This window comes from Schistocerca americana, chromosome X, assembly GCF_021461395.2.
Source record: "Schistocerca americana isolate TAMUIC-IGC-003095 chromosome X, iqSchAmer2.1, whole genome shotgun sequence".
NCBI lineage: Eukaryota > Metazoa > Arthropoda > Insecta > Orthoptera > Acrididae > Schistocerca > Schistocerca americana.
The window spans coordinates 261,902,079-261,974,167 of NC_060130.1; the positions used below are offsets into that span (position 1 = coordinate 261,902,079).

Below are 72,089 nucleotides of genomic sequence, written 5' to 3' on the forward strand. Positions count from 1 at the left end.
ATTGAAACGTTCTACATCTACATTTATACTCCGCAAGCCACCCAACGGTGTGTGGCGGAGGGCACTTTACGTGCCACTGTCATTACCTCCCTTTCCTGTTCCAGTCGCGTATGGTTCGCGGGAAGAACGACTGTCTGAAAGCCTCCGTGCGCGCTCTAATCTCTCTAATTTTACATTCGTGATCTCCTCGGGAGGTATGAGTAGGGGGAAGCAATATATTCGATACCTCATCCCGAAACGCACCCTCTCGAAACCTGGCGAGCAATCTACACCGCGATGCAGAGCGCCTCTCTTGCAGAGTCTGCCACTTGAGTTTATTAAACATCTCCGTAACGCTATCACGGTTACCAAATAACCCTGTGACGAAATGCGCCGCTCTTCTTTGGATCTTGTCTATCTCCTCCGTCAAACCGATCTGGTACGGATCCCACACTGATGAGCAATACTCAAGTATAGGTCAAACGAGTGTTTTGTAAGCCACCTCCTTTGTTGATGGACTACATTTTCTAAGCACTCTCCCAATGAATCTCAACCTGGTACCCGCCTTACCAACAATTAATTTTATATGATCATTCCACTTCAAATCGTTCCGCACGCATACTCCCAGATATTTTACAGAAGTAACTGCTACCAGTGTTTGTTCCGCTATCATATAATCATACAATAAAGGATCCTTCTTTCTATGTATTCGCAATACATTACATTTGTCTATGTTAAGGGACAGTTGCCACTCCCTGCACCAAGTGCCTGTCCGCTGCAGATATTCCTGCATTTCGCTACAATTTTCTAATGCTGCAACTTCTCTGTATACTACACCATCATCCGCGAAAAGCCGCATGGAACTTCCGACACTATCTACTAGGTCATTTATATATATTGTGAAAAGCAATGGTCCCATAACACTCCCCTGTGACACGCCAGAGGTTACTTTAACGTCTGTAGACGTCTCTCCATTGATAACAACATGCTGTGTTCTGTTTGCTAAAAACTCTTCAATCCAGCCACACAGCTGGTCTGATATTCCGTAGGCTCTTACTTTGTTTATCAGGCGACAGTGCGGAACTGTATCGAACGCCTTCCGGAAGTCAAGAAAAATAGCATCTACCTGGGAGCCTGTATCTAATATTTTCTGGGTCTCATGAACAAATAAAGCGAGTTGGGTCTCACACGATCGCTGTTTCCGGAATCCATGTTGATTCCTACATAGTAGATTCTGGGTTTCCAAAAACGACATGATACTCGAGCAAAAAACATGTTCTAAAATTCTACAACAGATCGACGTCAGAGATATAGGTCTATAGTTTTGCGCATCTGCTCGACGACCCTTCTTGAAGACTTGGACTACCTGTGCTCTTTTCCAATCATTTGGAACCCTCCGTTCCTCTAGAGACTTGCGGTACACGGCTGTTAGAAGGGGGGCAAGTTCTTTCGCGTTGCGACAAAACGACGCCGAGAAAGACTGCAATCGCAGATATCAATCCTTTCCCTCTCACAGCACTCGTCTGTGTCCCATCTTTTAACAGTCTGTCACAAATTACACAGTCGGGACGAGACATGCATGCACATAACGACAAAAGCCTTTAAGATCCAACGATGATGTGTTGGTCATTCCGAGCTGACTGACCCACCACAAGGTAAGAGTAGATGGGCTGCGAGACGCTGGAATGGGCCTGGAAGGGAATGTGAGCAACAAATGAATCGTAGGAGCATCCCGTTAGGGGGAAGGGAGTGTGTTTGGTCGTCCTCAAGGAGGCTCACAAAAATATTCATCTCCACAAAATAAAAATGGAATTAAAACGCAGCCAACTTGAAATTAATTTCTAGTGAAACTTTTCGCTCTTTTCATTGTTACCCAGGGATTTTCATCTTTTATTTATATAATTCAGACTTCAGTCATTCAGTGTAAGATTCCATAAAGCTATGGGGTGTACAGACCAGGCGTGCCACGCCAGATGGACCTCTGACGACAGGTCGCAGGTGTCTGACGAGGCTGTCCTCAAAATTTATATGCAAACAATTGTGACACGCAGCGCGGAAGAGACAGATGGCAGGCAAATGCAGTTCGATTCAGCTCACGGATATAAGATAATAAAGTGCAGTCACGTTTTAGGAGCGCGAAATTAATGTACTTTCACGTGGCACAGGGGTTTTTGTTGTTAACATTTATAATAATTTTCGAGTTGTAGGAGGGGGGGGGGGGGGGGGAGGAACGGGGGAGCGGCCGTTTTTGACGTTTTCGCAGAAGGGTCAAAGAATCGCTATTTTATTAGCACTATCTAACACCGATACCGCTCGTCACAAAATCGAAGCTGACTGGTGCATTTAGTAGGAATTTGACCAATTTTGTATAGCACGGTCATCTTTGAAAAACGCACAGTTTTAGAGAGGTAAGTGAAAAACTAACAAAACTGCAAAATTCTTTAGGTTTTTTTTTTTTTCGTGAAGCCAACAACTTGAGATTCGGATTCGACAGCCCCAAAAATATATACAACAGCCGAGGAAGAAACTTCCGCAATTTTAGTCCGAAAACGGCAGTTCTAACCAGTTGACTGGATTACAAGGAGCAGTCTGGATCTAGCAACCAGACGAGGCGGTGGTTGACCATTCTCCCCAAGACAGCAAGTAAGGGAAACACTACACCATACGGTAACTACTCGGGTATGTGTGATCCTTCCTAGGTTTTTTAAAAGTGGAATTCGAATTGCCTCTCGTCATGAGTTGGGAAAGTTTCCAGACACCCAAATGAGATTAAAAGGGGGAGGAGGATTTCTTTATTCTGCCCTGTGAGATGTCATCATATACCATGCTACAATGGACACTGTCATAACCAGGTGACATGACATGAGCTGCAGATAACACAGAAGCCAGCTCCCACATGGAGAAGGGGGCAGTTGTATCCTCCACAAGTGCTGGAATTGAAGTCCAAACTGCTCCTCTCAGCAGCCACCCTGTAGCTATGTAGTGAATCGTTACTGGCGGTGGCTGTACCCGTGACAAAATAGGTCGCCATATTCTGGGTAATGTCTCACAGGTCGGTCTCACCTCTTGACATATGAGGGTATGTAACGCACTGGAAGCATTGTCAAAAGTAATTGTCTTGATGGTCCAGGTGTTATAGTGTGGGAGGGCATAATGTTGCATGGGTGTACTGACTTCCAAACCTCTGAACACAGTACACTCACTGGTCAGTATTATTGTGGCACAGTACTACCTCCCCATGTGCCCCTTTTCAGGTATGTACTTACCGCTGAATTCATTTTTATGGATGCCAATGCACAACTGCATCACTCTGCACTGGTGGAGTGCCTCTTGGAACAAGAGAATCCATGAATGACCAACCAAGAGCTGTCAGCCACGCTGTTGGAGGATGGAATGTGGCCCGGATGGGAGCACATTGCAGAGCTATGCATTGCCACCCATGGTGATCATGCACTCTATTATAAAAAATATCCCACCTGTCGTAATGTCTCTCTGGCCGGGGTGGCCGAGCGGTTCTAGATGCTACAGTCTGGAACCGCACGATGGCTATGGTCGCAGGTGCTAATCCTGCCTCGGGCATGGATGTGTGTGATGTCCTTAGGTTAGTTAGGTTTAAGTAGTTCTAGGGGACTGATGACCTCAGAAGTTAAGTCCCATAGTGCGCAGAGCCATTTGAACCATTTTGTTGTAATGTCTATGGGACCATCATAAATCACAGTCACTTCAATGTAATTACTGTCTTTGAATACAGGTGTCATTTCTGTTCATCTCACTCCTAATTTCTTTTAGTTACCTTCTGCATTATATCACAGCAGTTCTTTCTATGTAAGATCAAACTTTCAGTGAGCTATGTAACTTGGCTGTGACACATCATGCAAAAGCTACTGGTGTCCTTAAGTTTTGCACCCTAGCATAAGTCCACATTAGTACTTGTTATTTTCTGTACTGTGAAGAATGAGTATTGGGTTCATTGCAACATTGCTGGGAAACTCGTGAACTTTTCCAAATCTCTGTGTTCCTCTTGTTAGTCATCAATATTCATTAGAGGTATCTAATACAACAAAGATAAATACATATCATATGGATCTGAACTTCATCAAATTCTTTCTATTTGATGCTATCTGGACAGTTTAAGTATCAGTTTTACTGGGTATTATACCAAGCAGCTTCTTATTTGGACTCATAAGCGTAGGTAGACTCAGTTCCAGAAAAACATATGGCATAAAAATCTGGGGCTAGCAAGAACTGAATCCTTCACTTGTATGTCACTCTACAGTGGCACTAACCACTAGCCAATGGAGGCACTCTTAGGACTCTGTAAAGATCATTTGTTTGGTATTAGTCAAGTGAGCTGGCTTAAAACAAGTGACAGATTATTGCTTGTAAACTGAATGGTGTTTTAGACATTCTATCAGCTTGCTCATATGCTAATCATTATGAATAAATGACCAGACTTTTGTTTGTGACATATGCCATTAACCCACTGGGAAAGATGTCAAAACTTTCAAAACTTTTTGTTTTCTACATGTACAGTGTAGCTGTGATGTAAGACATGTTGCTTATCTTCTTCACATTTTCAAAGGACCTGGCCTACAAGAAAAGCATAAAAATGTTCCATCAAACGTGTGCTCTCACTTCCCATTCCTGTCTGTAAGTTTCACGTTTCCATAACACCTTTATGATAATGCAACTTACATAAGCTGTTGTATAATTGGTGAAAAACTTCAGTGAGCATTTTCAACTATAAAAGAGTATATTTATTAAGTATCCATTCATCAAAGTTTTGACATAGGATGTAGCTTACTTTGTACATTAGTATACAGTTTTAAATACATCGAGGATCATAAACTCCATAAATGAATGGAATGAGATAAGGACCTCTGACAACCTCGACCTGTCTGAACCAATAAGGCAAACAAATGGAGTACTCCAAAGAGACCCACTAAGCCTACTCCTGTTCATTCTGGCAGCAAAGGACGTTATGGAAATCACTCAAGACGAAGATGTCGAAGCATATGCCTACACGGACGACATTGTGATAGGCTCAAAAAACTTAAAAAAACTACAGGAGACTATAGAAGATGTGGAAAAATGATGCACAAAACACAAGTTCATAATCAACACCAACAAGACGGAAATGATGGTATTCAGACCAGGTGGGCAAATCCCAAAAACGACAAGAACTGCACTACAAGGAAAGCAAATATCTATCACAAAAGATTACAAATATCTAGCGATAACACTCCAGCCGTCTGCAAAGTGCTTCGCTAAACACACAACAGAGAAAGCGACACAGGCCATCAGAGCGATAAACGAAGTAAGTTCCATCAGAACACTAAATCTAGACACAGCTATGGCACTCTTCAAATCAAAAATAATACCGATACTGGTTTATGGGATAGAAATCATATGGATACACCTAAATCAAAAGAACTTAGAAACATTGGAAAGATTAAAAGTAACCTATATCAAAAGAGCATTAGGGGTAGCAAAAACCGCAAGATCAAGATTAGTCTACCTTCTCGCCCAAGAATCTTTCCTCATAGAGGATCTAAGGACAAGGTTCTTACTTCCCAACACATCAGCATTGGAGAACCTACTAAGATCACTACTCAAGAAAAGAGAGGAAGTACCAACGGAATTCTATGGATCCGGGGCCGTGATCGACCGCACTTGGACAGCAGCAAATTTTGAGGTGAGACACGTACTTACAAGACTCACAGTACACGGATTCCACCATGAAATTTGTGCAAATACAATATACCACGAACCATCAAACCTTTGCAAGTGTACACTATTTTGACAGTCTTGTGAGAGATACCATATAGAAATATGCAACAAGAGGACCAGATCAATTAGAGACTATGCAATAAATGGTTCAAATGATAATCTGTTATAATACCTGCACTGAATGTAATCTACTGCTAAGAATCATGCAGACACTCAATACATCCTTGTAATTCACTCTCAAATGATTGTAAACTAATATATAACCATAATGGCTATTTTGCTGCAATAAATAGTTTATTAAATACGTCGTAAATTGATTGAATAACGTAAATAATTTTTAGCACACAATACGGTACAGTATATCACTGGAATATAATACATTAGAATAATAGCACAAGATAATATATAGTACAATAGGTAGCAAAAGCAATTTGAGATACATAATACAAAAAAAACCAAATAATTTAAATTTGTGTCAACAGATTTGTTTACAGTGCAATAGCACCTGTGTTCCCACTTTGAACTTTTGTATTTCTTTTATTGTCTTGATGTGGACAGGAATTTTATTGTAAAATCTTTTGCAATTTGCAGTGGTCCATTTTGTGTGAGAGTTGTGCTTACATACTCACTGTCAAAGTCCAAATTTTTTCTGGCATCATATGCATGAACTGCTTGATTTGTGCAAAGTTAGTTGTATTTAGCCTCTGAGATTCTCTATATATAAGTAACTCTCAAGAATGTACAGGCATGGCAGTGGTAGTACCTGGAGTACTTTAAAAAGGAGTTTGCAGAATTTCTGGACATAGTATTTTCAATTAGCCTAATATTCCTCTTCAGTGTTATGAAACAGCATTTGCTGAATGGTGAGTTGCCCCAAAAGGTCATCCCATATCATAGCAGTGATTGTGCTTGGGCATAATACAATTTTTTCAATATTTCTTTCATTTCACATCTAGCAATATTTTAAGCCAGAGTATAATATCCTGAGCTTCTTGTTTGTGTAACCAATGTGTGCGTTCCACATCATGTCATCCTGAATCTGTATTTCTAGAAATTTTGTTGACTTTACAGTTCCTAATTGCTTATTAAATAAATTCATGGTGAAGGTTAATAGATACTTGTTTTGTGTGGTATGAAGGTGCATTGCAACAGTTTCCTCTGTGTTAACAAAAAGATTGTTATTAGTGAACCACTCTGCAATGCGTGTGGTGCAATTTCGTACTTCATATTTTTGTTCTGCAGCAGTTTGCCTTCTATAAATGTATTTGTTTCTTTCTCAAATTTTATATATTTTTGGGAGTTGCTGGATGGCTCTAGATCACTGGTAAATATCAAGACCAACACTGGGCCCAAAACAGAACCTAGAGGCACACCATACTTGAGTTTAACATCATTAGTTATTTTATTTGGCATTGTCATTCCAAGGAGTGCATACTACAATCCATAAAGGCTATTTTTAAGTTCTTAAATGACTTCAATTTACTGTGATTACATTTATGCACTGCAAACAGACTTGAAGCTAATACTACCATTTTGTCCCTTTCTTTGTGAAGAATAGTCATTTATAATAGCTTTTAATTTTTTTGCAGCAGAAGATGTGTAAGTTCTCATTTTTATCTGGGAACAAATCATATTTACTACCTTCCTTGCCAATATTTTGGGACAAAGCTGCTGAATGACTATTTATAAATTTACTAAAACTGCCAGTTTCCAACTGCTGAAACATCTTTCAAATACCCTGCTTTTATCACATCAATAGTTCATTATCTATTGACATTAGAGTATCTTCCATAGGGGCAGAATGTTTCCAAAAATGAAAGTCAGTCTATACCATGATTAATTCCAGTGCCTCTTCTTGTGCTGTAAAAGATAGAATTGTTATTGTTGTGGTGGTCTTCAGTACAAAGACTGCATGTATCTCCATCTCTGAATAACTACTGCTACCTACATCCTTCTGAAACTACTTACTATATTTATCTCTTGATCTCTCTGTACAATTTTTACCCCCCCCCCCCTCCTCCCACCTCACACACATACTTTCCTCAGTTCCTAAACTGGTGATCCCTTGACGTCTCAGATTGTGTCCTTCCAACCTGTCCCTTCTTCTAGTCAGGTTGTGCCACAAATTTTTCTCCCCAATTCTATTCTGTATATACTCATTAGTTATGTGATCTATCCACCTAATCTTCAGCATTCTTCTGTAGCACCATATATCAAAAGCTTCTATCCTCTTCTTATCTAAGCTCTTTATTGTCCATTTTTTTCTTCCATACATGGCTACACTGCACACAAATACTTTCAGAAGAGACTTCCAGGTACTTATATCTGTATTTGATGTTGACAAAATTCTCATCTTCAGAAACACTTTTCTTGCCACTGCCAATCTACATTTTATATCCTCTCTACTTTGGCCATCATCATTTATTTTGGTGCCCAAACAGCAAAAGTCATCTAGTACTTTAAGTGTCTCAGTTCATAACAGAATTACAATGTCATCAGCAAACCTCAACGTTTTTATTACTCCTCCCTGAACTTTAATTCCTACTCCACATTTTTCTTTAATTTCCTTCACCATTTTCTCAATGTAAAGATTGAATAATGTCGAAGATAGGCTACAACAATTTCTCACTCCCTTCTCAGTCACTGTTCTCCTTTCATGCCCATTAACTCTTATAACTGCCATCTGATTTCTGTACAAGTTGTAAATAGCCTTACGCTCCCTGCATTTCACTTTTGCTACCATCAGAAATTTAAATAGTGGGCTCCAGTCAACACTCCAAAAGCTTACTCCAAGTCTGCAAATGCTATAAATGTAGGTATATCTTACCTTAACCTATCATCTAAGGTAAGTCATAGGGTCAGTATTGCCTCGCATGTTCCTGCATTTCTCCTGAATCCAAATTCATCTTCCTTGAGGTTGGCTTCTTCCAGTTTTTCCATTCTTCTGTAAAGAATTCATGTTCTGATGGAATGTCATCTACTCCTGGAGCCTTGTTTTGACTTAGGTCTTTCAATACTCTATCACAGTTTTCTTGCAGTAACATATCCTACTCTATCTTCACCTACACCCTCTTCCTGTTCTATAAATGTTCCCTTCAAGTTGCATAGAGCCTCTGTGTACTCCTTCCACCTTTCAATTTTCCCTTGTTTGCTTAGGAACAGATTAACATCTGAGCTCTTGCTACTCATACAGTTGTTTCTCTTTTCTCCAAAGACCTATTTAATTTTCCTGTAGGTGGTATCTATCCTTCCCCTAATGATATATTCTTCTACTTCCTTATGTTTATCCTCTAGCCATTCCTGCTTAGTCATTTTGCAATTGTCATCAATCTCATTTTTTAGACATTTGTATTCACTTTCACCTGATTCATTTCCTGTATTTTTATATTTTCTCCTTTCATCAGTTAAATTCAACAGCTCGAGTTCTCAATGTATTTCTACCAGGCCTTGTTTTTTTCTTTTTTTTGCCTATTTGATCCTCTGCTGCCTTCACTGTTTCATCTCTCAGAACAACCCATTTGTCGTCAACTGTATTCCTCTCCCCTATTCTAGTCCCTTGTTACCTGATGCTCCCTCTGAAACTTTCAACATCCTTTAGTCCTTTCAATTTATCCAGGTCCCATCTGCTCAGTTTCCTACCTTTTTGCAATTTCTACAGTTTTAATCTACAGTTCATACCAAATAAATTGTGGTCTGAGTCCACAATTGCTCACGGAAATGTCACAGCACAGAGGTGATAGTAAGTAAGTGAAGAAACATTTAAATCATCGTATATACTTTTGTCAAATAAATTTGGAAAAATAGCTGCTTATCAGGTATCAGCTGAGACTGACAAAGGAGAATGCAATGGCAGTTTTTACACCCAAAAGAAAAGAAAAGTTTGGGAAGATGGGACTATTCAGAGGTGACGTGAAGTGACAAAGCAACCACTGCCATGAGGTGGTCAAGCAGAAAAGGAGAATGGAGAAGCACTGAAAAGTCATTAGGTAAAATGAGACCAGTGGTAAGGTCCACCACAAGGAACAGAAACATATTTGTCCTGTAATACTAATGATAAAAATTAATGAAAACATATATTCATAAAACCATGATGAACATTTGCATAAAAGTATTTAATGAGTTCCCAGTAAATACAGTGTGTCAGATGTGTAACAAGTTGAGAGAATGTCTCACTGGCATGCTGTACTTGAAGATCAAGATGAGACACAAGATAACCATGAGAATTGTTTGCTTTTTAACATTATCAATAAAGATAAAAGTACCTTCTCAATACAGCAAAACATTAATAGTCTGAACGACATTGGTAAACACAATAAAACTCTAACAGTTGATAAGCTTGAAATTATCTAGTCAGAACTCAGAAATATCAAAGGAATTTGCTTGAATTAACACTGGATTATGAAAGTCTATCGCTGTTCTAAATAAACTGGAAACTTTGAAAGTTGTTAGTAGCTTTTTTAGAAGCATCTGATGTCTTGGAGGCTCCTGTAAACTTATTGAAAATGCGTTGCAATATAAAAAGGCCATGATTTTTAGAACTCAAATGGAGAATTTATATTTGAAAGCTGCTATGTAGAATTAGGCCAATTGTTATTCAATTATTTCATAAACAGGAGTCTAGCTGCTGAAATAATTATTTTCAGCAAAATTGTAAAGTCTTTTTGAGAATTTTAAGAAAAAAGAAGGAAAGAAATATATACTGAGTACTGCTGATTTCAACATACAGACAGCACGTGAATCAAGCATTAATACATAGTTTACTGATCTAATTTAAGAATCTGGTTTAAGTCTAAATTTCCCTAATTTTACTAGGGCAAACTGAAGGTCAGAAACATACAGACAATGTTTTAAGAAAATATGCGTATGACTCTACTCATAACTTCCGTTTCAACCCAGGAATTTCCCATCTCTATGCTTAATTCATTGAATTGCCAAAAAGTAAATGTAAAAAGTGCTGGGAAAATCTCTACCAAAAGAGAAGTCAGTGAGGAAAACATATTTTTTCTATTGTAGATTAAACAAGGCTCAGTGCAAGTGCAAAATGAATAATAATCTTGTGAAAACATCAGGAGAGTTTTCTGCTGATCTTCAGTCAAACATTTTCACCAGTAGTCTGCCAGAGAAAGACAACTAATAAATTGAACTAGACTATTGTTGGCATAAAAAGATCTAATGGCAAAAAGAAAAGAAAATTACATGCAGAACTGTTATACCAGTACAAAACAAATCCAGAGTTTCTAATTAATGTTAAAAATTATAAACAAGATATCTAAGGAGCTTTTAAATGGAGGAAAAGAAATGACCAACAATATAATTCATTCAGAAGCAAAGAAACCAATCAAAGGCAATTGGGCAGTTGTTAAATCAGAACTTGGAATTAAATCCAACAATCAAGAAATTTCAAAAATTAAAATATAAAACACTTTCATTGTAAATCCTACTTAAATACCAGAACAGTTCAATGATTTCTGTAAAAATGGAGCACAATATGACGTCGATGTAGAACATTACCTAAAAAATAAATATGTATTTCTTTGTATCATAATGTGACTGTATGATTCGTAAATTTGATGCAGTGACTTACAAAAAGGTGGGAAAAACAGTACTACACTTAAAAAACTAAAAATTCTCTAGGATGGGGTGGCATAAACCCCTACTCTCCAAAGTTTCTTAAAGCAGCTTTCAGTATAATAGCTGGCCCATTCATGATTATAGATCGATCATTTGAAAGGGCTATACTTTCCAGATAAATTGAAATATTGTCATGTTCTGAGTATGAGTATTGCCAAAGATTGGGTGGCACTGTTTGTGAGAAGTGAATTAGCCAGTTGGCCTATGTGAGAGGGAGTCTTGACCTGGCTGTAATGTTAAATCCCTTATTACAAAATGTAAGTATTGGGAAGTAACTCGAAATAACCCCAGCTAGAAGTGGTTTGAAACTTTTAAATTTATTCCAAAACAGTTCCTACTTGCCTTGAAGAAGTACCCATGAAGAGATCAAGTGTTAGTACAGAGATGGTGACTGGCTAGCACCATTCTATCTTGCTTTAAAATGACACAGACTGTATTAACTGAGCCTACACCCAATATACAACACGCACATTTCTCCAGCTAGTTGCCTATGAGTTCATTAACTGCACTGATACTACTGCAACTACCTTTGTCTAGCCCCCCCCCCCCCCCCCAATCCAAGTGGATAAAGGATGGAAAAGAACCGCCATGGATTAATAGCAAAATTCCGAAGACGCTGAGGAGACAGAGGTTGTTGCACTCTCAGTTCAAAAGAGAACGCACAAATGATGACAAAGCAATGGTTAATAGAGATTCGTGCATCTGTGAAAAGATCTGTGTGTGAAGCATACAACTACTAATGTCATATCTCAGCGAAAGATCTGGCAGAGGACCCAGGAAAATTCTGGTCCTATGTGAAACTGCTAAGTGGGTCTAAGGCTCCTATTCAGTCCATTGTTGACCAGTGTGATGTGGCAGTTGAAGACAGCAAATCAAAAGCTGAATTTTTAAATTTCACGTTTGAGAAATTGTTCATGCAGGAGAATCATACAAACATACCGTCATTTGACCATTGGACAGACTCTTGTATGGACAACATATTAATAAGCACACCTGGAATAGAGAAACAACTGAAAGATTTGAAAAGAAATAAGTCACCACGTCTGGGTGGAATCCCAATTCAGTTCTACAGAGTACTCTGTGGCATTGGCTCCTTAGCGAGCTTCTATTTATCATGAATCTCTTCCCAGCACAAAGCCCCAAGGGACTGGAAAGAAGTACAGGTGATGCCTGTATATAAGAAGGATAAGTGAATGGATCCACAAAATTACAGACCAATATCCCTAACTTCAGTTTTCTGCAGAATTCTTGATCATATTCTCAGTTTGAATGTAATAAATTTTCTTGAGACTGACAAGCGTATGTCCACAAATCAGCATGGTTTCAGAAAGCATCACTCATGCAAAACTGAGCTTACCCTTTTCTCACCTGATATACTGTGAACTATGGATGAAAGACAACAGGCAGATTCCATATTTCTAGATTTCTTAAAAGCATTTGACATGGTGCTCCATTGCAGGCTGTTAATGAAAGTACAAGCATATGGAATAAGTTCACAGATATGTGAGTGGCTTGAAGACTTCTTAACTAATAGAACCCAGAATGCTGTCCTCAATGGTGAGTATTCACCAGAAACAAGGGTATCATCAGGAGTGCCCCAGGGTAGTGTGATAGGACTGCTGTTGTTCTCTATATACATAAATGATGTGGCAGACTGCGTGGGCAGCAATCTGCATTTGTTTGCTAATGACACTACGGTGTATGGTAAAGTGTCAAAGTTGAGTGATTGTAGGAAGATACAAGATGATATGGACAAAATTTCTAGTTGGTGTGATGAATGGGAGCTAGCTCTGAATGTGGGAAAAATGTAACTTAATGTGGGTGAGTAGGAAAAACAAACCTGTAATGTTCCGATACAGTATTATTAAGTGTCCTGCTTGACACAGTCAAGCCGTTTCAATATCTGGGCTTAACGTTGCAAAGTGGTATGATATGGAATGAGCATGTGGGGGTTGTGGTAGTAAAGGCGAATGGTCTGCTTCAGTTTATTGGGAGAATTTTAGGAAAGTGTGGTTCATTGGTAAAGGAGACAGCTTATAGGACATTGGTGTGACCTATTCTTGAATAGTGCTTGAGTGTTTGGGATCTGTACCAAGTCAGATTGAATGAGGACATTGAAGCAATTCAGAAGCAGGCTACCAGATTTGTTATTGATAGTTTCAGACAACATGTAAGTGTTATCAAAGTGCTTCAGGAACTCAAATGGGAATCCCTGGAGGGTAGGCAATGTTATTTTCGAGGAAAACTACTGGGAAAATTTTGAGATCCAACGTTTGAAGCTGACTGATGAATAATCCTACTGCCACCAACGTATATTGCGCATAAGGACTATGATGATAAAATAGTTGAAGTTAGGGGTCATATGGAGGCGTACAGACAATTGTTTATGCCCCTTTCTACTTGCAAGTGGAAGAGGAGATCAAATGACTAGTAATGTTATAGGGTACTCTACATCATGCACTGTATGGTAGCTTGCAGAGTATCTACATAGATGCAAAAGTAGAGTAGTGTCAAATTAAAATCCAGTTTTCTTAGACATTTATAACCATTTTTGTCATATTTCTTTCCATAGGGTTACATTTTCTTTTGTGTCAATTTTATATTTCATTTTGATACAATTATAATATTTTTCTGACATGAGATAATTACATTTTGTTACACCATAAAAGTTTCTCTTTGTCTGTTTCTAAAAGATGTGGAGCAGTCTTGCTCTTTTGGATTCCTTTCATAGATCACTATTTCCTCAGTACTACTGTTACAAGATCTTTGCACTAGAATGTTTTCTGGGCCCTGATTTACAATGATAGTTGGTACACATATTCATCCACAACAATCATTGTCATTAAAGTGTTTCCATACAGTTCTAAAGCATTCCATACAACATGTACATTATCTACAAAAATAGATCATCATAACTATTATAATCAGTGTTATACTCACATATATAGTGATGGAATAGTGTGTTAGACACCTGAATTGCCTCATCTTTTCCTGCTGTTTAGTGACCATTCTTTCTGCATCATTTAAACTCTTTCTGACAACTTTCATATCATCTAATTGTGTGACTACATGATCTAATGGTAACTTTTAAGTTAGCAATGGAATGTGTGTATTCTCCTTATTTACTATACAACCATCGATTTTTAACTCTATTTGTCATGTTAAACCCTTCTCGGTTTTATTTGTACATATTATTTTGTCTGTTTGTATGAATGTTCTTGTTCCATACCCTTTACATTGACTGTTGAAGTGCACTTTTCCAACTCCTCCCAGTACTACATCCTTTGGAGCTTGCTTCCCACATAATACTGTCAGACCATTCCTCCTTAGGAACCATGTATAACCACTTATTGTTATTTAAATGTGTTCAAATACTTTGATTTAAAGATACAGTCATCTTTACACACTCACTTGGCATATTAATTACTGTCTGAAGCAACTTTGCTTCACACATCTTCCTGATCAAATGCTGACAATAGTGAAAATGTTTGTCTGCAAAGCATTCTGTTCTTATTTAATTCTTTAGAATCCAATAGTTTTGCATACTCTCTCTTTGCATCATTGATAAGTAAGATCTCCTCCTCTGGTTGGATGAAAACATACTTCCCTGATGGCTGAGTGATTGCTTATAGTAAAGGAAACATTCCATATAACATAAATATGTCATTAGCTACTAAAAGAAACTTTTTTTATATATCCTAACATGCTTTCCCCTACAAAGGCATCTACATTGATAACCTTTAATAAGAGTTATCTGATGATTCAACTAGAGGAACAGAGAACTTCATGTCTAAGTTCGCCTTTTGTTAAACTGAGGAACGTCACAATTTGTGGAGCAATTATTATGTGAGGCTGCAATATTCTATTCTATGCATTAACTATAGCACTTATCATTTGTTCATATTCTGATTTTATCTCTAAATACATCTACCAATTGTGGCACTTATTTGCATATTGTTACAAATGTTCAAACTCTTTTAAATCCTATGTCTTCCTCTGTAACACACAATTTGATAAATCTTTCATTCCAAACTTTAAACATTTTTGTTTTCCTTTATCACACTTACTATTCTGTTTACCCCTGATAATATGGCTCTTACAACTGCCACTTGTTTTACATCATCTCAAAAGCCTTTTTGAATTTTTCTCCACCTCTTTTCTGTGCTCCTTGCAATATGTAGCATCAGCTTCATCTAGTGTGCCAAGTGCTATCATCCTTAGCTCCAAATGAAGTTAAACAGGCCATTCTTCTTCTTTTTTCTCATTGTCTCATGCTGTTTCAATTGATGCACCAACTTCTGTAATTCTGTTATTCTTTCTGTATGACATGTCACATATTTGCCTAGCAAGCAACATCCTATTCAGCCTACATGAAGTTCCTTCAGAGTGCCACTACACCTCTGTACTGTTAATTTGCCACATTGTTCAGCATTCTGAAAATGCTCATGTATACCATCAAAATTTACACATGTTACAATTCTGCATGATGTACAATTCTCCATGATGTACTTCTCCTAAATAATTATAGTACAGTTCTGAAGATGTCTCTATTTCTGAAACTTTGAACTCCATTGGAAATTGTTCTGTGTTGGTGCTTTCTGTGATTACCACTACTATCTGAAATGTAATCATGTATCTCTTACCTGTGCTTGATACCTCTAAAGCGCCCACTATGTCCACTGAACACTTTTCAATTATACTTTTCTCAATGTCTGTTACTTTCAGTGGCAATTTTTGTCTTCACCTGCATAAATTTATTTTTTATGGCATGATGGAAATTTCTGTACATATTCTTCTGCCTCACATTTCAATCCTTTCTGTTGTATCTACTGCTTTATCCTCTTGAACATTCTATAGCTGCCCATTGCCCTATTAATAGATTACATTTATTTTATTTAGAATATTTTTCTTTTCTTCCAGACTAATTTCAGTTTCCTTAACCTCTGCCCTGCATTTTCTGCTGACACATTCAGCATTTACCTGTGCCTGCCACACAGTCACCTGACTACCTCTTTCCTTTCTGTCCATCTGATCCCTATCAGTATGGATTAGCTCACTGGGATGTATTCTACTAAGAGCATCTGTACTGATATTCATCCTAGCTGGCTTGTAGATAACCTTGTAATTGTACTTTTCAAGCGTAGGTCTCCAATTCAGGAGCCTCAAACTAGGATCCTTTCCACTGAATATCCATATTAATGGCTTATGTTCTGTTGGCACTGTAAACCATTGTCAATGTATGTACTGTCGCAACTGTTTCACTGTATATCCTGTAGCCAATACTTCTTCCTCTTTGGCACTATAGTTTAATTCTGCCTTGTTTAATGACCCAGGTGCATATAAAATGGGCAAGTCATCACCAACTTTCTTGTCTTGTGATGTAATTGCTCCCAGAGCTGCACTGCTTGCTTCTGTTGTCACTATGAATGGCTTTCAAAAATCTGGCTACTGATGTAATAGTGGATTAACCAACTTCTCCTTTAGTTCCTCAAATGTATCATTTTGTTTTTTGTAGCATTCATATTCTATTCCTTTCTTTAGCAATTCATGAAGTGGCTTCACAATAAACCATCAGTAGTAACCAATTAGATCTACAGTTCTTTCATTGTTCTCGGCTGTGGAAAGAATTACACCTTTTCCACCTTTACCATGTCTGGTACGATTCCCTTCTCTGTAATACAATGACCCAAGAAAATCGTATCTTTTCTTAAGAACTCACACTTATCTAGTTGCAGCTTTAATTTATGCTTTCGAACCCTATCAAAATTTAAACAGAGCTTCTCATTATGCTCCTGCAGATTTATTCTTTGCCACACTATATCATCTAGATACACAAAACATGTTATCCCTTGCAGACCTGCCAAATCTTTGTTCATCAGTCACTGAAAACAAAATGGATCTCCTTTCAGTCCTACTGGTATTTGGTTATACTCATAATGTTGATGGTTTGAGCTTAATGCCATCTTATCGCTGTCCTTTTCATCCACCAATATTTGATGGTATTCACTTGCAAGGACAAGCATCAAAAAGTACTTTGCCTGCCTTAGGTGTTCCAAGATATTGGAGATATTTGGTAGTGGAAATGCATCACCTATTGTGACCATGTGCACTTACTACGCACATGTAGCCCACTATAGTTGTCAGAACCAACAATAAAGGTGGGTTCCACAGACTCTTACTTTTGACAATTGTTTCATCTTTCAGCATCTGTCTATCTGCTCTTTTGAGACCTCTTCCTGTTCTTCAGGCATTCTGTATAGTCTAGTATTCACCACCAACCTCACGTTCTCTTGCTATTGGTATTCTACACATGACTGTGGATGTATATGAGAATTTCTCACCTGGTAGATGGAATACATTTCCATACTCTTTGCAGACTGCTTCTAATGCATTCTTTTCTTCTGCATTTAAGAGATTCACTCTCAATTGTTTTTGCAAAGTGCTTGCACAGTTTCCTGTCTTTTCTATGGCTTCCTTACTACCTTTTATTTCACGCACCTTTACTAATCACAATAATTCTTCCATCGATAACTTGACATTTTTAAAATTTTTCTTTGGCCTCTGGCAAATTTATGGCACTTACTATGCACCTGCCATTTCACACTCTCTCTAATGACTCCAGTATGTATACCTAAAGTACAATTTTTTTTATCAGGATAATTACTTCCCTTTCACTATGAACTTTATCGTCCGTGTTCAACCACATTCTCTTTTCCTCGCATGGTCCAATTTCCCCATTGGACTCCTGACTCATCTCAAACTCATATCCTTTCAGTTCCTCCTCCACTTTTAAGAGCATGTCTTGCCCTTGGAATCCTAACACTTTTCCTGCGTAGTCTAATTGTACCTTTTGCTGTATTAGAAAATCTCTATCAGTCAACCTGTCATATTGGATGTCTAGTCCTGACCCACAGACATGAAACTTGTGTCCTATTCCTCCAGTATCCTTCAAACACAGATGCATTTCCACCACATCTAATGTACTTACTGCTTCACTGGTGATACACCTCAGCTGAATCCTTTCTGCTTCATCCATTATAACTGCACAATTTACATGGATACTATTTCTCTTGAACAGGTTAAACTGTGCCCCCATGTCTACTAACAGCTTTAACTTCTTACTTAACTTTTACAATATAACACTAGCACTTTTTTTTGTGGCACAGTCTATGATCAGCACAATGGGCTTTCTTAATGCAACAATGCCTGACTGTGCCGCTTTGTCATTTTCTTGTTTCCCTGAACTTCTTACTTTACCTTGGCTTGCTATGCACTGGCAGTCTACCCTTCCTCCATGCATGCCTACATGCCAAGGTCCTTTATGACAATCTATAGCACAGTGCCCAGTTTGTTCACATTTGCAACAAGTCACATCTCTTTCTCTGATACACAGTACACCACAGTTACGCAGCAGATCACACTGCAAGCATCCCCATTCACTCAGTGAATTAGATCCATTTACCTCTCTAGAATTCTCTTTTAACATGTTTGGATCTATTTCCATCACTTCTTGCCCAAACCACACATTCCTCACCTATATGACCTGGTTTTTCACAACCATAGCAAAACTTTATGAATTTTTTGGTGTCATAGCCCATATCCTTCCTTCCACCTTTTTCTCCTACATTTGCTTACTGTATGCCCTCACAATCCACACACAAAACATTTCAATACCTTACTTTCATTAGGTAATGATATTGGTTCATTTGTATGCTCAGTACTTGTTTGTGGACTTATTCCTCTATCTCTCATTGACAACAGTATACTTTCTTCCTGCAGTGCTAATTCCACTGCTAGGCTAACGTAATTTTGTCACTGTGATTTCTAATTGTCATTTGAATTCTATCATTAGTCAACCCTTGTATGAAACATGCTCTTCCTAAAAATTCTACAAACTCTGTGGCATCTTTATGGTTCTCTCTATTTGTAGCCCTGTTTACAGCTGCCAAAAAGTGTCTCTGCATTTCATCAATGTTATTTGCCCACAACAAGATTGGTTCCCCACAGCCTAGTCTCGCCTGAAATATCCTGCAAGCATAAAAGTCTATTGTCCTCTTACTCACATAGTTCTCTTTTAGAATGTGCTTCACTTCTTCCCACATCCCATTCTCTCACAAACAGATTTAGCCAAAATTCCATGTTCACTAATTCAAACATATATTCAATAAATTCCCTTAGGTCTCTCCTGTTACCATCAGAAGAGTTTGCTATAACACACTACGTTCCTTCAAGAACATACATTACCATTTCCTACTGAACTTATTTTGCTAAGTGGAGCTGTTTTAAACATCTTACAGCTAGTAACTTATAATTATAGTTACGACTATTACAAGTTACTTCAGATTTGTACCATTTTATTGTGGTGCTTTGAGACAAGTTTACTGCACTGAGTCAATGCCATCACTCACTCTTGCCGCTGATACTGCTGCTGCTGCGACTGGGCCCCTGGTCCCGAGCTCTTGGACCTTCAGTTGCTTGGGCATGTCCTTATAACCACAATCTGATGCCTCAGCCATTGACCTGCTTGGCTATGTGGCCCCACACTCATCCTTGACACCGCCTCTGCTACCACAGCCCACTACCAGCTAGGACTTCGTATGGAACTCTGCTGTCATGGAGCAGAATTTCTACTAGGCTAAAAGCTGCTAGCTGCCATAACTTATTGCAATTTTCCATAGTTGCTGTAGCAATCCAAGTAAGTTGGTTACCTTCCACATGACTTTGTGAAAGCCTTTTGTTTGCCCCATACCTGGCACCAAAATTATTTCTTTCTGTCATGTCTCAAGCATGAGTGTTGATAGAGTGTGTGACACAGTTCAAAAGAAGGGAATTAAGGGAATTATCCAGTTGGCCTATGTGAGAGGGCGTCTTGACCTGGCTATAATGTTCTTTCCTTTGTTACAGAAGTGACTTGAAATAACCTCAACTGGAAATGGTTTGCAAATTCTAAATTTATTCAGAACATAGTTTCAAACTCTTGCCATAGTTGCCATGAAGGACATGTACACATGTAGAGGCCAAGTGTTAGCACAGAGATGGTGACTGGGCTAGCACTGTTCCGCCTGGTTTGAAATGAGACTGTCAGTATTAATTAAGCCTGCACCCACTGTATGACACAGAGTTCCCCAGCTATTCACCTATGATTAAATTAACAGTGTTGATGTTAAGACTTGGCTATCTTCTATGGATACAACAATATGCTGATATCAAACCATTATTCAAGAAAAGGCTCCAAAGAAGATATGGAAAACTACCATCCCTTCTCTCATCTTCCAGCATTTTCTAAAATATTTCAAAAGATTGCTGCAATACAAGTTAGAAATTTAATTTAAAAAATTTATGTCATCTCAGTAAATTAATTTGGTTTCCAAAAAGAGAAAACTCAGGAAACTACAATAACTTGTTTTTTACTTACCAAAAACCTTTCAGAGTGTAAACCACTATTTACTTATACACAGATTGGAAAAATATGGCATTGAGGGCTGCATTTTATATTGGTTTAATTCATATGCTGTCATTCAACAGAAAATGGAATCAGAGTGGAAAACCATTTTAAAAGGAATTTCACAAGGCTCGGTGTTAGAGCAAACATAATTTTTTATGTAAATGACTCACCACTCAACATAAATTCTCATTCAGTATTATTTACAGTTGGTGCAACAGTGCTGATTGAATACAACAATGCAGACATACTTCCCAAAAATAATGCACATGCCCAATGCTGATTGAATATAGTAATGCAAACAAACTTCCCAAAAATATTGCAGGTTTCCTAGAAAAATTTAATACCCAATTCCACTGAAATGGATTAAAATTAAGTATTTCAAAAAATTCAACCATTGCAATTTAAAACCATACAATCAAAAGCAAATCATATTCAGATAAAGCAAAAAATTCAGGAACTAAAAGAATCAGACTGTGTCAATTTCTTGAAAATGCATATGGATGAAAAACTGTCATGGTCATCACATATTGCACACTTTACAAATAAATTAAACAGCCTGGCATTTGCTATGGCAGTTGAAACCAACATGACAACATGTACACAAGAAAAATAGTGTGCCATAGTTACTTTGAACCCATGCTAAAATATGGCATTGCCTTTTGGGGTAACACAGGTAACATGAAAAGAATACTGACCTTGGCAAAAAAAAACACCAAACAAACAAATTATATGAAACATGCACAAGGAAGGCCAAGAATGCCTTGTCATCCACTACAAAGGGATCTGAATATATTAAGTGTTCTGCCCCTGTACATACATGGATTATTGCACACATCAAATCTTGTCCATTTTTGATAAATAGTTTCCAGCATACATACAATTCAAGGAATTAAGAAAAGTTCATGTTTGCAACCCTCAGTTTTTCATCCACACTTTGCACTACATAGGAATGATGATTTGTAACAAATTAAAAGATAAAATTTAAAATAGGATCAAGAATAGTTTTCTGAAGAGAAAATTGTACAGCATGCTAGTCCAAAAGTGCTATTACTCAGTAAAGGAATTATTGAAGGATAATGTTGTTACTTGACAAAGAATACAGCAGAAGGAAATAAAATATGTAAACCTACATTATTTCAAATAGTGATCAGTTTCCATGTAGCTTATGAAATTAAATGATATATTATAGTTAAACTGTACATGAACACAGTACACTGAAACTGGACTTTTAGTATAACATTGGTGAGTCACTAGTATGTAAGTTTATGATTTAACTTTTAAAGTATATTATGTGAAAATAAGTTTATAATTCTGATAGCTTTGTGATGAAATAAGGATGACCACATTTCCTTCTCTCTCAATAAAAATGTATTATGTACATGTAACAATTTTAAATTTATTTACAAAAAAAGTGACAAAATGCAATCTCACATTTATCAGATACACACTGAATATGGTACAATTTTATGAGGCAGTGTAATCACATATATGGCATGAAATATTTTATTATTAATATAAGTGTACAATCACTTTGCTGAAAATCTGTTATTTAGCTGTCTAGCGTCTGACATTCCACTGTCCAGTCATCTGGTAAAACAGGTTTCATCAGATCTACAAATTGCTGCAAATGACACTTGTCTGTGCAACCAGGAGTGTTGAGAACATGTGGCTCACTGTCAGAAGCATTATTCAAATACAATACCTGTAACAAAGTCAACATTAATTTAATAATACATTGTGTGTATAAGGTGATATTTGATTGGTAAAATATTTTGTTATTATAATGAAAATCTTGATTGAATATAGTGACATGTGATGAAAGTTAGCCATCCACTCACCAGTGAAGTAATGCAACCATGAGAATAACAGACATACAAAACAAACATCCTTTAATCCATTTCTAGAAACTTTGAGTTCTGTTTTCACTTAAGATACATGAGATAGAACTGAACAGGGTCCACACATTTATTATAAAGATTCAAAGGTGCCATGCAAGCTGTATCGTAAACTTCTTCACTATACCAATTAGCACAAAAATTTCCAAACCCAAAACATAAACAGTCTGAAGTATTACTAGACAAAGAAAGAATACTCCACATCCAGACATCATTTTTTTGAAAATAAGCCATTAAAAAGATAACAAAAATCATAAGGTCACTGAAAAACAGCAAATCTTCCAATTATAACAGTATAACAAGTGAAATACTAAAATGTTGTCCTAACTTGATTGTGCCTCATCGAGTCACCTTTACAATACTCTGATGCATCAAGGTATGTTTCATGAATGACTGAGGTACACAGCTATAGCAGCTGCTTGTGAAAGCTGTAAAAATATATTACTTCAAACTGTAGCTCAGACATCACCCTTTCCAAGTTCTTAAAATTTCTAAGAAGGTAGCTTATTACAAAGGAATGTTGAACCATATTTCTTAAAATTTTATTAACAACTCAGTCTGGATTCCACAAAGGCTTCTCCACAGAGAAACTGATATTAAACACAGGAATAAGATTAAATTCCGAGTGGGAAAACATTAAATATTGAGCCCTGTAAGCATCAGTGCTTGGTAGACCCTTGTTCTTGACTGGCATACATAATCTGTCTGTGACATCTGAGGACTTTTCTGAATTATGATGGCTATTGATGACAGTTACACTGAAAAAGATCCCACAAAAAAACTGGAGAATTATATAATATGACTACAGCCATTTCATAGCAAACACTTAAACATTTAATCGTTGAGATGGTCTGCTTGCTTTGCATTTATAAATTTTACCTTATCTACCACTCCTATAATTTATAAGAGAATTTGGACTGAAGCTGTAAATTCAACTTAACTCTGATGTTTGTATTAAACAGGTTTTGACATTGTCATTAGGTACACAACTAATATTGTTCTGTGTAAAGTTACATAAAACAGTTACTGAGCTGTGTAAGTGGAAGAGTAGAATCCAAAATAGCTACTTTTCTCACAGTATACCCATATGAAGTAATATATACACATACCTTGGTATCAAATAGACTGCCTAACAAAAAAATTGAAGCACTCAGAAGGGGAGGAGAAGACAAAATAAAACTTAATGTGCTGAGAGGATCTACATCTACATCCACACACATACTCCTGAAGCCACTGTATGGTGCATGATGGAGGGTACCCTGTACCACTACCAGCTATTTCCTTTTCTGTTTCACTTGTAAATAGAGTGAGCAAAACATGACTAACAATATGTCTCTGTATGTGCCCTAATCTCTCTAATCTTATCTTCTAGGTCCTTACACAAAATGTGCATTGGCAGCAATAGAATTGCTCAGAAGTGAGATTCAACACTCATTACTTGCATGTTGCTTGAACCTACTGGTAACAAATATAATAGCCTGCCTCTAAATTGCTTCAATGTCTTTCTTTCATCTGACATGGTGCAGATCCCAAACACTTGTACAGTACTTAACAATGAATCACACTAGTTTCCTGTATGCAGTTTCCTCTACAGATGAACTGCACTTCCGTAAAATTCTCCCAATAACCCCAAGTCAACCATTCAGCTTCCCTACTACAGTCCTTGCCTGCTCATTCCATTTCATATTACTTTGCAATGTTATCCCCTGATATTTAAATGAGGTGACTGTGTCAAGCAGAACACTACTAATATTGTATCCAAACGTTATGGGTTTGTTTTCTTTACTCATCTGCATTAACTTACATTTTTCTACATTTAAAGCTAGCTGCCATTCATCACACCAACTACGAAATTAAATATAAATTTTGTCTAAGTCACCTTGTATCATTCTACAGTCACTCATAACAACACCTGCCCAAACACCATAGTACTATCAGCAAAAAGCCACAGACTGCTACTTACCATGTTCACCAGATCATTTACGGGACACTCATGATGATACCCTTGTCTCTGATGAACACTCACTGGTGAGGACAATTTACTGGGCTATGTTACTTAAGAAACCTTCAAACCACTCACATATCGTGTACCTATCTCATATGCTTGTGCCTCCGTTAACAGTTGGCAGTATAGCACTGTGTCAAATGTTTTATGGAAATCTAGGAATATGGAATCTGCCTGTTGCCATTCATCCACAGTTCACAGGATTTCATGTCAGGAAAGGACAAGTCACTTTACTTTGATGATTACAAAATTAGTCAAATTTACAAAGAGCCCATTTACCAGTTTAACATTTCAGCCCCTCTGGCCTGTAAGCATGTGCTGGTTCAGCTGGGAAAGGTGTCATAAAGCTGTTGTATACTACCCTAAAGTAAACTGGTTTACATCTTTTGTAATTGGTCCTTGATTTCCCAGACACTGGCACTAGGACAAAGTTGACGTCTGAGCTGGCCCCACGCATGTTCTATTGGGAACAGATCTGAGGATATTTCTGACCATAGTAGTACCTCAATACCATGCAATCAGTTAATAAAGACACATACCATGTGAGGACAAGCATTGTTCTGTTAAAAAATGGCATGAGAGGAAAAACTTGAGGACATATGATGTCCATAACATGCCATTGTGCCGTGAGAGTTCCCTCAATCACTTCCAATCACAACCTTAAATTCACACCAGATTGGCTCCCCACACTGTGAATCCAGGAGAATCAGCCCTATGCCTCTCCAAAACAGTTGACAAATAGGATGTCTCCCAGGCTGCCTCCATACAAGTCAGTGGTGGAAATCCAGGGTAGTGCAGAACTGCAATTCTACACTGAACATAATGACACCATTCATCAGCAGTCCATGCTTCCAATGCTTGTCAGTCATGAGACCACTCAAAGTGCAGCCAGGGATGTTAATTCCCTATTCTGGCTGCTGCTAGCCTATGACCAATGGTGTGGGATGACACAATGTTGCAGGGAGTCAATTACTTGTTTCTGGATGGCACGTGCAAATGTGAAGAGGTTATGAAGAGCTTGGTGGATATTACAGTGATCATCTCTTGTGTTGTCAGATATTGTCAACAAGAATCTTGATGATGCATATGCCTGCTGTCACATTCTCGTGTGGTCCAATACCAGGACACTGTCACATCCATATGCCCCACAAATATCTGTATATTGCACAATTTGCCCAGCTGGCCAAATGAGGACCCACAATGAGGCCCCTTTCAAACTCTGTAAGCTGCTGATAACACAGTCTCATTAGATGATGAAATATGTCCATGCCCTTCACAGTGAGCAGCCAACATTGATGTTGTTCACACCCCTCATAAAACCTACCAGGCCTGGTAACAACACTACACATGAACAACACAAATGTATTCCATTGGCTGTTCCACCTGTCACACATAATTACAACTCTAATCATTTACATACCCACTGATGGTGTGTACATGTATGAAGTTACAATGACATCTGACCATGACCATGACTTCCAGGTGCTTCACTTTTTTTTATCAGGTGTTGTAAAATGATACATGTTTATCCTAATGTTTTAACTCTATATTTCGGATCACTTTCCCTGACATGGGCATCTGTCATATGGGACAACAAGGAAATCTGAACAGGTGAAAAACTTTCTACTTCAATGACATTTCATCTGTTCCAGTGTCTTCAGGGCTGAATATAGTTCTACAATTCGCTGATGAGCTATAACATTATGGCTAGTTACATAATAACATGTTGGCCCTTTTTGGAACACAATACAACAGCTTTTCTTCATGGCATGGTGTCACCAAGTCCTTATTACTTTCCCAGAGAAATGTGCCCACAAGTAACAGACTGATGGTGTGTGAGCAAGGAACTGACATTGGATAACACCCCAGCTGTGTTCCATCAGATTCACACCAGGCAAATTTGGTGGTCAAGGCATCAGCCTGAGCTCAATATCATGCTCCTCAAACCACTGTAGCATGAGTGTGGCATATGAAATGGGCAGTTATCCTGCTGGAAGATGCCATTGCCATTGGGGATGACATCTAGTGTAGAGAGCTGCAGGTGGTCCACAATAATGGTCACGTAGTCTACAACTGTCATGGTGCTTTCAATTACTACCCCAGGTACCACAAAAATCAAGGTGAATGTCCCCCATATCGTATCACTGCCTCCACTGACCTACACCAAGGGTGCAGTGCATGCTTTGAGCATCCTTCCACCTGGGTGATGGCATATGCTGACATGACCATCAACTTGGTGTAACCACAAATTTGATTCATCTGACGAAGTGACATGTTTCCTTTGGTCCACAACAGAACAGTAATGAGGACTTGGAAAAATAGGCACCTGCCAAGGGTGCAAACACAGAGGGAGAGTAAAAAAGTCCATTGAAAAAAAGACAGTTCAAAAACTACCAAGGAGAGCTAAGCTAGTTCTGCTACCCCTCATTTTGTTATCTTCTGCCTGCAAGAAGAAGCCTTTCACTCTGGCAATGATTATAAATGTATGCTGCTGTTACAGTGTCATTTTGTCCCAGTATTATCATAAAGAAATGAGTACCACTGAACAGATGTCTACCATTAACATGAATTATTTGGCAAAAGAGTGCTTGGCTGACACAGCTGCATCAATGGATTTTTTGCTGCGGTGATGTAGTTCCTCAAAGCAAATACATGCTTCTGACCAAAGGCTGTTTCAGCTAAAGTATATAACACAATAATACATGAAATGTAACGTAGAGCTTACATATATCACACTCCTTCATCTTACTTACCTGTCAAAAAACACTGTAAATGAAACCTCTGTATCTTATCCTGAAAACTGTACAGCTGAATTTGCTGACAAATAAAAATTGCTGGTGGTTGAATTTGAACTAGTGGCCCGCAGCACACATGCTAACCTCTAGACTGGACTGTATGCACAACATCTCATGGCAATATTGGCACAGACAAGCTAGTTAACAAAATAGCTGCTTTCAGGTTCCAGCTGAAAGAACAGGTGAAAAGCAGTGATATGGCCCCCTTTTGGATATTTGTAAAGGATGGGTCAAGGAATCCTTATCCAGTCATCACAGTAGCTCTAAGGATATTTAAGGACAACACCAGTGATTGGAGCACACAATTTTAGATAATAAGAGAAGCTACTTAAGGTCAATTATGGTGAAAACTGACTGTAAAATTTAGATATTTTGTCAACAGAACACAGCTGCTAAATGTGACTTTTATAACATAATCAATGAACTTGTTTCACTCAAATGATGAAATTGCAAATTAAAATTGTAACGCTTTTTATTTTATTTCTGATTAGTAATTTAAGCACTACTAAAATAGGGGTGTTCAATAAGTAGTGCAACATTTTTTTTTTCTGAAAACAGATTGAAGTATACCATATTATTCCCCACTCTTTTGGCTACAGAATTCTATTTTTCAACTTAATCTCTGTTCAATGTGATGGCCTTATGCCACCTTACTGGGAGGCCCCGTATGCCCAAATGGGACAACTCTAATGGTTGACATCAGAGCCAACGTCTTGCTGCGGTAATAACCTCCCCATCATCCGCATACTGCTTCCTGTGGAGTGCATCCTTCATTAGGCCAAACCGATGGAAGGTACAAGATCCCCAAGCTGTATGGTGGATAAAGAAGAACAGTCCAATGAAATTTTGTGAGCTGTATCTTGCGTGAGGCATTGGTTATCATGGAGAAAGAGAAGTTTGTTTCCATTTTTGTGGCAATGAACACACTAAGTCACTTCTTCAATTTCCTGAGGGTAACAACACAATTCTGAGTTAATTGTTGCAACATGAGCGAGGACATCACTCTTGTTTCTGGTTCGAAGTGATGAACCCATGTTTCAGCACCTGTGACGATGTTCGACAAAAAGTTGTCATGATCAAACCTTGTAATACACAAGCAATTCTGTACACATGGTCTTTCATTGCTCTTTATGGTGTTCTGTTAGGTGGCGAGAAACCCAGTGGGTACACACCTTTGAGTACTCCAGCTGGTGGACAAGTGTGTCACCACTACCAACAAAGACATCCAGTTGTGCAGCAAGGTGTTGGATTGTGATCCACCGATTACCTCATGAGAGTGTCCTCATGTTCCAGTATTGCATAAGTCACAGCTGTGCGCAGCCAGCCATCACGTGGGAGATCAGACAGGTTTGCACAACCTTGCTGCAATGATAACAATGCCTTGCCCAATGACTCACCATGCTTTTGTTCACTGCCAGGTCTCCACAGACATTCATCAAGTGCATATGAATATCTGTGATGCTCTGGTTTTCCACCAAAACAAACTGAATGACAGCTCTCTGCTTGGAATGCACCTCTTTTACAGGTCCCATTTTGAAGGCTATGCACAGCACTGCAACTTATCAGAACTTCCTGAAACTATAGGGACTGAAGCAGGAATATTCCATGATGTCCCACAACAAGTTCTGAATTTTTCAACCAAAGTTGGCTGAGGACAAAAATGGGTTGCATTACTTGTTGGAGGCCCCTTGTAGTGTATGAGAAACAAATAAAATGTATTATATATCATACTTAATACAGTGTGCAATAATTGTCATAAATAATAAAATTTAGATTTTTTTACTTTCAGATTTTCAAAAAATTTATACAAGGTTTAATTTATTTACAACATTGATACTTTTAATTTGCTGTATGTAATATTTTTTATTATCAATAAAGTTAATTTAAGCAATTTTTTCAGTAATGTTCCATTTTCATTAAACTATACTTACAAGAGTATAAAATTTGCTAAATCTGTGTAGGAAAAACTACAGGAAAATAGTTTCATGGCAGAAGAGGTTGGCATGCAGGCAAGGGGGAGGGTGGGGTTGGGGGTGGGGGGTCAGCGGAATGGAGTGGGGTATCACAACTTTGGCAGTCCTACCAGGGGTTCAGTATCACCTTAGCATGACTCTGATCCAGAGTCCAATCTTGATGATGCCATGCCAACTGCAAGCATATTTGACAATGCTATCAGATCATCAAGGGAACATATAGGCAATGTCTGCTGCAGAGCCCCACGTTGAATGGTGTGCTCTGAAACACTTGTGCCTGCATCAGCATTGTACACTCCTGGAAACTGAAATAAGAACACCGTGAATTCATTGTCCCAGGAAGGGGAAATTTTATTGACACATTCCTGGGGTCAGATACATCACATGATCACACTGACAGAACCACAGGCACATAGACACAGGCAACAGAGCATGCACAATGTCGGCACTAGTACAATGTATATCCACCTTTCGCAGCAATGCAGGCTGCTATTCTCCCATGGAGACAATCGTAGAGATGCTGGATGTAGTCCTGTGGAACGGCTTGCCATGCCATTTCCACCTGGCGCCTCAGTTGGACCAGCGTTCGTGCTGGACGTGCAGACCGCGTGAGACGATGCTTCATCCAGTCCCAAACATGCTCAATGGGGGACAGATCCGGAGATCTTGCTGGCCAGGGTAGTTGACTTACACCTTCTAGAGCACGTTGGGTGGCACGGGATACATGCGGACGTGCATGGTCCTGTTGGAACAGCAAGTTCCCTTGCCGGTCTAGGAATGGTAGAACGATGGGTTCGATGACGGTTTGGATGTACCGTGCACTATTCAGTGTCCCCTCGACGATCACCAGTGGTGTACGGCCAGTGTAGGAGATCGCTCCCCACACCATGATGCCGGGTGTTGGCCCTGTGTGCCTCGGTCGTATGCAGTCCTGATTGTGGCGCTCACCTGCACGGCGCCAAACACGCATACGACCATCATTGGCACCAAGGCAGAAGCGACTCTCATCACTGAAGATGACACGTCTCCATTCGTCCCTCCATTCATGCCTGTCGCGACACCACTGGAGGCGGGCTGCGCGATGTTGGGGCGTGAGCGGAAGACGGCCTAACGGTGTGCGGGACCGTAGCCCAGCTTCATGGAGACGGTTGCGAATGGTCCTCGCCGATACCCCAGGAGCAACAGTGTCCCTTATTTGCTGGGAAGTGGCGGTGCGGTCCCCTACGGCACTGCGTAGGATCCTACGGTCTTGGCGTGCATCCGTGCGTCGCTGTGGTCCGGTCCCAGGTCGACGGGCACATGCACCTTCCGCCGACCACTGGTGACAACATCGATGTACTGTGGAGACCTCACGGCCCACGTGTTGAGCAATTCGGCGGTACGTCCACCCGGCCTCCCGCATGCCCACTATACGCCCTCGCTCAAAGTCCGTCAACTGCACATACGGTTCACGTCCACGCTGCCGCGGCATGCTACCAGTGTTAAAGACTGCGATGGAGCTCCGTATGCCACGGCAAACTGGCTGACACTGACGGCGGCGGTGCACAAATGCTGCGCAGCTAGCGCCATTCGACGTCCAACACCACGGTTCCTGGTGTGTCCGCTGTGCCGTGCGTGTGATCATTGCTTGTACAGCCCTCTCGCAGTGTCCGGAGCAAGTATGGTGGGTCTGACACACCGGTGTCAATGTGTTCTTTTTTCCATTTCCAGGAGTGTACTTTGTCATCAGATCTACCACAGATGACTATCTATCTGGCATAGAGTGGGCAATCCTTCAACATCCATGTCCTATAATGATGCATAGACATCCAACACTTTGTTGCCTATTGATGATTTCACTATCCTTCATTCATTTTCCATAGATGCTCACAAGTGTAGCATGAGAATAGCCAATGAGCTCTGCTGTTTCTCTGATTCTCATTCTTTGGTGCCAGCCTGTAACAATGTACACTTTGTTAAAGTCATTTATGTGTCAGTGGGTTTCCCCATTTGTTGCCCATATCATTTCAAGAATGATTCCGTAATTGTCTCTGCTTCATTTATATACTTTCTTTGCCACATCACTTGCTTGCACCACCAACAGGTAGTATTCAGTCTCATGGTGGCAATGGTGAAAATGCTTTGGCTCATCATTGTTTATACACCACAATAAAGTTGAGGTAAATACTTGTTTAAAATTTTACCGAATAAAGCCTTAAATATATGTACAAAGCTCATTTATTTTTAAATTGTTTCAAACCCAAGAAGCCAAAGAGGCACCCTCTCAGTCTTTATTCATTCTTCACATCCGCCTCTAAAACAGAAGTTTTATTTGGATTCAAAAGGCACTGTTGCTTACAGATTATGAAATGGTTGTTACGTTTGCGGGCTGATATACGTGGGGCCTCACCAGTCCAAACACAGACTGGGAATAGGGCTCATTGAAAACACCCCAATGACTAAATTAATTCCTCACAGTACACTGCACATGAATTATTTTAAACCTATCATCCCAACCCAAGTTGGTATTACACGAAGACTCTGTCGAACTAGGATACACAGGCTGCTACCTATGACATACTACGACACACATTTTAAAACATCCAGAGCTTTCAAGAACCTTACTCTCAGGTCCATATGATGTAGCAGCCATGAAGTTTAAAATCAAATGTGCTCCACAAACCTCATACAGGGAGTTCAGAAATCCCCATTTCAAAGTTCTACAACTTGTATAGGGGACTCAATAAAGAGTAATTTGAAGAGGAACCCATGTCCAGATGCGTACTGCTTCTGTTGTATGATGGTTTCAATTCAGATGTTTAAGTCATCCACTTCTGCTTGAGGAATTGAATTAGGCATGACACAGTACTATTATTAGGTAACAGGTTGAGAGGAAATGTAACAAAACATTCATTTACCACTTAAGGACATTTGATTGTATTAACACTTAAACACTGAACATTACCTGTTTACATTACTCCAAAACAAAAAAGAACCTAGCATACTCTATGTACAGAACATAAAATTTGCCTAGAGATGATGTGGTCATTACTGAAGGTTATTCAAAACAAATCTTTCACCAGGCAAGTAACATGTGATGTTGCCCAATCTTGGATGAAAATAGTGGTGTGGACACAGTTGCATTTTTGCAAAGTTGGAATCACATGTCGCACAAGGAGGTCCTTATATTAAGCAGATGCCAGTGTACACCTTATAGGCCTGTGAGGTGTCATCCTCAAAGAAAAACAGACAGAGAATGAAGGAGCTTATAAAATCCCATCACTCAGTCACATAAGTCATGTGTAATGGATGTTCCTGCACAACCCCATATGTGACAATTCTGGACATACACAACACTGTGCAGAGTAAAATGTGCTTTGTCCACCTTAAGGATATTCCATGGCCATGTGTCACCCAGTTCCATCTGTGCCAAAAAATGATAGACAAAGTCATGGAGTTGTAGCCTTTCTTGAGGCTTCATTTGATGCACATTCTGAATACTGTACGGGCACTAGTGTAAAATGCATCACAAAATCTTCTTAACTGTTTCCCAGGACAGAGAGAATTCCCATGACACAGCCTGAGCACTGGTTGCAGAATCTGAAGCACGTGCTGCATGGCAGGCTATAGCTACAACAACTTCATCAACAACTGCTGTGGGAATGAGTTGCCTCCCTCTCCCTCCTGCACCACCTTACACATCTGTTTCTTCAAATTTCTTTATTATATTTTATAGCCCATTTATTAACATCAGGCTTCTTTGCAGTTGTTTCTGTTGATGATATTCCCACAATGCAGTGCTGCTATTGCTGGCATTCTGATAAAACAACTTTACCAGCAGTGCATGATCTTTCTTCTCAACAGTCTTTACATTTCGTATGCAAAACTTAACCCTTTATACCAACAGTCACTTCACAAAAGAAGTCAACACGCATTGCCCAGTGACAAACAGCATACTGACATTGAAACAGGGAACATTACGCATGCATTCTGATTGCTTACAGCACCATATTTTCACTTAGTGGCAGAAAGTGGAACTATTATCTTTTTCAGCGTACTTCGCAAATGCGCTCATTAATGAACATACCTATGATGATGTCACCATCCTGCGATGTATATGGCCTGCACTGCATCACTCAGAACTCTTATGTTTAAATGTAACCACCTAGTATTTCCTATGCAGGTGGTAAGGGCAACACTTTAAGAGCTACTCGAGCATGTGTAGTCCTTCCCAAGTTTTTAATACGGGATTGAAAAAACATTGCTCCACCAATCATGAAATATCGCATTACCTAAATACATTTTAAAAGGGTGAGGGGGGCATATCTTTAATTCTCTTGCTATGAGCTCCTGTAGCATACTGTAATAGACTATCATGACCAGGTAATATCAGAAGCTGCAGACAAAACAAATTCAAGCTCCAACATGCAGAAGGGATTATTGTAAGCTTCATGACTGGTAGAACAAAAGTCCCAACAATCCAGTTCTACAAACACTTTGCATTATTGGAAAACTGGATCCTAACTAGCAGGGGCAGCGACCATGGCAAAATGTTCCACCATTTTTTAGATTTCCATTTGCATTACAGCAGAAACTTGATAACTTCTCTAAATGGAGTGGTCAAGAACTGTTTCTCTTCTTAATAACTCAACAATATTTTATCTTTGCAATCCATAAGGCTGTTTTTTCCAACAGCTGACTTATCTTGAATGCAGACAGAGCTGGGAAACTAACTTTGATTGCAAAGTGGCACTCGAAAGTGGCAACAGAAATGACTTGAGCCTTTTCTAAATCACTTATAACAATTTGTTACTTCAGTAACCTACAATAAACTTTAGCTAGTTGCTGAATAAGTTGTTTTGCATGAACTCTGTATAATTGTAGAAGTAATTCATTATACCTAGCTGCCTTTTCTCTGGTGGCCAAATTTTATCTGGATTTTTCCACCAGAGTTTCTTTTTAAGGTTTAGCCTACCACAAATAAGTTCCACATCATTATATATTTTCATCCACAGAAGACATATTGAAGACTTCACAGCATCAGAATATTTAAGAGTTTCAAGTAATCATGTAAAAGAAGACTTTACATATTGGCACCAATCATTAACTCCAGAATCTTTCTACTTCAATGGTCAACAAGAAAATGATATCAGATGTAAGTAATACAGTACATAAACATTTTTTTTAAATTACAGATAATATTTTATCAGCAGGCTGCTCTCCACCAGCAAAATATCTCCACTTAAAATGCTCTACATCTGAGAAATCTCATTCCTTAACGAGTACAACTTTGAAAGACATTCTCCAAATTATTAGGAATATGAAATTTCCCTCTTATTTAGCCTCAGTGATATACCTAGCTACATAATAAAAAGAGGTTGGTAATGAGATAAAATTTGTGTGTGATACAATCAAATGTTCCTTAAGTTAGTGTCCTGGGATCTGTCATCACACAGATTCATTTATTTATTATGACTGCATTTGGTTCTCTGACTGCTTTTGGTTCTCTGAAAATCACCAGATCTTGTGGAGCATGTATCTTCTGCAGTTTATATGCCTGTTACACATGGGCCACAATGCATGTGTTGTCTTCCTTGAAAGCAACTCCTTATTAACAGCACATCAGTTTGGCATTCATAAGAAAATAATTCAAACACTGAAGCTCTCTCTTCATTTAATAATCTGAAACAGTGTGAGTCAATCTAAAACATTACCCTTCTAGTCTTTTTATGAATCCAACAATAGCCTTTGAACTAGTAAACTAATATCTGCTCTTACATAACTGGATATATATGGTACAAGATGTGTCTACAATCAGTTTCTCCAATCCTGTCTGTCAAATATAAGGCATCTGATGGAAATAACAACACCTGATGGAAGAACAACTCCTTCAAATAAATTATCCATCACCTCAGGAGTACCACAAGGCTCAATGCTACATTTAATACTCTACATTTGTTAGTACTGATCTCCCTGGAAACCTACTATCAACAGTACTTGTGTTATTTGTTGATAATGCAGTCTTCTCCTCACCTAACACTTCACAATGGCAGAAAAGAAATGACCTAGACAAAAGCAATGAAAGGCCCTTGTACTGGCTGAATGAAACAACCTTTTGTTGAACATGAATAAAACAGTCAATATGAGCAGAACTACCTTGATGATCTTCTGCTCATGAAAGCACGATCTATCATATTTTGTACCTAGCATGACTAATTACAGGAATAAATATACAGAATGTCAGTGCAGTCAACATAAATGTAAGACATCTAATTACTTTTTTATATGCAATGTCAACATACCTTAACTTCATAACCACTGTCATTTGTTGAATGAAGTTCAATGATAACTGCTGCACCATACTGTGGCTTTAATAGCTCTGTGAACCCCATAGTTTGGAGAACATTCACAATGGTAACATCGTGGGCAGAAAACATGAGAAATTTTGGAGACACAGTTCTTGAAGTGTTACTTTGTGACTGGATTTTTTCTATAATGTGTTTCACTAAAGGACCTGAAAAATTTAAAATTATTTTAGAATATCTTACAGAATTATTGCACAGCTGCTAACATAAGTCAGAGAAGCAAAAGACAAACCTCCATTAAGACGTTTCATCGTCTGACTTTCAGAAAACAAAGCCAAACTTCTGGCAGCCAGTGTCCTTAATTTATCTGGATAATAATCAGCAGTCCAAGCAGGAAGCTGCAGTTTACGTTTTTCCTGTAAAAGTTAAAAAACTGACAAGCAACACACTAAGCATTTCATCCTGGGAGAATGCCACAAAAAACAGTGTGCTATCAGTGCCATATAATATTATTCTTAGAAAGTCATAGAAGTGGCTATGAGTGGTAATTTAAAAGTAGTTAATCACTAGCTAGTGGAAATTTAAGAGCGAAAAATTATTCAGGTTTCAAATAACGGAAGGAGTATAGACAACATCTACAGTATAGTTGAGGAATTGAGTGACCAATAGCCATGTTCCCAAATTAATGATGGGAATCTCTGGTGGTGAAGTACAGAAGACTTGCGCTATTCACAGGAGAACTTCTCACAGTGTGCATTATAGGGTAGCTTTGTAGCATATCGGATGAAGCCTGCGAGTCTAAGCAGTTACTGCAAAGCCCACATTGACAAACAGGACTGTATTTTGGTATGATTTTTCAACATCCAGTCACTTGAAGTTAGTTATAACTAGCAGTGTTGACATTGGCAGTTTCATGCACAATTTTAGCCAACTTTTGAGAGAATATATCTATGTGTGCTGATAAGTTTCTTCTATCATCAAAGAATACTCCTGAACACCTGTAAACAGTGTTATGTATACTTCAACTGTAGTCTAGTTTACAAGTTGGATTCCAGTTTAAGGAAATTTTGCCCCTTAGGCAATGTATATGTAGTTTTATCTGCAGTCATTGGTAATGTCATATCCCTGCAGCAACACTGCTTCTTTGTATGTGCAGGGTTTAATTTTCTTTAAGCTTCTGTTTACAGCCCCAGAGACCACTTTCAAGCTATCATCAGCATAAGCCAGAATTCAATCTGCTTAATCAGTGCCATCATACAATTCTAGCAGTGTCTCAGTTATCAAGATCTAGAAAATCTGTCTACATCATTGAGCCCTATAGCCAGCTCTTGGCAATCTCTTTTATTACCTTGTGCTGTCAAGTAAGCCATTTGCTGTACAACCTTACAGAAGTCCATGAAAGTTAAATGAAATGGCTCCCCACAAGACATACAGGATTAGCATCACAGCACCTTCCTTTACTGATTTTTCTGGAGTCCCCTATCCAGGAAGAAATGAAACTCTGCTACTCACTTTTTTTGACCTGTCACTAACCTGTGTAGAACATGAGCATATATAATGCCCATGTTGATAAAAACATAAAGGAACTTCCAGAATGAGATTTTCACTCTGCAGCAGAGTGTGCGCTGATGTGAAACTTCCTGGCAGATTAAAACTGTGTGCCCGACCGAGACTCGAACTCGGGAAGGTCCCGAGTTCGAGTCTCGGTCGGGCACACAGTTTTAATCTGCCAGGAAGTTTCATAAAGGAACTTTCTATATCATTTCATTGTTTTTCATATTGAGCCAACATAGCTTCACAGCATATCAAAACAATCCATTTCTATCATATTCAAGTTACATTCTACAGTTCATTGCATTTTCTTAATTTTTCTCCAGTATTGCTGTCAATTTTTTCCTGTCTCTAGCATTTCTATAGTGTTACATGTGGTTAGTATCCACACTTCCCTTTCCTTGCACCACTTATTGGAAAGCACCATATTAGTTGACATCCAGTATCTCCTCATTTCAGTTTTTTCTGAAGTTTTGCTTATTGTGCCTGTTACTGTGAACAGTACCACATGTTTTTGTTCCATGGTTGCAAAGCCAGGAAAACAAGTGTGGCTTTAATATATATTGCTACTGTAAAGGGTGTGTGCATGTTCCATAAATGTTGCCACTTGACATAGCCAGTCTGACAGTCACACCACATACATTTTGTTTAGATCAACTGTATTCCATTTTGATGGAATAAATTGTTTGAAAGATATAAACACTCTTTGAACAACAACAGGCTTACTGTACAAACATTACCAATACTGTTCCCAATTTTAAAATGGCAGAGGTGTCACTGAAATCTAGCATTCTAAAAAGTAAAAGAAACTGTTGTCTGTACATAACTTCACTGAAAACTGGATTGCTCATAAAAACTTCTCTGGATTAATATCTGCTAATTTTTAGCTGCTTTGTGGGAAGCATGAGAAAATAAACAGATATGAAACAATACATTTCTTCACATCCTGTATCTATCCCCTTTGATAATTATGAATGCAGTGATTCTAAAGCAGTTTCCTTGAATAAATAAAACTGACTGCCTCGTCACCATACATGTCATCATATCTACTGTGAAGAATAACAAGAAGTCTATCAGAGTGCTTGGATCATTTCCTGGTTGACACTTGTGTCCACATGGTGAATCATCAAAACTGTGATTAACTGGATGAAAATCATTTTCTTCCCTGTCAAATTTGTGACTAAACTGTAATTTCTTTCTAAGCATTTCACTATCACTTTCAGAGTCTTTGAATTCACATGAACTATCAATTACATCTCTTGTTGAAGCATAGGACTGTGGTTTACACCTGTTAACATTGATAGCTTAGGACTGTTGCTTTCAGAATATGAGTAGTAGTTATCACTTACATCAACATTGAATAATTCATCTCCACCGTCATTCCTCAGTGAAACTATGAAACCTTTCTCATTTTCTTTGTAGAACAGATGATGACAAAAGCCTTTTTTACCAAATCCTGATGAATATTAAAACACGAAATGAAACTAAATGCAGAAAAATGAGATCACAACAGACAAATTACTGGAAGAGAACTCAGTGACCAGAACTGTAAAAAGCTAATGAGGTGTGGAGCAGAAAATCTGCTGTACATTTAAACTTACCAACAGCACACTGGTACCAGAGTTGTTGGATATCTATACTTGTGATTAGCACTCAGGGATCAGCATGGATGCACAAGTTAAGCCATCAACTGTGCTGAATGAGAACCCAGAGGCCACACTTAAACTCATCAATAGCACCTGGGGAGCAGCGGGGCATAACAAGTTAACTTGTCAATAGCAGTCAAAGGGTTAACCAATCAGCAAGAACTTCACGGTGGCTGACTCCATAAATCATATTTAAATTGCCCATTTAGAAAATGCTCCAGCATTTCTTCTTAGTTCCTCAAGTCTTTGTTCTATGTACCTGCTTACGGTGCTGGTATGTATTTTGTCTTGTGTACCTCTGATCCTTCCTAGTAAATGCTGATGGCTCAGGGTGGAAGAAACTATTTTGCAATGTGCACTCCATGCAATTTTATCCATAGTGCAATGGAAGTGAGATCATGGTTGTAATTTAATAACTCATGAGATTAATTGGTTCCAACCACATGTGTAATGTTTATCACCTTAAAATATGATCACATTAAAACTGATGTGTTCACTACATCTCTCCATACAATATTTTTATTATGCAATCAAATCATCTGCACCCATCTATTATTCTGAACTTCTCAGTCTCCAACTACTGGTACCTTACTCTAAACACATCTCCACAAGTTTTCCAATCTTTTGTCATTTTATTCCTGCCTTGGAACACCATTGCTCAACTATATCCACTCCATATTCAGTGAACCCCCTTGTCAACCCATTGTAACACGCAGCCCTTCATCTTACTCACTTCTTCCATCAACCAGATCTATCAAAACTCCCTCCAAATGTTTCAAAAAATCTACAAGCCAGATAAATCCAGAACACTGGTGTCAACCTATCCACTATTAACAATGATTCCATAGAAGTTTTTTCCTATTCCAAAGGTCTAAATTCAGTCATGTTGGGTTTGTCAAACATCTATACCCCTTCGCAAGATCTGTATAGTGGAAACACTTTCCTTCCATCAACCTCACTGACCAAAATCAAGTGAAATCTAACTCCGAACCTTACCTTTCTGTAATACCTCTGTCCAAGCATTACCTTCTTCCAATCTTACCCAACCAGCTCTGATTACCTTCCAGGAATTCCTTACCTCCAACTTGGTCTCAACTTCATTTCCCAGGTCTCTTCTTGAGAACATAAACCCCTTAGTGGAGGAAAGAACAGTTTCACAATTGTAAAAGAGATTCTGATTTGGTTATCAGCCATGCAGACAAAGGTTCCGCCACTATCATGAAGAACTACACTGATTATCTGACAGAAGGTATTGGTCAACTGTCTGATGCTCTCACCTAAAGGCTCAACAACAGTTGTCCCATCCTAGAAGTTCATCATAAACTCTAATACCAACTCAAATTCCTCAGCTGATTCCGGAAACTCCACCTGAGATCATCTCCCTCCTCATCTAAGATATCTCCATGCACAGTCACTTTTTATGTACTTCCTAATATTCATAAATCTAACAATCCTAGATTGTTCCATGGTAATTACTGTGCACCCATAAAAGAAAGCTTTGCTCTCGTTGCCCAACACGTCCAATCCACTGAGCACAGCTTAATTTTCTATATCAAGGACACAAATCACTTCCTTCATCACTTCTCCAATCCTCACTCTATTATGACCTGGATTCTTGCTTATCACAATGGACATCATCTGCCCACACATCAATGTCCCTCATGCCCATTACATTATCACCACCAAGCAACATCTGGTGAGCTAATATCTGATGGTCTAATATCTCTGGCAGATGTACGTCCATGAAGCTCTTGATAACTTAAGTGATTAATATTGAAATAAGAGGTAATTTAGTTAATATTACATTTTAGACTAGTGCATTTACTTCTTTGCTAGGCTATCTATTGAATGTTTCACTTTTCTGAGCGTATTTAGATCATAAATAAAATATTTCATAAAAACTGATAGTCTTTCATTTTGTTTACATTTTAGGTATAAATTTTGTGCGAGTGTAGATCTTTATGTATTTATTTATTTTTTTACTAGACTGAGCAGTTCAAAGTTAAATTAATTCATGTTGATCATATAGAGTATAGGTAGTTAGTTAATACTTTCGAAAGTAAGTTTAAATGTTCATTTACATTAGCATTTAGTTATGTATTACTACAGGCTACAGAACTTCAGTGCTCTTGTGCCAAGTTATTCTCTGCTTTTGTGCAAATTTTGTATAAATTTTTCTGTCAAACCATGTGTGACTAATGTGACAGTTGCCTTAGAAATCTGAAGAAGGGGGGGGGGGGGGGGGAGGGGGGGTGTTCTGTCAAGACTGTAGGTTATGGTTTCATTGGGGCGAATGTAGCAGTGAGGAAACAGGGTATATAATGAGGCCCTTCCATGGTAACGTAGGTTACATAGAAAGGACAGAAAAATTGCTGAACAGGAGGCAAAAATTTGTACCCTTACGGCTGAATTATCAAATGTGAATTTGGAATTATGTAGGCTGTAGGCTATGGGGGGAAAAAAGATATTGGGTGCTGGGAAAAGGTAGCAATCAAAAGGCGAAAAAGGGGAACTGCTGAAAAAACTATAGAAATTAAGTTAGTAAACCAGTTTGGCTTTCTATCTGAAGTAGTGGAGGAAGGGCCTCATCCAGATGTAGTTGAATGTAGGCTGAAGCAGAATATTAGCTTAAAGAAAAATGACAGGTCGGCAACAAATCAGAATAGGAAAAGAAGAATTCTGCTTTTAGGTAGCAGTCATGGGAGGGGTGTAGGCCAGCAGCTTCCAGAGAAATTAGGTGCAGGGTACCAGGTCGCAAGTTTTGTGAAACCAAGTACTAGCCTCAGCCAGGTGACAGGAAACTTAGGTCAGCTATGCTGTGACTTTGAAAAAGAAGATAAGGTAATTTGTTGGGGAAGCAGGAAACAGTCTGGCTATGAATCCAAGATATAGTATTAGAAGTGACGTGGACAAAATAGGAGCAGAAACTGGGTGCACAAATGTGGGGTTTCTGGAGTTCTTTCAGTGCCACGATTGGCCCTGGGTAAACGTTGTTGTAAGACATGTTAAGACTGAGCTGAACAGGATGCTACAGTCACCAGCAAAATCTCACAAGTGTTGTTCCAGTTGATGCTATTGGTAGGTAGGATACACTATACATGGCCTGCACCCAAATAGGAAGGGGAAAGATAAGTTAGCTCCACTGCTAGCAGATACTGTAAGGGAGGGGGGGGGGGGGGGGGGGGGGGGCAGGGTCACACAAGGAGTGATCCCTGTAGTTAATGGGACCAGGAAAACCGCTTTTTTGGGTTAAAGCCAAAGTCCAGACAGACAAGGACCGAGAAAAAATAATAGAAGAAGTTCCACGTACTCTAAACAGAGATAAAGCTAAGGGTAGTATCAATTTACTTCATCAAAATATCAGTGGAATAAAAAATAAAGTAAATAAGTTGTTAGTGTGTTTACATAACCTCAAACATAAGAATGAGATTGATATGCTTTGTCTGCCTCCACACCACACAACTGTGGCAATGGAAAGTGTCAGTATAAATGGGTATAATTTAGCATCTTACACTTGCAGATTTAGCGTGGATAAAGGAGGAGTTGCCATTTACACAAAATGAGGGCACAAGTACAAAACTGTAGAAGTAAGCAAATTTTGTGTCAATCAGCACTGAAGTTTGTGCATGTGAACTACAGGCAGACAATGTAGCGTTGATATTAGCACCAGTGTACGGGTCCCCATTAGGAGATTGGGAGCTATTCATAAAAAGGTTTGACTTCCTATTATGTTGTCTGTCAGACAAAAGGAAGAAGTTATTTGATGATTTCAGTGTAAACTTTCTAAACATTTCTGATAGGAAAAGTGAACTGGAAGTGTTATTAATGACATATAACTCATCGACGAAAGAAGTAGCTTACAAAACGCTTGTTCGTCCGATTCTTGAGTATTGCTCATCAGTATGGGACCCCTACCAGGTTGGATTAATAGAAGAGATAGACATGATCCAGCGAAAAGCAGCGCGATTCGTCATGGGGACATTTAGTCAGCGCGAAAGCGTTACGGAGATGCTGAACAAGCTCCAGTGGCGGACACTTCAAGAAAGGCGTTACGCAATACGGAGAGGTTTATTATCAAAATTACGAGAGAGCACATTCCGGGAAGAGATGGGCAACATATTACTACCACCCACATATATCTCGCGTAATGATCACAACGAAAAGATCCGAGAAATTAGAGCAAATACGGAGACTTACAAGCAGTCGTTCTTCCCACGCACAATTCGTGAATGGAACAGGGAAGGGGGGATCAGATAGTGGTACAATAAGTACCCTCCGCCACACACCGTAAGGTGGCTCGCGGAGTATAGATGTAGATGTAGATGTAGAAGGGAACCTCCCCATCGCACCCCCCTCAGATTTAGTTATAAGTTGGCACAATGGATAGGCCTTGAAAAACTGAACGCAGATCAATCGAGAAAACAGGAAGAAGTTGTGTGGAACTATGAAAAAAATTAGTAAAATATACAAACTGAGTAGTCCAAGTGAAGATAGGCAACATCAACGACTGTGGGAGTCAAGGAGCGCCGTGGTCCCCTGGTTAGCGAGAGCAGCTACAGAACGAGAGGTCCTAGGTTCAAGTCTTCCCTCGAGAGAAATGTTTAATTTTTTATTTTTAGTTTATGTGACAAACTCTTACGTTTTCATCACTTTTTTGGGCGTGATTATCACATCCACAAGAAAACCTAAATCGGGCAAGGTAGAAGAATCTTTTTATCCATTCGCTATGTGTACAAGTTAGGGGGTCGACAACATATTCCTGCCACGTGACGCACATGCCATCACCAGTGTCGTATAGAATATATCAGACGTGTTTTCCTGTGGAGGAATCGGTTGACCTATGACCTTGTGATCAAATGTTTTTGGTTCCCATTGGAGAGGCACGTCCTTTCGTCTACTAATCACACGGTTTTGCAGTGTGGTCGCAAAACACAGACACTAAACTTATTACAGTGAACAGAGACGTCAAAGAACAAATGGACAGATCATAACTTTGCGAAAATAAAGAATGTAAAATTTTCAGTCGAGGGAAGACTTGAGCCAAGGACCTCTCATTCCACAGTTACTCACGCTAACCATGGGACCACGGCACTCCTGAGTTTACATTCTCCTTGATGTTGCATATCTTGCGCATGGACTACTCAGTTTGTATATTTTACTAACTTTTTTCATAGTTCCACACAACTTCTTCCTGTTTTCTTGATTGATCTGTGTTCAGTTTTTCAAGTCCCATCCACTGTTCCAACTTATAGCTAAATCTAAGGGGGTGTGATGGGGAGGTTCCCTTGTTAAAATCAGTGATCAACTTCCCTTCATGTATATATCAAGACAGTAGCACTCTAATAGATAATGTATTTGTACAGCAAGAGGATGTAAAACTAACACATGCCTTCCCTGTGATAAATGGATTATTAGACCGTGATACACAACTAATTAACTTGCAAAACCTGGCAGGGTGTATAATTCAGAAACCATTAAGTAAAGCTGAAAGTCTGGTCAAGCTGGTACCTATAGGGCACTTCAGAGAGTGTTTAAGAAATGTTAATTGGGTAGTTGTATATAATGAGCCAATTACTAATGATAAATACAACATGTTTCTTGATACATTTGTATCACGTTTTGAACACTGTTTTCCAAAAAAATTACTAAATGTAACATCAAATAGTTTTCAAAGAAACCTTGGATTACTACAGGTATTAAAGTGTCTTCAGAAAGAAAAAGAAAATTGTATGAAACAGTAATAATTAGTAAAGACCCAGAAGTAATTTTACACTATAAAATTATTGTAACATACTTAGAAAAGTTGTCATAAAATAAAAAAATATGTATATTAGAGATGAAATTAACGACACAGGCAATAAAATCAAATCAATATTGAATGTTATATGAATATGGTGTCTGTTCTTTCAGACATGTCCGAAAGAACAGACACCATTGATGACCTGCAGCCATCTAGAACGAAACTGGAATTATTTTAATATCTTCAGCTGTTGACGGGCATTGATACATACAACGAGGTCAGGTGAAAATGTGTGCCCCGATGGGGACTCTAACCCAGGATCTCCTGCTTACATGGCAGACGCTCTATCCATCTGAGCCACTGAGGACACAGAGGATAGCCCAACTGCAGGGACTATCTCGTGCACGCTTCCCGCCTCTGACAATACTGGCCATGACCTCCTCCATCTGTGTGGATGCACACATATTCCCTGAACTCTTACAGGACTTGGTAAGAATGTCTTCCACAAGTAATGAGTGTGTTGGGATGGGACACTGCGAATGTAGTATGTGGACATACAAGGTGAGAATGTAGGTCTCGTGGGAGGCGTGAGCAAGATAGTCCCTGCAGTCATGCTATCCTCTGTGTCCTCGGTGGCTCAGATTGATAGAGCATCTGCCATGTAAGCAGGAGATCCTGAGTTTGAGTCCCAGTTGGGGCACACATTTTCACCTGTCCCCATTGATATGTATCAATGCCCGTCAACAGCTGAAGGTATTAATATAATTCCAATATGGAATGTTGTTGGAAGAGAAACAGGAAAGTGACCACTGGGGTAGGTAGTGTTACTATTCAAGAAAATGAGACCATATTAACCAACAGTACACAAGTAGCTAATGTATTTAGCAACCATTTCTTAAGTGTAGGTGAAAACATTGGTGAGAATAGTCCAAAATAAAAAGCTAAGTAGTACATGGAAGAGTCGGTTTTGAGAAATCCTTGTCAGATTAATTTTCATCTAACAACCTCTTGTACAATAAGGAAAATCATTAAATCTTTGAAAAATAAATGTTCTATTGGAGTAGATGACATCTCTAACAAGATATTAAAACAATTTGGTGCAGTTAAAGTTCATGTCCTGAGTTACATCTGTAATACATCACTAACATAAGGTATTTTCCCAGACAGGTTAAAATATGCCATTGTCAAACCTCTCTACAAAAATAGAGGACACCACGGATGTCAATAACTACCAGCCAGTATCCTTGCCCCCCCCCCCCCTCCCCATGAACCATGGACCCTGCTGTTGGTGGGGAGGCTTGCGTGCCTCAACGATACAGATAGCCGTACCGTAGGTGCAACCGCAACGGAGTGGTATCTGTTGAGAGGCCAGACAAACGTGTGGTTCCTGAAGAGGGGCAGCAGCCTTTTCAGTAGTTGCAGGGGCAACAGTCTGGATGATTGACTGATCTGGCCTTATAAACACTAACCAAAATGGCCTTGCTGTTTTGGTACTGCGAACAGCTGAAAGCAAGGGGAAACTACAGCCGTAATTTTTCCCGAGGGCATGCAGCTTTTCTGTATGATTAAATGATGATGGTGTCCTCTTGGGTAAAATATTCCGGAGGTAAAATAGTCCCCCATTTGGATCTCCGGGTGGGGAATACTCAAGAGGACGTTGTTATGAGGAGAAAAAAAACTGGCATTCTACGGATTGGAGCGTGGAATGTCAGATCCCTTAATCGGGCAGGTAGGTTAGAAAATTTAAAAAGGGAAATGGATAGGTTAAAGTTAGATATAGTGGGAATTAGTGAAGTTTGGTGGCAGGAGGAACAAGACTTTTGGTCAGGTGAATACAGGGTTATAAATACAAAATCAAATAGGGGTAATGCAGGAGTAGGTTTAATAATGAATAAAAAAATAGTAGTGCGGGTAAGCTACTACAAACAGCATAGTGAATGCATTATTGTGGCCAAGATAGACACGAAGCCAACACCTACTACAGTAGTACAAGTTTATATGCCAATTAGCTCTGCAGATGACAAAGAAATTGATGAATGTATGATGAGATAAGAGACATTATTCAGGTAGTGAAGACAGACGAAAGTTTAAAGTCATGGGTGACTGGAATTCGGGAGTAAGAAAAGGGAGAGAAGAAAACACAGTAGGTGAACATGGAATGGGGGTAAGAAATGAAAGAGGAAGCCGCCTGGCAGAATTTTGCAGAGAGCATAACTTAATCATAGCTAACACTTGGTTCAAGAATCATGAAAGAAGGTTGTATACATGGAAGAACCCTGGAGATACTAAAAGGTATCAGATAGATTATATAATGGTAAGACAGAGATTTAGGAACCAGGTTTTAAATTGTAAGACATTTCCAGGGGCAGATGTGGACTCTGACCACAATCTATTGGTTATGAACTATAGATTAAAACTGAAAAAACTGCAAAAAGGTGGGAATTTAAGGAGATGGGACCTAGATAAACTGAAAGAACCAGAGGTTGTACGGAGTTTCAGGGAGAGCATAAGGGAACAATTGACAGGAATGAGGGATGAAATAGTGAAGGCAGCAGAGGATCAAATAGTTAAAAAGACGAGGGCTAGTAGAAACCCTTGGGCAACAGAAGAAATATTGAATTTAATTGATGAAAGGAGAAAATGCAAAAATGCAGTAAGTGAAGCAGGCAAAAAGGAATACAAACGTCTCAAAAATGATATCGACAGGAAGTGCAAAATGGCTAAGCAGGGATGGCTAGAGGACAAATGTAAGGATGTAGAGGTTTATCTCACTAGGGGTAAGATAAATAGTGCCTACAGGAAAATTAAAGAGACCTTTGGAGAAAGGAGAACCACTTGCATGAATATCAAGAGCTTTGATGGAAACCCAGTTCTAAGCAAAGAAGGGAAAGCAGAAAGATGGAAGGAGTATATAGAGGGTCTATACAAGGGTGATGTACTCGAAGACGATATTATGGAAATGGAAGAGGATGTAGATGAAGATGAAATGGGAGATATGATACTGCATGAAGAGTTTGACAGCTCACTGAAGGACCTGAGTCGAAACAAGGCCCCCGGAGTAGACAACATTCCATTAGAACTACTGACAGCCTTGGGAGAGCCAGTCCTGACAAAACTCTACCATCTGGTGAGCAAGATTTATGAGACAGGCAAAATACCGTCAGACTTCAAGAAGAATATAATAATTCCAATCCCAAAGAAAGCAGGTGTTGACAGATGTGAAAATCACCGAACTATCAGTTTAATAAGCCACAGCTGCAAAATACTAACGAGAATTGTTTACAGACGAATGGAAAAACTGATAGAAGCCGACCTTGGGGAAGATCAGTTTGGATTCCGTAGAAATGTTGGAACACGTGAGGCAACACTGACCCTACGACTTATCTTAGAAGAAAGATTAAGGAAAGGCAAACCCACATTTCTAGCATTTGTAGACTTAGAGAAAGCTTTTGACAATGTTGATTCGAATACTCTCTTTCAAATTCTGAAGGTGGTAGGGGCAAAATACAGGGAGCGAAAGCTATTTACAATTTGTACAGAAACCAGATGGCAGTTATTAGAGTTGAGGGGTATGAAAGGGAAGCAGTGGTTGGGAAGGGAGTGAGACAGGGTTGTGGCCTAGCCCCGATGTTATTCAATCTGTATATTGAGCAAGCAATAAAGGAAACAAAAGAAAAGTTCGGAGTAGGTATTAAAATCCATGGAGAAGAAATAAAAACTTTGAGGTTCGCCGATGACATTGTAATTCTCTCAGAGACAGCATAGGACTTGGAAGAGCAGTTGAACGGAATGGACAGTGTCTTGAAAGGAGGGTATAAGATGAACATCAACAAAAGCAAGACGAGTATAATGGAATGTAGTCGAATTAAGTTGGATGATGCTGAGGGTATTAGATTAGGAAATGAGACACTTAAAGTAGTAAAGGAGTTTTGCTATTTGGGGAGCAAAATAACTGATGATGGTCGAAGCAGAGAGGATATAAAATGTAGACTGGCAATGGCAAGGAAAGTGTTTCTGAAGAAGAGAAGTTTGTTAACATTGAGTATAGATTTAAGCGTCAAGAAGTCGTTTCTGAAAGTATTTGTATGGAGTGTAGCCATGTATGGAAGTGAAATGTGGATGATAAATAGTTTAGACAAAAAGAGAATAGAAGCTTTAGAAATGTGGTGCTACAGAAGAATGCTGAAGATTAGACGGGTAGATCACATAACTAATGAGAAGGTATTGAATAGAATTGGGGAGAAGAGGAGCTTGTGGCACAACTTGACTAGAAGAAGAGATCAGTTGGCAGGACATGTTCTGAGACATCGAGGGATCACCAATTTAGTATTGGAGGGCAGCGTGGAGGGTAAAAATCATAGAGGGAGACCAAGAGATGAATACACTAAGCAGATTCAGAAGGATGTAGGCTGCAGTAGATACTGGGAGATGAAGAAGCTTGCACAGGATAGAGTAGCATGGAGAGCTGCATCAAACCAGTCTCAGGACTGAAGACGACGACATCAACAACAACATCCTTGCCTACAGCATTTTCAAAAATTGACGAGAAAGGTATGTACACAAGAGTGGTGAGCCATGTCAACAATAATAGGATACTTAGTAAATCACAATTTGTATTTCAAAAATGCTGTTCTACTGAAACAGCAATATACAGTTTCACTGCCCACATAACAGAGTCTTTAAGTAGTAAAATGTCACCAACAGGAATACTCTGTGACTTATCCAAAGCATTTTATTGTGTGAACCATGACATTATGTTACAGAAATTACAATTCTACAGCATAAATGGAACAGCATATGAGTGGTTTAAGTCATATCTAAAAACAGGAAGCAAAAAGTTTCTTTATATGGATTAATTGACTTAAGGAGGGTTTGACCATGGGTCCCCTTCTGTTCTTGATGTATGTGAATTACCTCCTTTCTTCTCTGAAACAAGAAGCTAAATTGACACTGTTTGCTGATGATACAAGCATCATTATTAATCCATTAAAAAAATAAAACTCCAATAGAAAATGATACAATTTCTTTGGAAAAGTTAGTGATTGGTTTTCTGCGAATGGGTTTGCTCTGAACTTTGAAAAAACACAGTACATCCTATTTTCTACTGCAAGGAGTACAGTTTCTTCAATAAATATAACACATCATTAGAAGTCACTAGCCAAGGTAGAGCAGACTAACTTTTTGATTGTAGATACAGATGAGAATCTTAATTGAAACATTCATATTTTGGATCTCCTGAAGTGACTAGGTTCAGCAACTTTTGTAATCACAATAATTGCTAATTTTGAGGATACAGAAATTAGCGAGCTAACATAATATGCATACTTTCACTCCCTGACATCATACGGAATAATATTTTGGGGTAACTCAACACTTAGGCAAAAAGTGTTCACTGCTCAAACAAAAGTGTTTGGAATAATGTGTGGGGCTCATAGTCACACATCTTGTCAGCATCTGTTTAAAAGGTTAGGAATTCTTACAACAGCCTCACAGTACATTTACTCAGTAGTAATATTTGTTTTCAAGAACATGGACCAGTTTAAAAACAACAGTGACATTCATGATTATAATACCAGAAGAAAGAAAGACTGACACTATCCTCTACGTAAACTATCTTTGGCACAGAAAGGGGTAAAATATGCTACTGTAAACCTTTTGATAAATTACCAGGTGAAATAAAATGTCTGACAGACAGCAGTAATAGTTTCAAAAATAAATTGAAATCATATAGGTATAATAGATGCATTTTATTCCATTTAATGGAATGGGGTTATTTAAAAAAAATTTAAGATTTTTCCTTTTTTACACTACTGGCCATTAAAATTGCTACACCACGAAGATTATGGGCTACAAACATGAAATTTAACTGACAGGAAGAAGATGCTGTGATATGCAAATGATTAGCTTTTTAGAGCACTCACACAAGGTTGGCGCCAGTGGCGACACCTACAACGTGCTGACATGAAGAAAGTTTCCAACTGATTTCTCATACACAAACAGCAGTTGACCAGCATTGCCTGGTAAAACATTGTTGTGATGCCTCGTGTAAGGAGGAGAAATGTGTACCATCACGTTTCCGACTCTGTCAAAGGTCGGATTGTAGCCTATCGCGATTGCGGTTTATCGTATCGTGACACTGCTGCTCGTGTTGGTCGAGATCCAATTACTGTTAGCAGAATTTGGAATCTGTGGGTTCAGGAAGGTAATACGGAATGTTGTGCTGGATCCCAATGGCCTTGTGTCAATAGCAGTCGAGGCATCTTATCCGCATGGCTGTAACGGATTGTGCAGCCATGTCTCAATCCCTGAGTCAACAGATGGGGACATTTGCAACACAAGAACCATCTGCATGAACAGTTTGATGACGTTTGCAGCAGCATGGACTGTCAGCTTGGAGACCATTGCTACAGTTACCCTTGACACTACATCACAGACAGGAGCGCCTGCGATGGTGTACTCAATGACGAACCTGGGTGCACGAATGGCAAAACGTCATTTTTTCGGATGAATCCAGGTTTCGTTTACAGCATCATGATGGTCGCATCCATGTTTGGCAACATTGTGGTGAACACACATTGGAAGCGTGTATTCATCATTGCCATACTGGCGTGTCACCTGGCGTGACAGTATGGGGTGACAATGGTTACACGTCTCCGCCACCTCTTGTTTGCATTGACGGCACTTTGAACAGTGGACATTACATTTCAGATGTGTTACGACCCGTGGCTCTACCCTTAATTCAATGCCTGTGAAACTCTACATTTCAACGGGATAATGCATGACCGCATGTTGCAAGTCCTGTACGGTCCTTTCTGGATACAGAAAATGTTCAACTGCTGCCCTGGCCAGCACATTCTCCAGATCTCTCACCAATTGAAAATGTCTGGTCAATGGTGGCCGAGCAACTGGCTTGTCACGATATGCCAGTCACTACTCTTGATGAACTGTGGTATCGTGTTGAAGCTGCATGGGCAGCTATACCTGTACACGCCATCCAAGCTCTGTTTGACTCAATGCCCAGGCATATCAAGGCCATTATTACGGCCAGAGGTGAATGTTCTGGGTACTGATTTCTGAGGATCTATGCACCCAAACTGCGTGAAAATGTACTCTCATGTCAGTTCTATTACATTTGTGCAATGGATACCCGTTTATCATCTGCATTTCTTGGTGTAGCAATTTTAATGGCCAGAAGTGTAAAAAGAACCTTTGATTCATGTGTGCATTTCTCATTTCTTATGCAGTTGACACATTCCACATTGTAACAGTTTCTGTGAGACTGATCAATGTAACACACACACACACACACACACACACACACACACACACACACACACACACAACTCCATGGTTCTGGCAGTCAGTTGACACATAGGAGCCTAAATGACATTAGTAGGATGAGAAAACTATAATGGAGAATGACATTTAACATGGGATGCTAGTTAAAAAGCAACGAACATGGTAGAAAGGTAAAATGAACAATTACAATGACGTTCCTTCTTTAACAGGCCATTTGATGAGAGTTTCTAGATCAACCTGTGTTCATAATCAAAAAATTAAATCTCCTTTGTCAAGCTGCTAAAGTAAGTAAAGAGTAGAATACATTCTAGAGCCTGTGCTGTATCTGCTATAACCTTGTATAGCTCAGATGGCAAACACACATTAAAGTGTAAGGGGTTAAAAAAATGATGTTGGGTTAGAAAGCAGGGTGCCATCAGTGTTTTATTAGAGTGAGAGCAAAGAGGTGCAGGATCACTGCATAACAGATGATGACGACTGAGAAAGACAGAGCCCTATATATAGTCTAGCTCCCCCACAGAAATGAGCACTGTATGTGCAAGAGGGATAAAATGTTCCTACATATAGCAATGCTGAGATCATCCATAGGGACAGAACTGCTAGAAAGCCTGGTAGTAGAGTTGCAGCCTAGTAGCAGCAGGAGCCTCCTCATTTCCTGACCTGTGTCCAGGGACCCATGTAAGAGATACATTAGTGCCAGCATCAGTAAGTGAAGGCATTCATGGATCCACTCTACTAAAGGGAGGTGTGTGTACATCACACTAAGGCTCTGGAGAGCACCAAGGAATCAGAGCATGTAACAGACTCAGAGATTCCATGTCCATGAATGTACAAGATGGCCTGATAAAGGGTAAACAGCTCTGCAGTAAAAATTAAACACAGATCTAAAAGACAATATCTGAAAACTTCTTTACCCATAACGAAAGAGCATCCCATACCATGATCATCCTTAAGGCCATTGGTGTAAATGAAGGTGGCCTCCCAGAACTACATACAAAGGTCCAGAAATGTAAAACAAATTACTGTAGCCAGGGTAGTGTTCTTTAGTATTGAAGTAAGTTCAAGATGGGCACAGACCTCTGCATGGAGCCAAGGAGAGGAAAGACTCTTACCTCACAGAAACATAGCACATAATGCAAGATGGAACTTTTGAATGATATAAAAGTGAAATCTCGGAGGCAACATGGGAGTAGAGCTAGTGTCATATTGCCAGTCAAGGGAGTCATTAATGAGGGAAGCATAAGATGGATAGGTGGACACCAAGGAGAATTGGCAAGTATATTTGCAGAGGACATCATATCAGAATGACAGTGGTAATTTGGCAGCTCCTGGATAGAGGCTCATGACTGAACTGGTGGGGAACACACCAGTAACCAAGTGGATTCTGCAGTGATGAATCATGTTAAGGCTGCATAAAATGAATGGTCATGCAGATGAATGTAAGATCCATCCATAGTCCAGCTTCGATTAGACTAAGGATTGATACAAATGAAGAACAGTCTGGTCCACTCCCCATGACGTGCCTCTTGGAAACTGCACAACATGCAGAAATTGGACAGAGTGAGATGCCAAACAGGACTTAAGAGAGCACCAACATAGTTTTCTGTCAGCTGTTAACACCAACCATTTCATGGTTTCAATGAAAAGGGGTGCAGTGGTACCAAGATGTATGATAAGAGAAATTCCTTTTGCCAACAAAAATTCTTACGGATAGTTTGTTTAGAGGAAAAGAACATAAGAAAGCTGTGTTCTGCAGAAGGAGAGGTCCAAGTGTGATAATGAATGTGTCAAATTTGAAAGAAATGTGGATTCGACTATGTTGAAGGAAATAATATTAAACTGATTCAGAATATCTGTCATGAGTGTGCATCCTTCCACAGGTTCTGAGAGGGTCCTATATAGGAAGGTAGGTCACAGAGCAGCCAGAAAATTGTTGAGAGCTTGGTGATAAGTTGTAGTATATATGCCCTTGTGAGAATAAATGATGGGCAAATGTAGATGTTGCAAAGAGAAAATGTAACACCAATGAAGGGAGATACAAACAGCAACAACTTGCAATTACATGTTCTACAGAATGATATGGCTATGGACATCCAACTGGATGAGCATCATTACACCACACAGAGCTGGACTGCCCTCCTGAGAGGAAGATTGTAACATACTGGGGTAAAGTGTGGAAGATTGAAGCAGTCTTGAGGCTGTATTTTTGTTTCTCACAGGCAAATAACAGCTGGGGATTGTGAACATGGTAGAACTGCAGGTCTGTCCTATGCAACCTGATGCCCTGTACATTACATTGAAGGATAGCCATATTTAAGGATGAGATATGGAAGTTGTGTTAGGGATGATCATCTTGGCAGTTTCAAAGTATCTTGTTCCATACACATTTCAGAAGCAGGAAGATCCTACTCCATTATTTCTTCTGAGGTAGGAGTTTCCTCCCCTGGTCAGTCAGCTGTCTCTGATGTAGAGGATTGGCTGGCAATCCACACTGGTAAAGTGGAGTTGGTCAGAGCAATGTCTTTGCATGGTGTTGATGTTGGAGGAAGGTCTCCAAGTTGTGAAAGGGGAAGACCTTACCCTTTATTTGTCTTCTTAGTTGCTTTGCATTTGATGGATGAGGAGCCAGACATTTGCTGACCAGAGGTAAGCAGCAAATATTCTCAGGACCATTCTCTCCATATGCAAGAGACTTCCTGTGATATTATGAAAATACATAAGTAGTAGATGAGGATGTTGCTTTAGTGTTCAAGGATTCTGCAAGTGTGATGTTGAGTTGCAGATCACAGATCTGTGTGGCCACACCCTTTATTGATCATGGTGCAGTTACAATAGTGCTGTAATTGCCAGATAATTGTACATAAGGCTTTTGGATGACAATATTTTCTGGGCAACAGTAAGTGAAACCTTTCTCTCATCCAGATCTCCTGTATAGCCTGCTTATGAAGGATGAAGTTGCATCATGTCCTGTGTATTTAATTCAGTGGGGAGAGGATGTGCAATCTCCCTCAAGTGCATTTCTATAACAATTTATGTATATGGCTGTATTTTTATAGGACATGTAAGTCTGTCTTAAGTGTTGACACTGGTAGCAATGCATCAGGTTTCATATACAGCATCTTATGTTGATGGTATTACATGCTACCTCTATCTTTAGTCAGAGTCCATACAACAAAATGTAAGGAATAGGGTACAGGCAGGCTCCGAGTCAGTTTCTATCCTCTTCTAAACTTGATGGACAGCTTTTATGCCCAGATCAGAAAGGTAACTACAGATATCACCCATGATCATGCCATCAAGCAGTAGGGTGGTAATAAGTCCATGTGTGTAATTCACTGTGCAATATGCTCTACACAGATGAGGTATCCACAGAGGAGCATCAACAATTTTTTGCATGTGAACTCCACTGTCTTGATCAGCAGGGTTCCAATATGTAGATGAGAGGATGACTTAAGAGGGTTTGCAGTTTCTTTCTTCCATGCATACAAATTCCCTGGACTAGAAAAGAAAGAGACAACAGCATGGAATTAATAACAGGACAGGCTTGCAGTATGGAAAAAGAAGCACTACTGCATGGGCTGAGGGCCCATGCTCACCATTGAGTATTCACAATAAGAGTTGTGAGCCCTCAGGGGAGAACCCTCTTGTCTGTTTCATCTTCATTGATGATATGTTCATGATGTGGACCCTGAGCCAAGACACACCATGCTCATACCTGCACAGGCTCAACAGCAGCTCCCCTAGCCATTTCACCTCATCAGTGCATCCAGAACAGCCACTGTCCATGTAATGGCTACCTACGATCAATAGCCCCTCCATTTTAATAGCTATCATCCCTTCCACATTAAAATGTTGCTAATACAGTCTAGTTATCAATGAACAATGCATCTACAGTGACAGACACTGCCAGATTTGCTGGTCTTACTAAGGCCTTCACCGACAAACAAGTTTCCAGATAGGAATTTGAATCCTCCTCCTCTGAAACGTGAGTAGAAGTTAACTATGGCATCACCTTGCTGGGTATCTGTAAAGTTCCTAATAATTCAGCAAAAGCTTTCAGTTTTATAAATTTGGGTGACAAAAGTCATGGGATACCTCCTAATATTTTGCTGGATGTCCTTTTGCTTGGCGTAGTGCAGTAACTTGATGTGGCATGGACTCAACATGCCAGGCCACAGTTTTACAGTCATCTAGGGTCCACCTAACATGGCCACAAACCCAGGAGAGGTGCTGCAGGTGTGCTGTGAAATGTCCCGCTTGTCTAGCTCCAATTACCATTCTGCATTCAAAGTCTGTCAATTCCCATCGAGTGCGCATAATCAAGTAAGAAACCTTTTCACATGAATCGCCCAGAACAAATGACTGCCCTTTTATACATCATGTACCTATTATGTGGTGTCACCGCCAGACACCACACTTGCTAGGTGGTAGCCTTTAAATCGGCCGCGGTCCGTTAGTATACGTTGGACCCGCGTGTCGCCACTGTCAGTGATAGCATCCGAGCACCACCACACGGCAGGTCTAGAGAGACGTCCTGGCACTTGCCCCAGTTGTACAGCCGACTTTGCTAGGAAAGGTTCACTGACAAACGAGACGATAGTTAGCATAGCCTTCAGCTATGTCATTTGCTACGACCTAGCAAGGCGCCATAGCATTTGATATTTATCTTGAAGCATGTACCGTCAGACCGATGTACACCCCTTATGGATTAAAGTTAAGTATTCTACCAGTACCTCCTGTTTTGCTAGTCTTATTTCTCTGACCTGTTCCAGACCTCACGCCAGTCTGTGTGTAATTAAAAGCGTGCATTTCGGCCTCCTCTAGCAACACAGTGTTGGCTCTTCTGCCAACACTTCATATTACACACACACACACACACACACACACACACACACACACACACAAAATATTTCTCTGAACTGAACAATCACTAAGAAGATATTAGAAAATCATGAAAACTATGACATATGATATGTAATTAAAAGTCATGCAGATAAACAGATCAGGTTTATTTCAGACCTGTACAACCACTACTATGCTATCAAACAGCTGTTTTGTGAAGTCACAATAGATTTAGTTGAAAGCTTAATCCAAGTAACATTTTTAAGATACTGCCTGTCTAATTCTTTGGGAAATTCACAAGCTGACTGCTGAATGGCTAGCTGCAGAGGGGCTACTTTGCTCATGTGTTCAGTCCAGACAAAGCTGCTTAGAGGTGAGCCAGTGAGAAAGTCGTATCTACTTTGCTGGAGAAGAAACAGTTATGTTCACAGGAACTTGTAGTAATTAAGATCACTGAGCATAGTACCAGAACTGTGGTGTGATATGGACATAATTGCTCCAAGATAATGGCTGCTGGATATTATTGCTAGACTTCACTCCATCCTCTTGTTTCCCAATGATAGGAAATGACTCTCTACAGTACCATAGTTACCATTAATTAAGTGCACCATAATTAAATTGTAGACAGAAGATAAGTAAAAAACATAACAGGTTTGTGTGAACATATGACACTAAATCATGCTGGCTAGCAACAGGTCATATTCTTGCATAAATTCTATTTTAAATCTGATTGCAATGATGCAAGACTTTTACTGATTGTTGCTGAGATGATAACCATATTTAAATGTGTATTCTAAGATGTCAAACTGTGTGATGGAGTAACTGTAGTTATTTCACTTCCTACAAACTATAAATATTTTCCATCATTGCTGTTGCCTAATGAAAGCAGTAAACTGTTTGAATCTGCATACTTCTGGATCTATGTTCTCATTTCCTAACATCACATCAACACCATTCCGTTTTTGGCCTGTCCAGCCTACATCTACTCCAGTACTCCAGAAATGACTATGGATGGCATTGTGGAGCGCACTTCATATTAATTTGCTTCTCCTTTACATGTTGCACTAATGAATGCAGTTGGGCAAGAATGATTGTTTGAAGACCTCTGTAAGCATGTTAATCTCTCTTCTATTGTCTTGGTACTTACATGAGGCCCCCAATGAAGACAGAAGAATTGTTTTGTCTATTTTGAATACTGATTCTTCAAACTTGCATAATAGCATTATACAAAATAACTGTCTTCCTTTCTAAAGATTTCTATGTAAGATTCTCGTGCACCTTCACAAAACACTAATTCTAATTCAACCAGTCAGTTAAAAATTTAATAACATGAATTGTTTTGATTACCTTCTTTAATTAGACCTGCAGAGGATCACAAAGATTTTCAAACAAAAGTCTCTTTCGCAACCTAATTTGCAGCTGTACTACAAACTCCCAGAATTCTCCCAACAAATACTAGTCATTCATTTGCATTTACTAAAACTTGTTCTATGTATACTTCCTACTTCTTATCATTAAACAGAATTATGCCTAGATATTTAATCAGAGTCAGACAGCCTATGTACCACCAATACTGTACTCAAAAGCTACCAGTTTTTCTTTTATAGTCAAGTAAATGATCTCTGATTTATCCACAATCATGGCAAGTGGCGATTTATTACACCAGGTGATACTTTGTCCAACATTATCAATTTTGTTGGAGCTAATCATTGGGAAGACTGTCCTCTACCATTTTTGTATGTTTTCTAACAGTTAGGAGTGTCATTTGGTGTCAGATATACTATAATTCAGAAGTACATTAGAAGGGTATCTTTTCCTTCTCTTGTATCTACAGTTTATGAGATACTGTGTTAAAGCAAAAGTTGCAACACACACATCATATTTCCTAGAGCTGAGCTGAGTTTCAAGGAGAATATTTTTATTCTTTAATCATGCCATCAGAATATTTTCTGGGATCCTATAACAGACAATCATTACTGATATTTCTGACTAACTTCATACATATGCTCTTCCATTTACACCTACATTTGTATCTATTAGGTTGGTGTACAAATTCATAGCCTTTTTGTTTTGCATGTCAGTATTCTGGTTGCTAAGGGTCTGTTTATCGACTGTTATTTTTTTATTTGTAGTTGACTATTGCTATCTGAGTTTACATATCATTATTTTGTCATTTGAAGATAGTGAGTGGAGCTGTGGATGTTAGAAAATGGAGTGCCAAGCGGAGAAATTGGAATATTTCTGACACATTCTTCAGTTGAATTCAACAGAGGGGTGACAGCAGCAGAGGCAGCCAGAAATATTTGTGCCATGTATGGGTATAATGCCACTGGACGGAGTATGGTAAGAACATGGGTTTCTTGTTTAAGGAGGATTGTCACATTAGTGAATCTCCATGTTCAGGAGGACCTTCAGGTTTTGAATAAGGTCATTGAAATGCATTTATCCACAATGACCAATGTCAGTGTAATTGAGAAGCAGCAAATGTGATTAACTGTGGCGATTCCACCATCATACAACATCTGCATGTAATTAGGAAGGTTCAAAAATCGCATGTGTGGGTACCACATACTCTAAGCCAAAATCATGAAGATTAGCAGGTGGCCGTATGTGCATCTTTACTTGCTCATCATCAACTGGCTCATGAACAACAGCAACCATTCTTATCCTGTATCGCTACAGGTGACAAGAAATTTAATCTTGATGCTAACATAACGAAAATAAAGGAATGGTGCAGCTCAAACAGTGCAGCAGTTCCCCATACAATGACCTGCATGCATCTACGAAAGATAATATTACGCACCTGCTAGAACGCTGATGGTGCGGTGTACTACAGATTGCTTCCCTAAAATGTAACCCCCAATGCTGACATTTATTGCCAACAAGTAACATGTCTTGCAGACACAATCAAAGAACTGCAACCAGGAAAACTGGAAGACTGCATTAAATGATGCTACTCCATGATAATACTTGCCCACATACTGCTAGACTGACAAAAACACTATTCAGGAGTCAGGCTGGGAAATCATTCCACAGCCACCTTATCTCATGCCTGAGATCTTCACCTTTTCTGATTTCTATCAAACAATCTTCAAAGAACTTCCTTTCTGGATGAAAATGCACTACAAACATGGCTCAACAGGTTCTTTGCCTCAAAACCACATGATTTCTACAGACACAGAATTGAAAAGTTACCCCATGGGTGGCATACTGTTGTAAATAGTGAAGGATAATATAGTGACTGAAGTCCCTGTTATGTGTATCTGTTGTGTCTACTAAACTTATGGGAAAAAGAAACACTACAAGCTTATGCATCGACCTAATATATCTATATCTATACTCCAAAAACCACCTTCCAATGTGTGGTGGAGGATGTTCTGTGTACCACTGTCACTTCTTCCATTTTCTGTTCCAGTCACAAATGGTGCATGGGAATGACAGCTGTTGGTAAGCCTCCATGTGTTTTTGAATCTAATTTTCCTTAATGGTCTTTCCACAATATGTATGTAGGAAGAATCAGTGTATTATTAGACTCTTCTAGAAATGCATACTCTTGGAATTTTTAAAGTAAATCACAAAATTGATGCACAAGACTACTTAATAAATGAATTGTGCTGCTATTCTTTTGATCTTCTCTGTCAACTTATCCTGTTTAGGGTCCCAAACTAATGAGCAATTCCCAAGAATCGGCCCAAATGAAGGTTTTGTAAGCTACTTCCATATGATATCACCTCCATGGGTGGATCACACTTCCTGTGGATTCTTCCAATGAATCTCAGACTGGCATCTGCCTTTCCTACAGTTGGTTTTATGTGACTGTTCCACTTTGAATCACTCTGTATGCTCACTACCACATTCTTAAAGTATGTTACCATTTCCAGTGAGTACTGAACAATCATGTAATCACACAATAATGGGTCTTTCCATCAACTTATGTGCAGTGTATTACATCTGTTTATGTTGAAGGTCAACTGCTGGTCCCTGCTCCAAATGTTAACCATCATCAAGTCTTCTTCCTGAATTTTGCCACAATTTTATAGAGTTATGACTTCTCTATCAGTATCATCCACAAACTGATGAATATCAACTAGAGTGTTTATGTATTGTGAACAGTGCTGGTCCTGCATCACTCCTTTGGAGTATGACTGAAGTTACTTTCATGTCAGAAGATTTCACTCCATTAAGAATGAAATGTTGTGTTCCATTTCCTACAAACTTTACATTTCAGTCACAAAGCTGATCTGATATTGTGTGCACTCACTTTTTAAAAAAATTAAAGATGTGAGTAACTGTATGAAAGACCTAACAGTGGAGAGTCCAGATTGGAATATCAGCAATATTATGAAAAGCAAAGTGTGCTACTCATTGTTAAGATGACAGGCTAAGTTGCAGATAGGCTCAACAAAAACACTGTTACACGCTGAGCTTTTGGCCAAAGTCTTTTTCAGAAAAGAAAAGAAAACACATGCAGTCACACAAGCAAGCACATCTCAAGTACACATGACCACTGTCTCTGGCCATTCTTGCCAGAGCAGCCGCAGATAGAGGCTATGTGTGCAGGAGGTGTGCTTTGTTTTGTTTTTTTCTCTTTTCTCAAGAAGGCTTTGGCCACAAGCTCAATGTGCAACAGTCTTTTCATTGCACCTGTCTGCAACTCAATGTGTCATATTTGTGGTGAGTAGCAATATATCCTTTTCATAATATTGTTGTACCTAACAGCCTCTAGAAGTCTAGGAATACCACAACAACATGATCAGTATCAACTGTCTACTGTGTCTCATGAATGAACAGAGTCAGCTGCGCTTCACATGACACACATCTGTAGAATTCATGTTGATGGCTACAGAACAGATTTTTGGTCCCTGTAAAAGTCATAATAGGCAAGCTTGAAACGTGTTCTGAAATTCTACAATGAACTGACATCAGCAGGATAGGCCCATAGTTGTGTGCATTTTTTAGCTAAAGCTTCTTGAAAATGTAAATGACCTGGACATTTTTACGTTCATTTGAAACACATGGAAGAGGCCTGGAGATACTAAAAGGTATCAAATAAATTATATAATGGTAAGACAGAGATTCAGCAACACGGTTTTAAATTGTAAGACATTTCCGGGGGCAGATGAGGACCCTGACCACAATCTATTGGTTATGAACTATAGATTAAAACTGAAGAAACAGCAAAAAGGTGGGAATTGGAGGAGGTGGGACCTGGATAAACTGAAAGAACCAGAGCTTGTAGAGAGCTTCAGGGAGAGCATTAGGGAATGATTGACAAGAATGGGGGGGGGGGGGGGGAAGAAATACAGTAGAAGAAGAGTGGGTAGCTTTGAAAGATGAAATAGTGAAGGCAGCAGAGGATCAAGTAGGTAAAAAGAGGGGGGCTGATAGAAATCCTTGGGTAACAGAAGAGATACTGAATTTAATTGATGAAATGAGAAAATACAAAAATTCAATAAATGAAGCAGGCAAAAAGGAATACAAACGTCTCAAAAATGAGATCGACAGGAAGTGCAAAATGGCTAAGCAGGGATGGCTAGAGGACAAATGTAAGGATGTAGAGGCTTATCTCACTAGGGGTAAGATAGATACTGCCTACAGGAAAATTAAAGAGACGTTTGGAGAAAAGAGAACCACTTGTATGAATATCAAGAGCTCAGATGGAACCCCAGTTATAAGCAAAGAAGGGAAAGCAGAAAGGTGGAAGGAGTATATAGAGGGTCTATACAAGTACCATGTTCTTGAGGACAATATCATAGAAATGGAAGAGAATGTAGATGAAAATCAAATAGGAGATATGATATGGCATGAGGAGTTTGACAGGGCACTGAAAGACCTAAGTCGAAACAAGGTCCTGGGATTAGACAACATTCCATTAGAACTGCTGACAGACTTGGAAGAGCCAGTCCTGACACGACTCTACCATCTGGTGAGCAAGATGTATGACACAGGTGAAATACACTCAGACTTCAAGAACAACATTATAATTCCAATCCCAAAGAAAGCAGGTGTTGACAGATGTGAAAATTACCAAACTATCAGTTTAATAAGCCACGGCTGCAAAATACTAACATGAATTCTTTACAGACGAATGGAAAAACTGGTAGAAGCCGACCTCAGGGAAGATCAGTTTGGATTCTGTAGAAATGTTGGAATACGTGTGGCAATACTGACCCTACAACTTATCTTAGAAAATAGATTAAGGAACGACAAACCTACGTTTCTAGCATTTGTAGACTTAGAGAAAGCTTTTGACAATGTTGACTGGAATACTCTCTTTCAAATTCTGAAGGTGGCAGGGATAAAGTACAGGGAGCAAAAGGCTATTTACAATTTGTACAGAAACCAGATGGCAGTTATTAGAGTCGAGGGGTATGAAAGGGAAGCAGTGGTTGGGAAGGGAGTGAGACAGGGTTTTTGCCTATCCCTGATGTTATTCAATCTGTATATTGAGCAAGCAGTAAAGGAAACAAAAGAAAAATTTGGAGTAGGAATTAAAGTCCCTGGAGAAGAAATAAAAACTTTGAGGATCGCCGATGACATTGTAATTCTGTCAGAGGCAGCAAAGGACCTCGAAGAACAGCTGAACAGAATGGACACAGTCTTGAAAGGTGGATATAAGATGAACATCAACTAAAGCAAAATGATGATAATGGAATGTAGTCAAATTAAATTGGGTGATGCTGCAGGAATTAGATTAGGAAATGAGATGCTTAAAGTAGTAAATGAGTTTTGCTATTTGGGGAGCAAAATAACTGATGATGGTCGAAGTAGAGAGGATATAAAATGCAGACTGGCAATGGCAAGGAAAGCATTTTTGGTTCAAATGGCTCTGAGCACTATGGGACTCAACTGCTGAGGTCATTAGTCCCCTAGAACTTAGAACTAGTTAAACCTAACTAACCTAAGGACATGACAAACATCCATGCCCGAGGCAGGATTCGAACCTGCGACCGTAGCGGTCTTGCGGTTCCAGACTGCAGCGCCTTTAACCGCACGGCCACTTCGGCCGGCGAAAGCATTTTTGAATAAGAGAAATTTGTTAACATCGGATATAGATTTAAGCATGAGGAAGTCGTTTCTGAAGGTATTTGTATGGAATGTGGCCATGTATGGAAGTGAAACGTGGCCGATGAATAGTTTAGACAAGAAGAGAATAGATACTTCAGAAATGTGGTGCTACAGCAGAATGCTGAAGATTAGATGGGTAGATCACATAACTAATGAGGAGGCACTGAACAGAATTGGAGAGAATAGAAATTTGTGGCACAACTTAACTAGAAGAAGGGATCGGTTGGTAGGGCATATTCTAAGGCATGAAGGGATCACCAATTTAGTATTGGAGGGTAAAAATCATAGAGGGAGACCAAGAGATGAATACACTAAACAGATTCAGAAGGATGTAGATTGCAGTAGGTACTGGGAGACGAAGAAGCTTGCTCAGGATAGAGTAGCATGGAGAGCTGCATCAAACCAGTCTCTGGACTGAAAACCACAATAACAACATTGGAAAACTTTGTTCCCCTAGTGACCTATGGTAGGCTGCTGCTACTAGAAGAAGAGAACATGCTGTTGCATACACTATGTAGAATTGTGAAGTTATTACATCAGGCCCAGTTACCTTCCCCTCTCTTGAGTATTTTCAGTTGTTTTTCTATCTCACAGTCACTCATTTTGATATATGCTATTTTAGCATTAGTGCAACAACTGAAAAGAGGAACTGCACAGAAATTTTCTGCAGTGATGCAATTTTGGAAAAGGTAATTTAGTATTTTGACCTTCTCGCTGTCACCTTCTGTTTCAATGTCATTTTGGTCACTGAGTATTTGGCATGGTGGGTTTGATATGTTTACCAATTTAACATAGGATTAAAACTTTTTAGGATTGTCTATGACCCTTATAATGCAAGAGGGTAATCTATAATGTCTTCCACTCACATGTAACTGGATAATCAGTTTAAAACATGAGAGGAATACCGTACCGACAGGTGCTTCATTTGATGTCACAAATGCCCTCCAACATGAAGGGCACTTATATCCACCTTTAATTGCTGAATTTAACTTTTCAAATTTACATTTGTTGTCCTCTATTTTACCACCAAATTGATCCATGAATGGTAGTACAGAAGTTTGAAATTCTGTTATGCCTAGTACAAAACCAAGGTGTGTGATTTATACCTATATATGGGAAGAATCTGCCCAAAGAATCTTAACTGGTAAGTTTAAATTTTATGTTAAATTCAAGATAGATTTTCTTATTTAATTTTGCAGGGACTGTGTGAAATTTAATTTATGATCTTATTCTGTGCAATTTAATGCTTAATAATCTACTATAGCAAACATTTTCTGTTATATCCTAGCCAGTAATGCCACCCGAGCCCGCTGCCAAAAGGTTGGCAGCATCAAAGTCCGGACGCCGTCCGCATAAGCAGCGCCAGCGAGACAGGAAATCGCCGCAATTCTGCGCGCGCCACCGCTGGCTTCTGGTTTCTTAAGCGCTGGAGTCGCGAGCGCTAGGACAGTTCTGTATTCGCCGCTCAGTTGTATTCTCGCCACCGAATTGTGTACTTGCTAGTCAGTTGTGTGTTCATCGCACCAGAGTTGTTGTTTGTCGTCAGCCGACGCTGACCTAGCCGCTCCGACTCGAACTAGACAGATTTCTGTAGACACGGAGTTCACTACTGTTTCTGTATCTTCGTTAATAAAGATAAGTACCGACTTTTATTTAATCAATGTTTGGGTTTTCATCTTTCTGTTAACTGTTCCAGCGGACCGGTCGGCCCGCTATTAAAAGTGTGGCGGTGACTTCGTAAGTCGTTTCTACAGCGAATTGTTTGTCGCTACGAACGCCGCCACAAAACTGGCGACGAGGACTTCCGAACTCGTGTGCAGGGCTGGTTCAACTTGTTTCTTGTTATACTAGTTATAGAGATAAAATTTTGGGGGCTGGTTTAATTTGTGTTTACTATGTCTGCCGAATTACAACAGTTGATCTTGTTACAGAGTCAGCAAATACAAAGTTTGGTGGAAGCAATCGCCAAACAAGCGGCTAATCCTCCAACACAAAAGGAACAAGCACAGGCAGCACCACCTTTCCGTGCTTTTGATGCATCAAGAGAAGAATGGCGAGAATATTTCGCGCAGTTGCAGGCGCACATGACAGTCTACAAAATCACAAAATCGACTACTTTGTAAGTTGTTCCCGGAATCCAAGCCAGAAGCTTTAGACTATGACGTCGTTGTTAACAAGCTTGCTGAGTATTTCGAGTCGCGAGTTCATGTGGCAGCAGCCAGATTCAAGTTCTTCAGATTTAAGAAACTGCCACATCAATCTAATAAACAGTGGTTAACAGATTTACGGGGCCTCACCCGTCAGTGCCGATTTAATTGTGTGTGTGGAGCCTCCTACAGTGATGTCATGTTACGAGACGCTATTACTCAAAACATTGCAGATTCTCGTGTTCGTGCTGCTATCTTAAAGTTGGCTGACCCGTCATTAGAGACTGTGATGAACATCATTGAAGCCCAAGATACTTTTGACTATGCTGAGTGTGAGTTAGATCAGCCATGTATTTCTCAAATTGCCTGTGCTAAGCAAGTTATGTCACGCCCGCGGCCCCACCGGCAGAGTCAGACTGTAAACACTAGCCGGCCGCGTCATGTTAAACACATTCGTCAGCCGCGTGTGCAAAATGATAGAGTTAAGTCTTGCCCTAAGTGTGTTCTTGCTCATCCTCGTGAACGTTGCCCGTTAAGAAACGCGGTTTGTCACTTTTGTCAAAGGAAAGGACACATCCAGACTGTTTGTTTGCGTAAACGCAAGAACAATTCTAGTGCTGCCCAGCCCATGGATATTCATGTTCTTCAAAACCAGCCCGCCCAGAAGGTCGCGTTTAAAGACTCTTCCACGGTTCGTGTGGGTAATAAACTTGTTCGCAATAAGCCACCCACCCAGCCCTCTGCTATGCGACCCAAGCGTAATTCAAACGCTGTAAAACGTAATGTACAGACTGCAAGTGAAGCGGGAGTTGTTGTTCCACCCGCCCAACCCACGAGTTGTCGTAAGCAGCGAACACGCGCTAAACGCGCTGATTTTGTGTCTTCCGCCTCCACTGCACCGATACAGAGACAGTGTAATAAACTATTTGTGAAGCTACGCATCCAGGATAAGACCTTCAATTTTCAATTAGACACTGGTGCGTCTGTGACTCTCATAAATAGTGCTACGTATGCGGCTATCGGCCGCCCTAAACTTTCAGCGGCAAAACATTCTTTGGCTACTTATAGTGGGGAACAAATTCCTGTGTTAGGTGTATGTAGCGTGCCAGCCACATTTCGTGGCAATACAAAAACAGTTTCATTCACAGTGCTCCGCGCTACAGACAGTGTAAACATTTTCGGATTAGACTGTTTTGACTTGTTTGGCCTGTCTATCCAAGACAATGTGTTGCAAATTAATTCTGTTGTTGTTCCTCAAGACAGCATAACCGATTTGTGTAAACAATACAGTGACATATTTAAAGACGAACTAGGTTGTGCTGCGAACTTTGCCGCTCATATTACGTTAAAAGATAATGCTCAGCCTCGATTTTTTCGTGCTCGTCCAGTGCCTCACGCCCTCCGGGCACCTGTAGCAGATGAACTTCGTCGTTGGCAAAACAACGGTGTTATTCAACCCGTTTCAGCATAGCCAGTGGGCTTCTCCCTTAGTTATTATAAAGAAACCGTCTGGCAAGTTACGTTTGTGTGCTGATTTTAAGTCGACAGTTAATCCTCAGACTGTCATTGATTCTTTTCCTCTGCCTAGACCGGACGAGCTGATGGATAAGTTAGGGGAAGCTCGTTTCTTTTCCAAAATTGATCTCCGTGAAGCATATTTGCAATTGCCCCTCGACGAGCAATCACAACAGTATTTTGTCATGAACACGTCGTTGGGGTTGTTCCGTTTTCTGCGTTTGCCTTTTGGTTGTGCGTCAGCTCCAGCTGTTTTTCAGCGTTTTTTGTCACAACTTCTGGCTAATGTGCCATCGTGTTGCAACTATTTAGCCGATATTATTGTGTCCGGTCGGACGTCTGCTGAACATTTCCGTAATTTGGAGTGTTTGTTTACAGTGTTGTCTCAGGCAGGCCTACGTTGCAACATCGATAAATGTTCATTTTTCCTTACGGAGATGGAGTATCTGGGAGATGTTATTAGTGCTCAAGGCATTCATCCCTCCCAGTCACATTTAGCAGCTATTCGTGATTTGCCCGCCCCTCGCAATCTGCATGAATTGCAAGCAGTTCTTGGCAAATTGACATATTATATTAGGTTTACACCTAATGCATCACAGATTGCTGCACCGTTGCATCGTCTCCGCCGTAAGAATGTTCCGTTTGTGTGGTCAGCTGATTGCCAATCAGCCTTTCAGCAGCTTAAATAGGCTTTATTGAATGATCGTTGTCTGGTCCATTACGACCCTAACAAGCCTCTGGTGTTAGCTTGTGATGCCTCTTCTTTCGGCCTCGGTGCTGTGTTGTCTCACCGAGTCGGTACCACCGAACGTCCTATTGCGTTCGCATCTAAATTGCTAAACAAAGCTCAGTGTAATTATAGCCAATTGGACAAGGAAGCGTTGGCTATTGTGTTCGGTGTCACAAAATTCCATCACTACCTCTATGGTAGACCATTCTATTTAGTAACAGATCACAAGCCCCTGACGTCACTGTTTCATCCGTCTAAACCAGTTCCTCAGCGGACAGCTCAGAGACTACAACGTTGGGCTCTTTTGTTATCACAATACCAGTATGAGATACTGTATCGCCCTACAGCTCAGCATGCAAACGCTGACGCGCTTTCTAGATTGCCGATTGCTGCGGATGATGTCTTCGATTCCTCTGACGACTCTTGCCATCAGATTGACGCCGATGAGCATCAATCCCTCCGGGATTTTCCGATTGATTATCGTCAGGTGGCACGTGAGACAGCTACGGATCCTCATCTGAGTTTACTATTAAGTTTTGTTCAACGTGGTTGGCCGTCCAAGGCAAAGGACATATCGGATCCTGTGGTTCGTCGCTATTATCCGCAACGTCATCTGTTGTCTGTTTCGCACGGAGTTTTGCTGTTACGCACCGAGAATGACCAGCTTCGTGTAGTGGTTCCCCAAGTGCTCCAATCCAAGGTCCTCGACTTGTTGCATCAAGGTCATTGGGGAGTGGTCCGCACCAAGCAGCTTGCCCGCCGTCATTGTACATGGATCGGCATTGATAAGCAGATTACGCAGATGTCTACAGATTGTTCGGCGTGTGCCGAACACCAAGCTGCTCCGCCTCAACGCTATTTTGAGTGGGCACGCCCTGCCGGTCCCTGGCAGCGAGTACATATTGATTTCGCTGGTCCATATTGGAATTCTCGTTGGCTCATCGTGATAGATGCATTTAGTAATTTTCCGTTTGTTGTGCCCATGCAGTCTACAACGTCTACACAAACTATACAGGCGTTGACTTCAATTTTTTGTATTGAGGGTCTTCCAGAAGTTTTAGTGTCTGACAATGGTCCACAATTTACCTCTGCTGAATTTGAAAGTTTTTGTTCTGCCAATGGCATTCGCCATGTTCTTACTCCGCCGTTCCACCCTCAATCGAATGGTGCAGCGGAACGTTTTGTACGTACATTCAAGGATCATATGGACCGCCTTCGTGCTACGCACTCTCGTCAGCAGGCCCTCATCACGTTCCTGTCGTCGTACCGGACCACGCCACGCGACGGCCCTTCGCCTGCGGAGCTTCTCCACGGCCGTCGTCATCGCACCCTACTACGGTTGTTGCACCCCCCGGATCGACCCGCCGCTTCTGAGCATCGCACGCGTTTTCAGCGCAACGACGCCGTTTTTTTCAGAGTTTATCACGGTCGCCGTCGTTGGGAACGTGGTACCGTGATAAGTGTCCAGGGTCGCGGTTTTTATACTGTTCAAGGTGCTACTGGGGTGCACAGGAGGCATCAGAACCAGTTGCGCCGCGCTGGCCGCCCGGATTCTGCCGCTCGTTCTTTGTCCACAGATTTGGTCCGCGGCGGGTTCCAGCCGCGCCTTCCGACGTCGCTGCCGCCCCCAGGGCAGCAGCAGCAGCCGTCGCCGCTACCACGCCGACAGCCCGTTCCGTTGATGCCTCCCGCGCAGCTTCTTCCGGGAGCGCCCCAGGTGGTCGCACCGGCGCCTGCGGTCCCTCTTCAGTCGCCACCGCCTTCGGAGCTGATGGACGTCGACCCCTTGGGCACCCCCAAGGAGTCTGACACCGCAGCGCCTTGTCCGGCGCCCACTCAGCAGCCGTCGACGCAGCGTCAGGAGACGCTGCCTCTCTTCGTGGGTCCCGCCGCCCCGTCGCGTCCAGTACCAGAAGCTGCGCCCGTGGTCACAGGCGTGCACCCTGACCTCGGTTTTCAGTCGGTGTTTCCCGAGGCCCCGCGCAGCCAATGCTGGGGTGCGGACCGGGGACTGCCACCGACAACAGTCTCTTCTGCTACGCCTGCGGCCAGACCCCTCCCCCGCCGTCGACGCTCGCCACGTCATTATTCAACGACGGTGCGGCGATTTGGGGGGGAGGAGTGTTATATCCTAGCCAGTAATGCCACCCGAGCCCGCTGCCAAAAGGTTGGCAGCATCAAAGTCCGGACGCAGTCCGCATAAGCAGCGCCAGCGAGACAGGAAATCGCCGCAAGTCTGCGCGCGCCACCGCTGGCTTCGGGGTTCTTAAGCGCTGGAGTCGCGAGCGCTAGGACAGTTCTGTATTCGCCGCTCAGTTGTATACTCGCCACCGAATTGTGTACTTGCTAGTCAGTTGTGTGTTCATCGCAGCAGAGTTGTTGTTTGTCGTCAGCCGACGCTGACCTAGCCGCTCCGACTCGAACTAGACAGATCTCTGTAGACACGGAGATCACTACTGTGTTTCTGTATCTTCGTTACTAAAGATAAGTACCGACTTTTATTTAATCAGAGTGTTTGGGTTTCATCTTTCTGTTCACTGTTCCAGCGGACCGGTCGGCCCGCTATTAAAAGTGTGGCGGTGGCTTCGTAGGCCGTTTCTACAGCGAATTGTTTGTCCCTACGAACGCCGCCACAAAACAATACACTGTGTCTACCCCTTTAATGCGGAGAGTGAGCGTCTTATCATTTCATCCTGCAACTGTGCAAAGGCATTGATAGGACGGCTCCAGTGTGCTGCACCGTGGGCCGCGTTGGGTTTTCTGTGCCATATAGCTCCACTCGGTTGCACGGCCTCCATTTGCCTTCAGATTTTGGAGAGGAAATCTTGAGTAGAGTATAAAGGGGTCGGTTGTTTTTTGAAAAACTCTCCTGGTACAGGCAAAGGTTCTCAATACACCAGTTTACCTGGGAGGGTGGAGGGGGCAGATGTGGCTGATTGTCTTCTTTTAATGCATTGCACAATCCCAACAGCACTACTGGAAGGGTGTCAATCCACGAATCCGTCATATGGTATGTTATAAAGTCTTTCAAGGAACGGTATATGAACTCCACAATGCAGTTTTGCAGCTGTTTGATACAGTGAAGTTCTTGTCCCGTACAGCTGGTCACTGCACAGGATATTTCTGTATCCCACTGCCAATCCTGGTCGACAGTCTCTTGCTGGGGACAGCAATAATGTGAAATCCGTCTGCAGCCAATAATGTGAAATCCATCTGCAGCTGAACATGTGTATCGCTGTTGGTACTTCCAGTGGAATACATTCACCCAACTGGTGTGTCTTCAATCATCGCGAGGCAGTATCGGCAGTTACGTGCGACTGGGACTGGTCCTACAAAGCCCAAGTATACATGTAAGAATCATGTCTCTCGGATGTTAGTTCTTTGAGAATGAGACTCGGAGGTTGTAATGTCCATTTGCATTCTGCTGTAGCGCGTCACTGATAGTGCTGAATAAGGTGCCCTTCAAAATCACTGGCGGGGCATTGGCAATTGTATGTGCAAGGAGCGTGACTTGCATGAGGCTTGTTTGGTAGGCTTCAGATGGTGCTTGTATTCATCAGTTCAAGTAACAGGTGAGGTACAATGTACTTTGGAGCCAGTGAGAATGGCATAATGGCATGGAGTGGCGTTTGGGCCTCAGCAGCGTGGAGCAAAAATTGTCAGGGCAAGTTTATCTTGCAGGTACCGACGCACTTTGTGAACAGTTTTGTGACCAGGGAGGATTTAAGTGTGGCTTACGTACCAGTTGCGGAAACTCAGAATCCCAGAAATTTCACTGCATTACCACTGATGGTGCAAGCACCCAGATTGATGT

The 72,089-nt window shown here is 40.2% G+C and overlaps 1 protein-coding gene across 1 annotated transcript; it reads right to left on the minus strand.

Annotated features, from left to right (window-relative positions):
* Positions 1 to 22,334: 22,334 nt before the first annotated feature.
* On the minus strand, positions 22,335 to 38,669 carry LOC124555955 (prostatic acid phosphatase-like). Its single transcript, XM_047130004.1, has 5 exons — positions 38,638 to 38,669; positions 38,339 to 38,576; positions 36,030 to 36,153; positions 35,735 to 35,946; positions 22,335 to 22,487 (listed from the first exon to the last, which is right to left on the minus strand). Exons 1-5 carry the CDS (start codon positions 38,667 to 38,669, stop codon positions 22,335 to 22,337), a joined length of 759 nt encoding a protein of 252 aa, XP_046985960.1.
* Positions 38,670 to 72,089: the final 33,420 nt, after the last annotated feature.

Bases quoted from the DNA above. Each gene is read 5' to 3' on its own strand.
- LOC124555955 (XM_047130004.1), bottom strand. From the start codon at position 38,669: ATGACGGTGGAGATGAATTATTCAATGTTGAT. The intron at 38,577-38,637 runs GTAAGTGATAAC...CAATGTTAACAG, and splicing joins ATGAATTATTCAATGTTGAT to GTGTAAACCACAGTCCTATG. The intron at 36,154-38,338 runs GTAGATATGATG...TAACTTTTACAG, and splicing joins ACTTCTTGTTATTCTTCACA to GAAAAACGTAAACTGCAGCT.